General features: G+C 40.3%; 1 protein-coding gene across 1 annotated transcript; it reads left to right on the top strand.

Annotated features, from left to right (window-relative positions):
• Window positions 1-42,266: 42,266 nt before the first annotated feature.
• On the top strand, window positions 42,267-70,687 carry mmp2 (matrix metallopeptidase 2). The gene is made up of 13 exons (XM_048546797.2): window positions 42,267-42,629; window positions 43,622-43,848; window positions 46,965-47,113; window positions 50,678-50,806; window positions 51,200-51,373; window positions 53,635-53,808; window positions 55,292-55,465; window positions 59,866-60,021; window positions 60,602-60,728; window positions 67,906-68,042; window positions 68,645-68,804; window positions 69,042-69,151; window positions 69,726-70,687. Exons 1-13 carry the CDS (start codon window positions 42,477-42,479, stop codon window positions 69,827-69,829), a joined length of 1,974 nt encoding a protein of 657 aa, XP_048402754.1. The 5' UTR covers window positions 42,267-42,476; the 3' UTR covers window positions 69,830-70,687.
• Window positions 70,688-72,089: the final 1,402 nt, after the last annotated feature.

Below are 72,089 nucleotides of genomic sequence, written 5' to 3'. Positions count from 1 at the left end.
GTTCAACGTGCTAGGTTCTCCTTCCATGCGGAAGTGATCTGTTTAATTTATTTTGAAAAGATGATTTTGCAGAGCAAGAATACTGTTTGTGGCTAGATCTCCAAAAGCATTGGGTGCCCTCTGCGAGGCAATCATTTTGCCTGCGGTATTTGCTTTCACCACTACACCTGCACTTCAAAGCGATGGTTCCTTCCCCAGTTTTGCAGGCTTCTCTGACAGAAGAGGCCGACACATATTGGACCAGCCAACCTACGGGCTCAACCCGATCCTCAGAATTATACTGAAGCACGTCTCAGTTTTCTGTCTTTCTGTCCACTTGCCTTATTTACTCGAATGCCTCTTCTAACATTAGGTCATTGAATTCCATTCCATGTAGCTGTGTAACACAGAACCTGGTGCTCTGTGGGCTATTTCCAGGGATGCATACAAAGAGAAACCCAACTGCAGGTGAAGAACCACCAAATGAGTGAAAGATGCTCTTTAGCCTACTTTAAACTTGCTTATTCTCCAATGCAAAGAGCTGTACAAGTGGGGCTCGTTCCATCATCAATGATTAATCCAGGGATCCTAACAGTTTCAACTAGCTTTGGACCTTTAACATCCCTAAACACCCTCTTAAAGCCCCTTTTCCCTTGAAACAAATTTAGTTTGGGATTAAAATATACATTAAGCTGAGCATGTACCAAAATAACCTATGACTTACCTAAAACCTTTACTCAAATGAACCTACCTTGTGCTTCTCATTCTGTTACTGTTAGCTGGGCAATTATATTTTCTAAACTGTGTTCGGCATGTTCTGTTTTCCACTGGCCGGCTTAGTACATCGGTCACAACTCTAATAATGACATGGTATGATATTCAAGTATAAGGCCCTCATGAATTAGTGACTGCACCACCACCAGTACAGAGGAAGCAACTTCAAACCAGGAATGAAACATCTACCCTAATCCCCCAGTTCCATCTGCCAGCGCTCTGTCCATCTTCCAGTTTGGCTTCCACAACTTCTAACTTGTTTGACCTCCGATCGGAATCGCTGATGATGTTTTATTGATGTCTCGGCTTTTTCCTCGTCTTCTGTAAAGGTATCAGCAGTTTTGAGGTTCACTTCCCCTCAGGAAGCAGATATCTCGGCAAGTCCTCCATTCGATCATTGGTTATATTCATTCATTCCCTACTGGGAAGCCGGATGTTAGCTATCACCAAGTGTCCAATTGCTGTTGGGGCCTGAGGGGGTGAAAGTAAAAATTTGAGTTATTCATTGGGCAGTGGATCTTACTGCATTGGCATTGAGGCTTACTAGTGGTCATACAGTGTAACCTTTCTCCAAGGTTTGCTACCTGCTTAGGTGCAGGCCAAAGCACAGGAAGTTTCAAGGGTACAGGTTTAGGGTGATACTAAAACAATCCACAGCTCTCATCGTGAATAGTAATCCCTCTGGCCATATATCTGAGTATGGGGAATTGTTTTGGCCAATAATCCATACAGTGAGGAAACAGGCCACTCAATCCAACATGTCCACATCACCTCTCTGAAGAACATCCCATCCAGACCCATTATTCTACCCCTGATTTCCTCACCTACACATCTCTGAAAACTAGGGGCAATTTAGCATGGCTAATTCACCTGGCCTGCACACGTTTGGACTGTGGGAGGAAACCGGAGCACCCGGAGGAAAACCACACAGACACGGGGAGAATGTGCAAACTCCACACAGACTGTCACCCAGAGGTGGAATCAAACCCAGGCCCCTGGCACTGCGAAGGAGCGGTGCTAACTACTGAGCCACTGTGCTGCCCCTAATTGTCATCGTCTACAGTTCCTGTATTCACAGATGTTTTGTTGTCATGTTGGTTAAATTCAGCTCAAATTTATAACTTCATTTGAACATTGCCTTTCTCAATATGATTTAGAAGTTAACAAGCTCATTATAGTTAACAGCTATAATTCATTAATAACTATCGACTACATCTACACAATTAGCCTAGCAATTCAATATTTTTCAAAGAAACTTACTGGTTACAATTGAATCAGTGGTTAATCAATTTGATGATTTGATAACAAATATCTTCAACAGTGCTTCAGCTAACACGAGTAATTCTCATGTTGACAGGTTGTGAATAGTGGAGTTTTGAATTAAGATTCCAAGCGCAGAGGAGGCCAAGATCATGTAATCATTGGTAATTTCATAGATAAGTTACAGCAAAGGAGAGGGATCATTTATGCTCTGTGGCTGACTAGGTGAAACAGGTCTGTACCCAGGATAAGCAACAGGGTTTGGGAGCACTGAGAATCTGTAGTCTCATTCACTTCCAAGGAGTTCAGAAGCTGGCCTTAGGGTTGGGGAAATTAATACAAAGGCAAGCGCTCTATGATACCTTTCCGAACTGATCAAATGGTGGGACTCCATGGTTTTGATGGGACAGAAGAGAATTAAGATGTTTCTGGCCTCACTAACTCAGGGATTTATTCAGCCCAAACAGAGAAAAGGAGAATGGCTTGAGGCACCAGGGATAAAATGAAGACCTGGGTATCATGGGCTATGGGTCTCAGAAAAAGAATCATTTTAATTAGTGCAAAATATTCACTGAAGACTGACTGTGAAAGGCTGCTGCTGAAGCTAAGACTCTCTGTTAGAAGCCCTTGTTTTTTTCTGTTCTGAAGCAGATAATAAAGAGTTCTTCCTCCAGCATGTGTTTGCAGGCTAGTGACTCAGTCACTCTTTGTGATTATTTTCCTTCCGGTTTTAAAACTTCTCTTGGTTCAGTTTGTCATAACTGAGTCCTTCCTATTTTCCTTCTGAGGATACATGATATTCCTTCTGTCTTAGCAAAAAAGTGAATTTAATTTTGTAAGCATGATGTTTCTGTTTTTGAACTGATGACATTACAATCTGCTTGGAAGGGAATCAAGGAATGGTTAGGTTCAACTTGGAAAACAGACTTAAGCACTTTGCTGACACAGACATTATGAGGTCCTGGTGACCAATGACTCTTGTATTTATAGATATAGACAGAAGAAAGCTGATGGAAAGACTGGACTCAGATCCAGGAGTAGGTAAATACAAAGAATTAATAAGGACTAAGCAGTTATAAATAGGGGCCAGTTTGTTCATTCTTTACAGGACCATGGAAACTGCTGTCTGGTGTCTACAACAGAAGGAGGATCCAAGTCATTGAGCGGGGGCACAGTTTTGCCTGTTCTGAATGAATGTATATGATGGCAGGAGTGAAGAATGTTAGGTATTACAGTTAACAAACTAGTATGCATTGTGAGTAGCTCAGCGTAGCTCGGATTTGGGACCAGCAATGCCCAAAGTTGCAAAATGTATCAATGAATATTCTTTTTAGACTTAGATCTGCCATACATAAATCTAGTTCTAGTGACATCCACTGCAGTTTAAACTTTATAATCCCCACAACGTTGGTATGACGTTATGTAAGAACACAAGATCAGGAGTAGGTCTTTCAGCCTGTTAAGCCCGCTGTGCCATTCAATATGATAGCGGCTGATCAAACACTTAATGCCTTTTACCCACTCCACCCCATAACACTGTACCCCATTGGTAATCAGAAATCCAGCAATCTCTGCCTCAATCATCCTCAAAGACTGAGCTTCCACCATTTCTCCTCATCTCAGACTCAAGTGATATTATTTTTAAATTGCGCTGTCTGATTCTAGACTTGCAAACCAAGGGAAACGTTTTACCTGCATCAACCCTGTTCATCCCTTTAAGCATTTTGTAAGTTTCAATGAAACTTTTTCGAAGTGGTAAAGAATACAGACCCGGTTTGCCCAATCTCTCTTCATAGCACGGTCCCACCATCTCAGGAACATGTCGAGCGAAAATTTGTTGCACTCCCTCTATGGCAAAAGTACCATTCCTGAGATAAAGAGACTAAAATTTTTGCACACCATGCTCCTGTTACACTCGAACTAGGCTGCTGTACAATTAAAGCAAGACTTCACTACTTTTGTACTCAAATCCAGGTGTATGCCTGCATGGAGTTTGCACATTCTCCCGGTGACCGCATGGGTTTCCTGTGGGTGCTCCCACAGTCCAAAGATGTGCAGGCCAGGTGGATTGGCCATACTAAATTGCCCGTAGTGTTCAGGGATATGGAGATTAGGTGGGTTATAGGGGGATGTGTCGATGTGGACTTGTTGGGCTGACAGGCCTGTTTCCACACTGTTTGGATTCTATGATCTGTGATCTATGACCATACAATCAACATCTCTTGACTCATCACTCTCTCTGTATCTTTGCTTCAAATACCTGTAGTCTGCCTTGCTCTTTCCCCTTCCTTGCCATATCAACACAATATCCTTTCAAAAACCCCACTTTCTCAGCCCACCATTTATCTCTTCTACATATCTGTATCATTCTGCACCTCACTTATCCTTTCATTCTGTAACTGATTCTTTGTCCTGTCAATTACAATACGCCCATCTTCCTTCTCTTTCCTTAATCTCCTCAACTCTAACTGCAACCAGCTACACTTTCCTTCCTGAAATGGTAGGAACTGCAGATTCTGGAGAATCTGAGATAACAAGGTGTAGGGCTGGATGCACACAGCAGGCCAAGCAGCATCAGAGGCGCAGGAAAGCTGACGTTTTGGGTCTAGACCCTTCTTCAGAAAATTTTTTTGAAGAAGGTTCTTGACCCGAAACGTCATCTTTCCTGCTCCTCTGATGCTGCTTGGCCTGTTGTGTCCATCCAGCTCTACAACTTGTTATCACACTTTCCTTCCTGCTGCTCACACCTCACCTGTCTTTACATATGAGCACCTTCATTCATTGTTCTGCCTCATCAATGTTCCTCCAAAATCTAAACAATACAGACCCACTCTAGAGATTCTGCCACCCCCAAATATGTTGGAAAGCAATGCTTTCAACCCTCAATTTTAACATAGCTTCTTCTGGTTACTTCTTCTTTCAATTTGCACTAACTTAATACTGTTCAGTGATGCTCCACATACATTCACAAGTACCATTTAACAACTTCTAAACATAGAGACCAAACATTAACATAGATTTATATACACACACACAAACACATATGCACACACACTATATTTTTCTTCTTTAATCATTTCAACAGAATTATAAACTAATATGGTGCTTTAAATGTAATTTCTACAAATCTTTTCTTGACTCCTGTCTAAGTTTATTTTGTCACTGATTCTATTATTTGTCTGGTATTGTTTCTGAATTTGTTTTCTCAGCCCCAAGAAGTTATTAGTTATAACCATCCCCTTACCTTTCTTGTCCCTTTGCTCGGTGCCCCACAAGATCTTTTGCTTCTGCAATGGTTCCTTGGGATTCCAAAAGATTTTCCTTCATCTCCTTATCGATTTTGCTTTTGTTAACTAGGAATTTAGTCATTCACCCTTTGGGTCACCAATATTGTCTTTACTCGTGTCAATATTTCCACTCATCACTACTTCAAGTTTCTGACTCCTATTCTTTTGGCCATCTTTCACTCTGGTTACTGCCCTACAGTGACCTCAGTTGGATAATGGTTCGGATATATTCCCCTCGTGATCCTGGCCTAGCTGTCATGCCACAGGTTTGATCCACTCTGTGGTTCACAGATCGTCACGCTTTGAAGCTCCTCTAAACGTGCTTTGATCACTCAGCACTTGAGATTCCTGGCACTGGTTCTTTGATACCCACTTAAATTGTCAGTACTATAACTGTAAGGTAGACCTTTGCTAACAAAGGAGGATAAAATAAGAATACTCAGCCATTGAGCAGTCTCGTCATCGCCACAGCCCCAATGCGACATATCTAACCCTTTTCGTCATATGCGGAGGATGAGGGCTTGCCCTGATATTCAGAAACACCCCAAGAATCTGAAGTCTTACTCTAAATGAATGATCTTTATTAGATAAGAACATGGATCACAAATGATCATAGGGGTTCTATCGTACATTGATTGAAGTTAATTTATACAGTTACATAGGTTCGGTTGACATGATGATTCTTTAAATGCATCATCTCCCCACTTTAATCTCTTCCACTACCTCTTGATTGGATTAAGCATTTGATTCTTCCTGTCTAACTGCCAAGCATTCAGTTTTGTGACAGGTATCCCATGATCTGTAATGTCAATCTGCCTTCACATGACTGAACTGTATGTTTGGGAAAAAATTACAATCAAGCAACAAACACAACTTTTCACCAACAAACAAAAAGCCATAGCAAAAGTATATACTGATTATCCAAAAACGTGTAAATTATGTTGTAAAACAGTGTCATCATCAACTTTAAATGCTACAACTATCCTCCAACATTGCTGGAAATCAACTCAAACAAACATGCTAATCTGCACTCTGAAAAAGTTCACCATTGGGAGCTCATTCCTGAGTTTGTGTTAATTGTGAGAGATGCAGTGCTCAGTAGATCTATGTTCCATACAAACCACAATTATTTGTTCCAACCGACCATTTGTAACTTCAATAGAATGCAGATTGTGGTCAATGTTTCAATTGTTTGCAACACAAAATACATATGTAAGCAGAGATAATGGGAACTGCAGATGCTGGAGAATTCCAAGATAATAAAATGTGAGGCTGGATGAACACAGCAGGCCAAGCAGCATCTCAGGAGCACAAAAGCTGACGTTTCGGGCCTAGACCCTTCATCAGAGAGGGGGATGGGGAGAGGGAACGGGAACTTATGTATGTAAGCAATATTTTCTGCCATTTACATTATTCTCTTTTTGCAATTTACAAAATTTAGTAGCTCAAATCTTCAGTCTGTTGTAAGACACAACTAAAGAATGTAAAAGTGCATATTCAATTTCCTTTCAAAGGCAATTATTCAATCTGCTTTTAAAATCCTTTCAGGCTGTGAATTGAAATAGGTTTGATTTGCAATATAATACTCTATATTTCACTTGCCATTCAATGCTAAGCTGCATAATAATTTAATTATTGGTATACAAAATAAATTATGGCAATATGCAAGTACAAAATTAATTTGCTGTGAGGCTACTGTTAAATTTACCATATTCATGCCCTTACTTCTTTGTTCACAAATTGTAAGCTTGCATAATATTTTAAGTAAGTGGTCTATGAAGGTAACCAGCCATCCATCATAGCTTAGAAAACCACACAGTCTGTTTTTGCTTTAGGTTCATTCCAAACATGCTTTTTTTCTGTTAAAGCATTCACTATTAAGCTGATTCATCTCATGGTCCTTCACTCTATTGGTCCAAATGCTAGGAGTTTTGCAGCACAGTACATTTCAACAGAAAGCATCATTGTTTCAACACTCTTTAACAAGTACAAGAAACTGTAATTATGTGATTCCAATGGCTTTCCTGCAAGGTTTGTTATGAGAAGCTAAGTCAGGTGGGAATTATGGGTAAGTTAACTGAAAGTCAACAGCAATTTAATTTGGCAGCCACGCTGGCAATTCGCTATTGGCTGCAGACTCTAATCTACGCCAATTTAAGGAGATAATGTTACTCCTGAACATGAGAATTCAAACTGAGTCAGTCAATCCCTTCAATGAAAGCTAAATGATCTGCTGGCTTTGGTACCATGAATTGTTATTATTTATTTAGAAATGTGCATCGATGAATATAGATGTCATTGCTTCAAGATATACATAAATCGGCTTAATTTTGTGTTGGCATGAAATCCTGCAATGCCAAGGATCAGACAAATACTCACATAATAAGGAGACCTGCAGCATTCTGCAACCTGAGAGGAAGAGACACATTTACAAACTGAGAATCATCATAGTCAGAAAGACATGGTTTCAATTCCTATACATTCTAATGGCATTTGTTGACAATTATAGCAAATTAATACAAAGGGCTCTTTGTATATAAGCGTTGTTGGTATCCTTCAATCTTTCAATAATTTGTACTATAGCTAAGCAAATATATCTTGAGGTTTTTGAAAGTAACATTTTTGAAAACAAAGAAGACTGACTACAGCAGCAAAAACGTTGCATTTGCTCAGAACATGAGTTGCTTTCTGGAGTAAAAACAGAAATTGCTGGAGAGACTCAGCAGGTCTGGCAGCATCTATGGGAAAAAGAATGTAGAGTTGATTCATGTGCTACTATGAAAGCAAACTCTGCTTTCTTTCCGCAGATGCTGCCAGACCCGAGTCTCTCCGGCAAATTCTGTTGTTGTTTCAGAGCTCCAGCTTCCTCAGTTCTTTCTTTCATTTATGCTTTCCAGAATCACTGAGACCACAACACTTTCCAAGAGGGGTCACATGTGCCAATTTGTGGGTGCAAAAATGTAGGTGTTGATTTTGAACACAGTGGGACAGAACTTGCCACAGAAGAAATACCTATTTTCCTCTCACTAAACGAAAACCAAACAAGAGAATTGGTTCTGATGAAGAGTCACCGGACTCCAAACTTAACTCGGTTTTCACCCTGCAGATGCTGCCAGACCTACTGAGTTCACCAGTAATTTCTGCTTTTGTTTCAAATGTCAGCGAGTTGGCAAAAACACATACTTTGGGTACTGTAGGGGTATAAAATCACAGGTAACTTATTACACCGTGACCAAAGATTAGCTATTCCAGCTTCCCTCGGGAAGATGTCTTGGAAAGTTTTTATTTTGTGATTTTTTTCGGGCCACACCTAAGAGTTTAGGTTCAAGACAGACTGGAAAAGGCAAAATCACCGACAATCTTTTCTGGCTTAGCTTTCTACAAAGCTCTATTTATTGCAAGTTAACACTTTATACAATTGTACATTGTACAGTCAGGCTTCAGTCAATGCAATGGTGGTTAGAGATATTGGAAATTCGGTACCGCATTGTGAAATCTGTCATTACACAGGATTGTCAGGTCCAAAAAACACTCCTATTGTTACTGAACAGAAATTTGAAGTGAAAAATCAGCGAAGTTTCCCAATATGAGAAATATACCGAGAACAAAAATGAGCAATACAACATACTTGAACTCACAGGCGAATCATTAACTGAAGTTTTTCAGATGGTGGAACAATACAATGAACAGATTTTTTTTGCTGATTTTACAATGACGTCAGACGATGAGATGACACAAATTCAAGATCAATATTTCAATCCATTGTCTTCCAAGGAAGGGTTATCACAACCAGTTGCAGAGCTAATGATATGTAAGCAACAATCATCAGTAATACAACTGAAATGTGATAATGTCATAGCTCACCAGGAAGGCATCCATGCAGGGAAAGTGAACACAATCAAGCTACTCAAGAAGTTGAAATAAAGGACTTATATTCTACAACACAGACTTATCACCAGATGGAGAAATGAAGATTTGCACTAAATGAAGATGCGATGCATACAACTCCATGGAAACCAGGGTAATGTCCACAGATTTAAGACATGATTTTAAAAATTTGACTCAGAATCCAGGTTATGGCAAAAAGAAAGTACTTGTTTTTCACACAGCAGCAGTTTGGTGTAGACAGTCTCGCTGTCATCACGTTGAAATAAGCCTGAACTAATCTTGATTCTTTGTAGTTTTTTCACACTTCTTCCTTTCAAGTGATCCATTGAACTCAACCATATCATGATCTTTTTCAAATATATTTTCACACACTGCTAGGCTGTTAACTGGATCTATCTCATTACTCATGGATAAATCTAATGTGTCCTGATCCCTTGTTGCAAACAATTATCCCAGACACACTGAAGAAATTTACTAACTCTCTAACATATACCAGTCAGCTTAATCACACTTGACAGTTAAATAAAAACACTCTGCCTTTGGTACATACATTCATCTAATCTCATTCCTTCTATCAGCTACCATTTCAGAGTTGGCTGGGGCCCTATGCATGAGCACTGCTACAGTCTTAAAAACCCATTTCTATTTTTTAAGTCTACTATAAAGCTTTTATGCCCTATCTGCTTAGCCCTTGTTATACCATCTTCTACCACCTGAAAACATGTCATCCTTATTAGTTTTAAAATAATTATGGAAAAGAATAGACCCTGTATAAAAATTAAAGTTCTTAATTGGAGTAAGAACAATTAAGACAGTATGAGACAGAAACCTTCAAAAGTTGATTGTAGTAGACTGTTTGCAGGTAAAGGGATGACTGGAAAGTGGGAAGATTTCATACGTGAGGTAACGGGAATTCAGAAGCTGTATGTTCCTGTTAGAGTGAAGGGTTAGGCTGGTAGGCATAGAGAACAATGGATGAGTAAAGATATTGAGACTCTGGCCAAGAATAAGAAGGCATATGTTAGTTATGGATAACTGGGATCAAGTGAATTTCTTGAAGAGTGTAAGGGATGTAGGGGTATTCTTAAGAGCAAAGCCAGGAAGACAGCAATGGGGTAAAGCTCTAGTTAGGCCCCATTTAGAATACTGTGTCCAATTTTGGGCCCCACACCTCAGAAAGGACATACTGGCGCTGGAGCGTGTCCAGTGGAGATTCACACGGATGATCCCTGGAATGCTAGGTTTAATGTACGCTGAACGGCTGAGGATCCTGGGATTGTATTCATTAGAGTTTAGAAGGTTGAGGGGAGTTCCAATATAAACTTACAAGATAATGTATGGCTTAGAAAGGGTGGACGCTAGGAAGTTGTTTCCGTTAGGCGGGGGGCTAGGACTCGTGGGCACAGCCTTAGAATTAGAGGGGGTAAACTTTGAATGGAAATGAGGAGACATTTCTTCAGCCAGAGAGCGGTGGGCCTGTGGAATTCATTGCCACGGAGTGCAGTGGAGGCTGGGATGTTAAATGTCTTCAAGGCGGAGATTGATACATTCTTGATCTCACAAGGAGCTAAGGGCTATGGGGAGAGTGCAGGGAAGTGGAGTTGAAATGCCCATCAGGCAAGATTAAATGGCGGAGTGGACTCGATGAGCCGAATGGCCTTACTTGCACACCTGTGTCTTATGGTCTTATGGTCTTATGGGATATGAGATAGCCTTGATAGATAAAGTTAAGGACAATCCAAAGAGATTATATAAGTACATTAAGAGCCAAAGAACAACTAGGGAGAAAATAGGGCCCCTTAAAGATCAACAAGGTCATCTATGTGCGGAACCACAGCAGATGGGAGAGAAACTAAACGATAATTTCACATCAGTATTTCCTGTGAAGAAAGGAGGCTAGGGAACTCAAAGAAATAAACTTTGATGTCTTTGAAAATAGTCCACATTACAGAAGAGAATGTGCTGGAGATCTTAAAAAAACATAAAAGTGGATAAATTTCTGTGAAATGGTCAAGAGTATCCCAGGATGTTGTGGGAAGCTAGGGAAGAAACTGTGGGGCCCTAGCAGGATATTTTATCATTTCCATCCACAGGTCAGGTGCAGGAGAACTGGAGCGTGGCTAATGTTGTGCCTTTATTTAAGAAAGGCATAAGGAGAAATCTGGGAACCATAGACTGATATGTTTGACATCACTGTTAGGCAAGTTGTTGGAGGGACAAGATTTACATGCATTTTGAGAGGCAAAGGCTGAGTGGGGATAGTCAGTGCAAGGCTTAGTGCAAGCGAAATCCTGTCTTCCAAACTTGATTGAGTTTTTCGAAGACAAGGTCAACATGAGTGATGAGGGCAGAGTGGTAGATGTTGTCCACATGGACTTTACTAAAGCCTTTGACAAGGTTCAAATGGTAGACTGATTGGTAAAGTTAGATTACATGGGATTCAAGGAGAACTTGCCAATTGAATACAAAATTGGCTTGATGGTAGGAGACACAGGGTGGTCATGAAGGGCTGCCTTTTGGACTGAAGGCCTGTGACCAGCAATGTTCTATAGAGATCAGTGCTTGGTTCACTGTTGTTTGTCATTTATATAAATGATTTGGATTTAGTTAGTTTGTGGATGACATTAAAATTGGTGACAGAGAGGTTAGTGAAGAAGGTTATATAAGATTACAAAGTGATTTTGATGAATTGGATCAATGGGCTGAAGAGTGGCACAGAGAGTTTACTTTGGATAAATGCGAAGTACTGCATTTTGGCAAAATAAACAGAGGCAGGTCTTGTAATGGTAGGGTGTCGTGTGGTATTTTCTAACAGAGATACCTAGAGGTTTATAACGTGGTTCTTTGAAAATTGTGCCACAGGTCAGCAGGGTGGCTAAGAAGATGTTTAGCATGCTTGCCTTCATTGCTCAGATCATTGTGTATAGAAGCTGGGACATCATGTTGAGGTTGTACAGGACGTTGGTGACACCTTGTTTGGAGTACTGGGTACAATTCTGATTGCCCTGCTACGGGAAGGATGTTATTAAATTGGAGAGGGTTCAGAAAAGATTTACAAGAATGTTGCCAGGACAGGAGGGTTTGAGTTATAAGGAGAGGCTGGATATTCTGGGACTTGTTTCACTGAAGCGGAGGAGGTTGAGGGGTGACCTTATCAATATTTATAAAATCATGCGGGGCGTAGGTAAGGTGAATAGCAAAGGTCTTTTTCGTAAGATAGGGGAATTCAAAACTAGAGGGCATATTTTTAATGTGAGAGAATCAAGATTTAAAAGGGATCAGTAGGGCAACGTTTTCACACAGAAGGTGGTTCATATCTAGAATGAGCTTCCAGAGGAAGTAGTCGATGCAGGTACAGTTACACTATTGAAAAACATTTGGACAAAACATGAAAAGTTTAGAGGGATATGAGCCAAACGCAGGCAAATGGGACTAGTTTAGTTTGGGGACTGGTAGGCATGGACTTGATGGATTGAAGGGTCTGTTTCGGTGCTGTATGACTGTATGACATTATTAATTTGCTACTATACCATTTCTCTCATATTTTTTGTCAATCATATGATTGTCTATTTAGTTGGTACTCCTGGCTGGCTTGCAACTATACCTTTGTAATGGCTACCATGTCACAGCAAATTTCACTAGTAGCTGAACTTCACACACTTTTCACTTGGGCCAGACATGCTAAACTTTGCACCTGCTCTGTGGGGGCCTCCCAACTCCAACAGCCAACCTGATCAAGATTTCTCTCATGTCCATTGCCTCCTATTTCTGTAGCTGAAAGTTGTGTTATAGCTGTAGGGTCAGCTCCAGATGTCTACCTTTCCCTTGGGATGAGTATCCTTTTCTCCAACGAGAAGGGAAAGTAAATGTGGAGTAAAGGGTCAATTATACCATTAATCTAAGCCTAAGTACTGAGCAAGTGCAAACCAGAGCTATTTCATGCTGGCATCAGATCACTTGGAACTGGAGCCTGAGTGAAGGCAAGACCAAATAAGAATCGCAGATTCCCTCCCCAAAAAGACATTTGAAACTGGACATATCCATAAGACCATAAGACATAGGAGTGGAAGTAAGGCCATTCGGCCCATCAAGTCCACTCCGCCATTTAAATCATGGCTAATGGGCATTTCAACACCACTTCCCTGCACTCCCCCCATAGCCCTTGATTCCTTTTGAGATCAAGAATTTGTCAATCTCTGCCTTGAAAGCATCCAACATCCCGAAGCTCCAATATATCATAGAACTTGTACTGTATGGAAGCAGTCCATTTGGCCCATCAAGTCCATTCGGCCCATTGACCCCTCAAAGAGCATCCCATCCAGACCCATACCCTCTACCCTACCACCTTGCATTTCTCCTGGTTAATACACCTAGCCTGCACATTCTTGGACACGAAGGGCCAACTTAGGATGGCCAATCCACATAAACTGTACCTCCCTGGACTGTAGGAGGAAATCATAGCACCCGGAGGAAACCCATATGAACACAAAGAGAATGTGCAAATTCCACAGAGTCAGTTGCCTGAGGTTGGAATCAGTCCCAGGTCCCTGGCTCTGTGAGGCAGCAGTGTTAACCACTGAGTCACCCTGCCACCCATTTGAATCATTTTGAATATATTCCGTCACATCTATTACTGAGTGTGCTTAAATTTCTCGACCAACTTGCTTAGCTACGTGAATTACATCTATTTTGGTCTATTAAAGCAAACTCCATGTTCCTCCAGTAAGAATGTGGAAAAGTCAGAAGCAGAAACACATTTTGACCACTTAACCATACTCTGCCATTCAATGCCGTCATGGCTGAATCTTGACTCCAATCTACTTTGCAGTTGAAAATCCACATTTCCCTTGATTCCATTAAAATCAACAATTCTATCAATTCCAAAATTATTCCCCATTCCACTGTAAGTTGGGAATATGGTAAAATGCTAATTTCATCAACATTTCAACACTCCACAATAACTTAGTAAAACTAATTAAAAGTAGAACTTGATATTCAGTTTCCTTGATCTGAAAATTATAGTCTGCACTGTCTCAAGAAAGTTAGGTCATTGAAAGTCATGAGCAGCATAAGTCAGAGAAAGCACTCGTAAAATTACTGAAAGAGATGAGAAATCAGAACTGCGCTTACGTGAACACTAAATTGGAATTAGATTACTTGCTGAGGTCACATAGCGTGGGTGTAGAGTTACTTTGCTGTGTGGAAAATAAACAAGTTGAAATGGTGGCAGAATCAGACAGCACTTTAGGAAACTAAAAGCCATAAATGAGCGCCTGTACAAGTCAGGCTTGGGGCTTCAGACTTAACACACAACCTCTGTGTGGGTGGGTAATAAACAGCCACGTTTCAACATTGATGGTCTACTTTAACTCGAGCCACAGAACACTTGGGCAGGAGGCAAACACTTACCTGTCCCTCTTGGAAGATGACTGCTATATTTTGAGGACAGCCAGCAGTGACCTGCGGACCCCAAAGGGGTATCTTTGTACAGCTCATAAGCCCCACACCAGTGAAATATTGGATGCAACTAAGGCTGAGCTAGATCAAGGGATCAAGGGGGACAAGGACACCCTTGAAGTGGATCCTGAAAGAACATTCCTAGCCCCACAGAAATAATTTGTGTACTTGCACTTCATGCTTAATCCTTCCCAATTTCTGCTGCTGGGCCAAATTAAAATTGACTCCAAAGTAAGTGAAAGATTCCAACACATTCACTACAAACTGAAAAGATGTTCCCATTTCAAAAATTGATAAACCCTGCACGTGCTTTAAGGATAACTCATGAAGTAAATTTGCCTACAATGTACCATGGTGTAACTGTGTGATGAGTCACAACCTCACAAAAGGAACACCCTAGGGAAAAGAACATGTCATTATGTAACACCTTATTATCAAATCAATTAAGCAAAGTACTTCAAATACAACAAATTGACAAAAAGGAGCAGTGGGCTCTACAGTTTCCTTAACTTTAGCCTCATGTAGTCATCATTTTTTTATTGTCCCACCTCTAGTGGTCATGTTTGCAGCTGTCTAGGCCACAACTTCTGCTGTTTCCTCCCTAAGTTACGACGTCTCTTGACCCTGCCCTCCTCCTTTGAGATCCTCCCTAAATCCATTTCTTTAAGTATTTACTCAATCCTCCTCATGACTCCTTCTTTGTCTCGCCATCCTGTTTTTGTCTGATTATGCCTTTATAAAGTGCCTTGGGAATTCTTCCAAGCTTAAAAAACTATTAGAATGTAAGCTATTGTGGTTGTTGAAAATTGATCTGGATTGCTGATCCTGACAGTTTACAATGGCTCATTATAAAATGCAAATATGCACATCAAGGAGCTGTGAAATCAGTTACAGTTCAGATCTGGTAGAATGGACATTACAATATAAAAGATCAACAGTTATACAAAATGACGCTGCGGTCTCTGTCTTATATTTTTTAATCAGGAAAGCAGTCCATCCTCTTGCAAGTCCACTTAGATTCAAAATTTTGTTGCTTAGCACCAGGTTTCTTAGAGCTATCTGTGCCAATTTACCTCCAGAATAGTACCCATAACATGCATGGGTATTTGTGATATGAGCCACATAAGACACCATTTATGGTGAGGATATAAGCACATGTGCATGTAGCATCAACTGGAACTGTCTAAAATAGGCAAGTTGTGGCAACAATCAGTGTCTTATTGGAGCTCAACAGTCCAGATGATGCCCTCTTTTAACTTTGAAATCCTGAATGTGCCTTCAGCAGATTGCAGCACCCCTTTGTGCCCCGTCTCCATCTTCAATCATATTTAAAGGGATCATCAACTATATTCAAGTTAAATATTGATTTATTTTTACTACCATATCTGCCAGACCGTAATTCAGCAGCTGACAGTGTATCAGATGTTTCAGGTTCACTAAGGATGTCTTCAGTGAAATGTTCCACCTGCTACAGCCACAACTGCTTCCTTAGAGCAGGGTGGGGACTGCAATCCCAGTGGTTCTGAAGGTTATCGTGGCAATGAGCTTTACAGCGCCTGTCTCCTACCAGCAAGACCAGATGACATTTGCAATATCCCAAAGCTTGCTCGCCACTATTGCATAAGACAGGTCACCTGGGCTTTGCATTCAAGTCAAATGAATACTTTTTATTCTCATGTACCCTCTTATTGGAAAAAGAAAAGGCAGGGAGAGCACGTGGCTTTGTGATCACCTGTTTATGCAGAGGCGTGGCTACCGTTGACTGCAGACATGTGGCTTCGTGAGATGTCAGTTCTGAGATATACCACAGCAAAATTGATTCCACTCCCTCAAAACAATTGGTATGAATTACATTTGGGATAGCACATGGGTCAATGCCTGCTACCTAGGCAGCAATCCTGATGCCCATAGTCTGCAGCTGATTGCTGTGCCAACCAGATTGCAGCCACCCTGAAGAACCTGTGTGTGTGTGTGTGTGTGTGTCTGTGTGTCTGTGTGTGTGAATGTGTGTGGGTGGGATCAGGATGATGTTGGCTCGTGGCAAGAACCTACACATGGAGTTGTTTAATAAAGAGAGGCTGTTGTGCTGCGGTTACCACACAGCTCTGGCTGACTAGGAGATTTCCACTGTTACTGCCTGCCTTACAAGCATCAGAAGGATTTACATATTGATAATCAAGATATTTGACTGCATTGCAGTACAGCATCCATGGTCATCATGCCCTGATGATGAGAGTTGACCTAGAACCTCTGCTACAGAGGAAGGGACATTACCATTGTGCTACTAAAACTCCCTACATGAGAAAGCAGATGGTCACAATTAGGCAATGAGGCTGAAGCTTTGATGAGATCTTGGCTGTTGGCTTTTGCATACAACCCACATGCAAAAGTGGGTGTTGTGGTGTTAGGCCCAAATCTCAGCCAATGCGAGTGGGGATAGCATGGGTTTTCTGTACAGGACCCAAGGCTCAGATGGGGTAAGGACTGGTGCGGGGCTATGAGCGTCAACTGGCATCGGAGGGACATTTAACCCAACATTAATGTTACAGAAGTGAAAGGCGCACTTTGTGAAGAAAAATCAATGTACAGTGGAAATGTATATATATGTTCTGAAATCCCTTATTGAGATCAACAAATGCTTATGCATTCCCTAACAGAATAAATGTATTCTAGAATATATAGATGTTCAATTGCAAAAGGGGATTAGAAGGAGCTACAGTGCATTTTACACTTGCTGAGAATGAAGGACAGAGTTTTATAAGAGCGCATGTGTTTGAATGGTGCGGGGAGATAGGCTGATAACAATGCATGTGTGACTGTGTGAAGCTGAACAAATAATCTTCATTGATATTTTGCCTGAGAAAATGTTTGAACTTAATTCAATACATAATTAGTTGTCAGATTTTCAATTATAAAATCTTTTTCTAATTCATCATCAACTAAATTTGAATAATTCAACTTCAATTGCATCCATGCAGGTTTACCCAAAGTCCTATTTTGCAACTGAGTGTGGGAGATTTATTTATCATTAAATAGCAAAACGTCTTATTTATAGACTCCATGTAAAGTGATTTAACAACATGTGCAGGTATGCTATATTTTTTCGAAGAAGCAAACCTAAAAAACAGGCACAAATAAATAGTGGTAATGTTACAATTCAACTGCATCATTTAATAAAGGAGTTAGTGGAAATAAAACAGAAGTCCTTGAAAATGAAAAGGCACTCCCATAAAATCAAAATGTATTCCTCAAAAATGTCTGACACAGAACTCTCGAAATAAAGGCCCCTCCTGGGAACAAAAGGCATGAGTGAACAACGATGGGGAATGAAATATGTAACTTTAACCATACCTTGTTAAGTGCATCTCCACCAATCAATCCTGTGCATTCTCTGGTACTTAGCTTCGGAGTCCCTTTTCTAGTGCCCCTGCACAGTGTTATCATAGTGGGTGCTGCGTGGGCAGTGGAAGGCTGCTGACATTCTGTGGAGGAGACTGGAGATGGAGTTGTGGATGCCCTTGACTAACATGGTCTCTAGAAAGCTCGGCACGGTGGCTCAGTGGTTAGCACTGCTGCCTCACCTCCAGGGACCCGGGTTCAATTCCAGCTTCAGGCGACTGCCTGTGTGGAGTTTGCACATTCTCCCTGTGTCTGCGTGGGTTTCCTCCGGGCGCTCCGGTTTCCTCCCGCAATCCAAAGATGTGCAGGCCAGGTGGATCAGCCATGCTAAATTGCCCATAGTGTTCAGGTGTGTGTGGGTTATCGGGGGATGGGTCTGGGTGGGATGCTTCAAGGGGCGGTGTGTACTTGTTGGGCCGAAGGGCCTGTTTCCACATTGTAGGGAATCTAATCTAATCTCAGTTTTGGACTGCAGCTTCTCAACATAGATTGCAACAGTCTGGGTTAGCTGGCTGAGAGATAACCAAGAGGACATTGATGGAGTGGCAGTGGAAGGTTGAAAGCAGATTGGGCAGAGATAATGCCATTGTGAATTGGTTGCTGATCCTAGTCATCTCATAAAACACAACTTCTGTGGTCACCTTCATGGGAAATACCAGTGTTTGCCACCATAGTGGCAGCAGTGTAAAGCCGCACGAGAGCAGTCTGTGTTTCCATGGCAGATGTTCACCTTGCATGGTTTCAGAGTGAGCTGGCACTAATGGATATAAATGTTGCACAGCTGTTGCCAGAATTTAGCCATCATGTGCTGAGTCATGATTAGGTCTATAAGTGTAACAATGAAGTTGGCCACCATTTCAATGCTAGAATGGATAGCTTTCAAGTTCTGCACAAACCTTAAGTCAAATATCTCTAAATTCCTTGATGCTGACACAAGCTTTTGGCAGGTCTGCCAACTGCAAATGCCATCAACCACTTTTCTGTCGGCTCTCCTACTGAAATTCTCACATGTCTTCTATAGCAGCTGCTGTATGACACCTTCCCTTATAGCAAACTAGCACCTGTATTACTCTTTGGTTTCATAGGTTGGAGGCCACTTTGTGCCTGTTACTTCAAGTCATGCATATCCCATCACTATCATATCCTTGACATTACCCACCATCTCAGTCTTTGAGCTGGTAGTTAACAATATGAGAATTGTAGGGCTTCTTCCTATCACTGCCTTCCTGTCATTGATCTCTTGTGGCACTAGCATCCAGCTTCTAAGTGCTAACTCCTATTACTTAATGCTGTAGTTAGCTGGTCCCACTACATTTGCACAGTTGTCCAAAAATGCTCCATGTTCCTGCGGATACAGGACTTCTCTCCTTCTACACCAAATCACAGACTTACATCAGAGAACCTTGGAGGCTGCCCTCCAAGCTGTTCCTGCATAGCTGAGGATTCTGCTTGCACACCTCTCTTCTCCAATCAATTCCAGAAGCCTCTCCAGCCCCAGAAGTACCTCATTTTTAAGAGGGGCAATCTGACTTTAAATGCCGCTCATGTCACTAAGTCTTGGATCCCCTTCTGAGGCATGCAAGCATGCAGCAGTGCAGTTAGCACTGGCTGCAGTGAACAATCATATAAATTAGCAGGCAGTCATAAAATACACATGCTTACCTGGATTGGGAGCAATTTTCACTGATTAGTTATTCATTGTGATGCCATTGTGCATTTTCAGCCCTGTCCAATTTTGTGGAATAAAGTTTCTTCAAACCAGCCTATTCATCTGTTGATAAACTTGAAATAATCTTCCATGTGCTTAAATGTCTTGCTATTCTTATAAAAAAGTTGTGAGATAATTGTTCCCTCTTGTGAATTTTGCATAATTCTATTGAACAATCTACAAAAGATGTGAAAGACTACACCAATAATATGCCTTTTCTGTCATTCTTCTTGTAGAGTGGCAAAACAAAGCATAACATAAAGCACAGCAAAAAGTAGTTAATATTTCATGGTTAAAATATTACTAAAAGCAAGAGAATAATTTTGAGTCTAAATTTAACAAACAGAATTCTGCTATCTTATCAAAATGCTTAATATTCGGTGTATTTCAGAATTTGGTTCATAGATGCTATGCTGGAATAGTACACAGACTTACTTTCTCCTTGATAGTTTGAGGACTACAGCTTTTTTTGTCCCTTTGCTTGATGCTAGTTATTTTACATTAAAAAAAACCAAGTCGGACACATCTTTCGAGGTGAATATGAACATTAAAGTACATCCAAAGATAACAATAAAAGAATTGAACTTTTGTGGAATAAAACAAAAATTGGTAATACTGGAGATCCAGAACAATAATAGAAATTGCTGGTGAAACTCAGCAGGTCTGGCAGCATCTGTGAAGAGAAAGCAGAGTTAATATTCCAAGTCCAGTGACTCATCAGTTCTGATGAAGATCCTCTCGGCTGAACCTTGCTTTCTCTTCACAGATGCTGAGATTCACCAGCACTTTCTGAATTGCCGTACAGTCTGGAGAAGAAGTGAAGAGCAAACTGTGCAAATCAAGCTAAAATATAAAGTACAAACAAGTGGTAGGCTTCAATTTGCTAAAGAGCAGTGTAAACTCATCCATGCAGTCACCTGAAGTTCTGTTATGTTACTTCAGTTATAAAATACCACTAGCACACTCCCTGTAAAAATCTGACAACATGACTGCTTCAAATTAAACAGTCTCTGCCGAATAATAAGGCATTCAGAAAATCTCTTAGAGTTACAGTAGAGTCTTTCATGAAATTTCCCTATATTACATTGAGCACGAAAACCTATGCATACTGGCTGAAGAAATGTTAGGTTCTTTAAATATTTACCTGGCACACATATCAATAGTGGTATCTGGAGTTATGTTTTCGAAGCTTTTTTCCTTAAATAAAATCTTCACCTCAAAAAGTAACCCTATGAAAAACTAGTGTACAATTTTATAGTAGGTACAGGTCACATCTTCTATAAGATTAGTAAGCAAAGAATTATAGGTTCATCTCTGGCTTCTTTGTGTCTCTTTAGGACTTTGCTTTGGATGTTGTATTTAAAATGAATGTAAATGTGGTAGGAATAAACCATTGCTAATACTATCCCACATTTCATTGTGCAAATTCTGGTGATCATTGCTAACTTTCCCTTGACTTTACTTCTCATTCTTCCTGCAAATCCCCTACACTTCTCTTATTTCTCTCCATTCCTCCAGTTCTGGATTCCCGCCTATCCCCAAATTTCATTGTTCCACCATTGCATACATGCCTCCAGCTGTCTAGACCCTAAACTTTAGTATTCCAACACGAATTTGACCTCTGTCTCTCTCTCTCTCTCTTTCTCTATAGCCACCCCGACCCCCTTCTAAGATCTGTCTTAAATCCCAGTTCTTTTGACTTATCAAGTTTTGTCAAGTTTCAGTTAGGGCATAACTAGAACATTACATCCAGTACAAATCACCACAGTTTCGGGAGGATATAGGGATGCTGCAGAAGATGCAGAGGAGATTTGTCAAAGAGGTTCCAAGGAGAAAACATTTTAGCTCTAAGGTTAGGTTGGCTGTTCTCCTTGGAAAACAAGATTGGGAGAGACTTGACAGAGGCATACATGATCCTAACAGATTTAGATAAAGTAAATAAAAGCTATTCTCATTAGCTGATGTACAAGGGTTGTGAGACACTGGACAAACAAGTTGGGCAGGAAATGGTTGGGGAGGTGATGAAGAACTTTATTCAACACCAAGTGATTATGGCCTGGCCCTACACAGCTGAGGTTGCCAATGCACAGAATCCTGACAGTTACAGCAGGAGCAGTAATTCAGCACTTAAATTGGCAGAGGTGCCTCAGAGACTGGGGATCTGCAGCCTTGTACCTTTAGGCTTACACAGATAGTAACTGAGAGAACACATGGAAGGACAGTGGGCCTCTGCAAGTTGTTTCCCTTTTATTTTCTGACTTTAACATCACTGCAGGTTCTAATTGGGATAACCATCAGCCTCCTTTTGTCCATCCTGGACAACAGCTGTAACTACGCAATACAGGAGGACAATGAGAAGCGTCCATTGTTGACAGGCTCCACGGCCTCCAAAATGAACACACTGATGTATCCATGAATAGCTGTCAGTCCCAATGGGGCTGCAGAAAGCAAATCGAGATTCCAATCACAAAGTAGCAATAAGCCTGATATGGCCACCTTCCTGATCCCTGATCACATTTTTGGGCTGGATAATAAAGAAGAACCCACTCCAAGGGGTTAAAACACAAATTGCCTATTGCAAAGAGATGTTGTTGCAGCATTGTTGAGGTCTCAAGGAAATTCAGTTCTTGAAGTAATCGGGGATAGTTTGACGTTTCCAAAAGTATATAAATTATGCACTGTAGCAACACACCAAGCCTCCTTCAATAGCACCTTCCAAACCTGCAAATCTACCACTGAGAACAACATGGAACACCGCCAGTCGCAAATTTCCCTCCAAACCACACACCACTCCGACTTGGAAATATATCATTACACATTCCTGTCGCTGGTTCAAGAACCTGGAACTCTTTCTAAAAATACTTTGGAAGTGGCAATACCAGGAGGACATCAGTGGTTCAAGTTGTCTACCATCTTCTGACAATCAATTAAGATGGCCTTGCCAATGGAGCTTAAAATGCTGTAGAAAATAAACAAAGCTTATGTCATACAGTCAATAGGACTATTGAATGGAGAGGGGATGAGGAAACTATTTCAGCGCAATTTTACAATTTTCCTTGGTTTAATAATGAAGATTTATTATTGTTGCCAGCATAATATGCAACACAACGATATATTAAGAAAAAAACAGAAAAGGCATCATATGAGGAGAAATAGAGTTAACATTATAGTTTAGTGAACTGAATAAATAAATGCTTCATTGATAAAACAACAGGGCTTCCTTTAGTCAGAAATATTATCATTGTATTGTAAGGTATTTTACCAAAAGTGCTTTAAGATAGGTAGCTATGCAAAATACCTTCCGTAAAGAAATGTGTTTGGAGACGAGTTGGGTAACAGCAGTATTCAATGTCTCACACTGAATATTGCATACTGAGAAAATTACTGGGATTTACAATCACCCTCAATATTTCAAGTACTGATGTTTCTTTTCCCTTGATAAGTATTCTAGTTTAATTACATTCTGTCATGAAATATAAAATGCTCGGTCTCTAGTGTCATTAATTTAACCTCTCAATTCCTGCAGAACTAAAATTTTAATGGGTAATTAAGTCCATGGTGCTTGTCAGTGAAAACAGCAACAAGACAAGCAGAACCATTAGTCTGATGTGGTGTTTTTCCCAGATATTGTACTACCCTGACTTGCCAAAGAAACTGCATCTCCAGAGTTCAACTCACTAAGTGCTGGAGAAAATCCAACTGAAAGAAATTGCTGTGGGCTTCTTTAGAGCTGTAAGAACATAATAGCAAAGTGTCATTCATCTCCCCGTCAACTCACCCAGTTTAGAACTGCGAATCAGGACAGACTTTTAAATAAATATTATGCATTTGCTGTATTTTTTTATCACTTGATTTACACTTTGAACAGGGAATTCGTAAAAGCAGTACTATACTTAAGCATATTGCAATATAATACAGAGTATTCTCACGCATGAGTTCATGTTTTTTGTGAATACTCATTGGCATAATGGACACTTGGACACAAATATACTGTTACCTAATTCTGCAGTGATTTGAATATATGTATAGTTCACCGCACTTGACCTAATGTTTTGGGAGCAATTTCACAATTAAGAGAAGTAATATATGAATTTTTAATGCTAATATTCTGTTTAGATTAATTTATAAATTGTTTATTTTGCTCTTGAACAAAACAGCGGTGCATCAGTAAAAGATCTTCTGTATAAGCCTTGATCATTTCATATACCTATTTTGTTTAAAGATCAATCTTCACAATACCCTGATTTTCTCCATCTCAGAATTTCAATCTTGGAAGAGATTATATCAAGCCTAAAATAAATAAAGTGGATAGGACGTATGTCTCTGGAAGAAACTTACCTCAGAAGGAGTCATACAGTCTTGGAAGAGCTCCATCAAACTGGCCCCTACAGAAATGATTCATTTTGATGCACCATAAAGATGCACAGCAATCAGGTTGGAAATCAAATCTGTAGACCTGTGACAGCAGGGTTTATTGCAACTCTCCTACCTTCTCTTTCCTTTTTCAACCCCAATAAAAACTGATAACAATTCATAGTGGTTCAGTCTTCTCCTGAGACCCCACAGTGATACCACAGGCAGATGTTAGGTACCTGAAACTCTGCTTAAGAATGAGAATAATTCAAAAGACGTCTTTGGCACATCTTCATTAATTGAGCCTCATCAAGTTAGCATAGACAGCTCACACTGAAGCTGAGGATGAAGGAGTTCCAGCATGGCATATTAATAATTTGTACTATATAGTTTGTAATGAAACACATTTCTTGGAATAGCAAGTGTTGAGGAATATAAAAACCTCAGCTTTTCAATTTACCTGTAATTTTGCTAAAATGGGACTCAAACGGGGAAAGGCCTGTTTTAAAAGCAAAGGATTGTTGAAAGACTACTGCACATTTTAAAAGCAAATTATCTGGCACTCCTTTGCAAATGTTGTTTATACAACTATTGGTTCAAGCAGTGGGGAAAACCTAGTTTCAGTACATTGGAACCAGGAGGCTTTGCACAAATGGACATTTGGCCAGCAGCAAGTAGCCAATTGGTCTCTTAAATGGTGATCAGTTATTGATGAAAAGGCTGTTAGTTACGTCCTCCAAGCTCAAACTGCTTGGATTTCTTACTCTATGTTCTTTCTGTCTAATGCATTTGAGGGAAGGAAAGTCCTTTCATGATTACCTTCAGCCTTGACAGGCACCTAGACTTGCCCTTGTTGGCAGCTACAATGGGTTCAGAGGCTCTCATTTGGGCTATATAACCGAGTTCCTCAGACTTGTCTCAATAACTAAACAGATTTGACAATTCTGATATTCTCCTCCTTGACTCTTGCAATTGTAGTGTGGCTCTACTATATTAATTTCCTTCTCCCTGAAGTCATAGCCTCTGGCAGTCTCCTATGTGTCTGGCATTGATGTGCAGGATAAAGTGATGATCACTGTACATTATCTCATGAATAAATAAATCAAATTTAAGAGGCTGTACTATGACACATTGTAAAGATCAGTTCCAGGACGAGTACTCTAATATGGTACAGTTCAAACATTGTGCCTCAAGCCATTAACCTCCTGAGTGAGGAGAAATGAACTGGCTTCCCTCGGTTATTTTTCCAACCCCCTCAGCCGGTTGCAAAACAGCCAGTTTTAAAAGGACTCCTTCCCCTATGGATACCTTTCTCCTGGGGAACTGACTGAATTTATGTTTTAAAAGGAGCCATTTAACCCAGCTTTCTTGAATTAACAAAAAGAATGAGACTATTAATTACTAAAGTCAAGAAAAATAATATCACAACACACATAAACACTGGATAGAAATAAAAGGTGATACCAAAAAGATAGCAATTACAAAAATATGTACCGATTGGTCTCTGAACTGTTCTTAAATAGTGGAGAGTTGAACATTGTGGACATTGAAATGGACGTTACAGGTAGCATTGATGTTGGCAGTTAATACTTGATATAGAAACTCTTAGCTTTGTAGATTGATTGATACTTTTTTGTCCTGAATACTTTTGGCAGTGACTGATTGGCAGCACAGACAGTGAGACAGAGTATTTTTTACCTTACATGTGGGCCCATGTATGTAAATGACTGTAAATGAGCTGCGACCCTCACACCACATTAGTCTACACATTAGATCAACAGGCCATTAACACATACAGACTAGTGTTGCAGAATATTTTAACCCCTTTAAATATATTTTTGGAAGTAAAACACAAAAATTCTGTAAGAGGTGGCTTTCTGTGAGAGTAGGATGACGAGAGTAGGATCATTATCTCCTCCTTTATATTTCTCTCTCTTCTGAGCTTTCCCTGACACGCTACAGGCAGGACGTTCCGTGGATCCCACTAGGGGTTTTGCCAGACGGTAGCTGAATTTATGTTGGCACTCATTTTCTGTCTCAGGCAGATACCTTTTCAAAAATAAAAGTTAACAATATCTATGGTACTTCAGGGGTTCTGAACTGTCATCATATTAGATTTCATAAATAGACATATGGAGTTTAGGTAGAAATACCAGAAAGTTTAAAAACCTACATTAAAAACTGAATTTGTCTGAAGTATTCTGTTCAATTCTATAGTCCATTAATTTGGTCGATATTTTATTTTCCTGCAGCTCACCCCTAGCAATCAGTTTCATAGATATACTTACTGTAATGCTTACACGCCATTCTCAACCAGCATGCTGACCATTAAATACAGTGATATGTAATTTCCTGTTACTGTGTCCCAGAATGTAGGATCATCTGGGCAGAGGGACTGGAAGAAACTGGTCAGGGTGAAGCTCTTGTAAGCTACCCTACTGATTTTATGTCTATTGATTTAAATTGAGGAAAATTGAGTGGCTTTCCTTAAGGGTTCACCCTATTGTCACTCTTCTGATTCCTTGCTCCTATCTTAGTTATTGTATACTTAGATATAGAAGCACATCAATCAGTTATTGATCTAAGTCCAGTGAAAGGAATTGCCTTGTTCTTCACAGTGTGCAGCCTCTGAAATTAGTCACACAGCAGCTGGTAATAAAGCAGAAAAACACCATCAAGATCATTTAAGATTTGAAGCTGACATACCAGAAGTATTGGTGGAAATGTAATGAAATAATGAAATATCTCATCAAAACCGAAATCTTAAAGGCTGAGTTGCATCACCATTTGTACCTTGGAATAAGGCAATGCTTATTGTTAATCATTCTCGTTAACTGACTAATTATGAATGAATTTGGAACATTTTGATAACAAATTAAGATGTATTTCCTCTGATAATTGCAGCTTTGAAGCATGTCTGAATTGTACATTACAAGACTCAATATTAATCAACACCGTCATGTCTTTTTCTTCCAGTGTAATCCTCCTCAAAGTTGTTTAATCACCAGTGTGTTAATTTTCACCAGAATCAATTAAAGGTTTGTCCAAGGTCAGCAAGTTTTCACACTGTTTCAAAGTGTCCATTTATCAATTAAAAGGCTGTTATTTAATGTCATGTAATATTGTGTAACATTTGCAATCTTGATAACTACTGGGTCATAATTTGCTGTGCCAGGCCATCGATTGCATGTGCTAGCAAAAGTGGTAAGAGGGCATCTGGGACTTCAGTGAAAAGGATAAAATCTACATGTCTCCTTAATCATTTATATCATATGATCATGTCCAGTCTGAGTAGGAAGTGGGTGAGTGCAAACCTGAATCAGACAAAAAAGAGAAATACGTAGAAGAAAAAAAATTGCATTGATAGATAAAATGAGACAAAAAGTAAAAGTAAAGCTAATTTTTAAAAAAAGTTATATTACAAATTTTTAAAATCTCCAAAGATGAGCAAAGTTTGAACGAATGTTTTTAAAGGAAAACTTGGTGCCAAGTTGATAGTAATCAACTTTTATCAGATTTTTAACAGAAGATTAAAGTTGAAATGGATGAGAGTTAACTCTCCGTGGTAATTCCAATTGTGCCTACCATGCAAATATAACACCTTTACACTATTCAATTGTAATGATGGTACACAATATTCAATTTCAATGGTGGTGCAGTAAGTAGATCAACTTTTGCAAAGAGCACAGCAGTATAACTTGTGCTGAAACAGCATGGGCATTTGAGTTTCATCATACATCTGCCCTAAACTAAAAGGTACAATATTTTTGTATTGTGCACATAAATATTAGTGTGCACCATTAGCCTGACTGTTATCTTTGAAAGAAAATTATAGACAATGCCAAAATCATACTTTTGCCATTGTAAAAATTGAAATAAATTATAACAGTAGAAGTAAAATGTAAATTAAAATTAAGACCTTACTTTTAAAAAAAGCTACAGTTCCTGGTGTAAAATAGCCCAATTGCTCTCAACCCTCAAATTTCACTCCCTCATGTTCCAAGACTTGAGGATCAGTCACCCAGTGAATTGTCCTTTTGCACTTCCGGCTCTTTGCCTCCTGAGGGCCACTGTTTCTTTTAGCTACTCTTCCTAAAACCTTCTTCTGCATACCTGATTTGCTGACTGCATCTCTGTGAAGCCGTTTGGGATTTTATTCACATTAAAAGCATTGTGTGAATGCAAGATGTTCCTCTAAAAATGCTACTTTGCATTCTTCTCCAGTTACATTTCAAGTCAGACATATTAGTCAGCAAAGCAAACTTTCAAATTAACTGCTACACACGTAGGGTCACTGTTCACATTTCCATCTAATAAGCTTGAGCAATGCCTTAGGTATTTCCATTCATTTATATCTGAAAGAATATGTTTCAATCAGGACCCTCACAACACAGTTTACCGCAACAGAATTTTCAAGAGCTCTACTATAAGAACATACAAGCATGCAAAATGGGAACCAAAGTACATTTGGCCCAAGGAACTTGCTCTGCCTTTGAATAAGGTTGTGATCAATCTGTTTGTATTTCGATTTCCACATGCATATCTACCTGCCGAAAACTCTTGTTTTCTTTGCCTAACAAGAATCTCCTGCTCCTCTAATGCTGCTTGGCCTGCTGTGTTCATCCAGCTCTATATCTTGTTATCACGGATTCTCCAGCATCTGCAGTTCCTATTAGCTCTGATACAAGAATCTATCCACCTTGGCTTAACAATATTTAATAATCATGCCTCTACAACCTTCTGAGGCAGAGTTCAAAAGCTGCATTACCTTCAGAGAAGTAACTCTCTGTCTTAAAAAGATGACTCTTAATTTTAAAAGTGTCCCCTAGATCGCGATTCACTACAAGAGGAACATATTTTCCATGACCATCCAGTTGAGATCATTGGGTTCTTATACACTTCAGTCATGTCACTTCTCACTGTTCTAAACTCCAGGGAAAACAAGCCCAACTGTCCAACTTATTCTCATCAAACACTCATGACAGACATTATTCTAGCAAACCTCCTCTGAGCCATTTCCAATGCATTTACATCTTTCATTATGAAGACCAAGACTGCACACAGTCAGAAATCACACCACACCAGGTTACAGTCCAATAGGTTTATATGAAAACACATCAAAACTGCACATATCACTTCAGCCAAATCACATCAAAACTGCACACAGTGTTTCAGCCAAACCCAGAATATGCTCAAGAAACTTAGTTGGTCTGGCAGCATCTATAGAGGTTGGAACAGAGTTAATGTTTCAAGTCCGGTATGAACCTTCTTCAAAATTTCTTACCGAATTCAAAACATTAACTATTTCTCAGTCCAGGTGCTCCCAGACCTGCTGAACATCTCTAGCAATTTCTGTGTTTGTTTCAGATTTTCAGCATCAGCAGTATTTTGCTTCTTTTAACAATATTCAAGATGCAGTCTCACCAATGTCCCGCATAAGTAAAGGGTAACATCTCATAGTAACAGATCATATTAGCTTCTTGACTGGGGTGTGTTACACCTGCATGCAATGTTAGGATCAGTGCATACCAATCAGACTTGGAGGCCTGTACAGTGGCTCAGCAGAGAAATTCAAGGCAACATAGCCAACATGCTAACTTCCTGTGACTCAAGCACCTGAACACCTAAATCTCTCTGTACCTCAGAATTCTGCAGTCATTCTCCACTTAAATAATATTTCACTCATTCATTCTTGCTGTTAAATGAACAATTTTGCATTTTACAACATAATGTTCTATCTGCCACATTTTTGCCTACTCACTCAACTTATCTATTTCCGTCTATAACATCTTCTTGATGATATATTTTCCTACCTATCTTGGTGTCTTCTACAAACTTATTTACCTTGCCTTCACTTCCCTTAGCTACATCATTGATATAAATTGTTAAAGTCTGAGGCTTCAGTACAGACCCCTGTGGGACTGCAATCATCCCATCCTGCCCATACTCTGTTTTCTGACAACCAGCCAAATGTCGATCAATGTTAGTTTATTATCCCCATACCAAACATTCTTATTTCTGCAATAACCTTGTCGAGCCACCTTATCAAATGCCTTCTACTCATGCATGTACCGTACATCTACAGGTTCTTCCTTATCCACAACGCATGTTATTCCTTCAAAGAACTCCAATAAATTGGTTAAATGTGATTTCCTTTTGATGAAACCCATTCTGACTCTTCATGATTACTCGGGTTTTTTTTAAGCACAGCTATAATCTCTTCAATGACCAATTTGAATACCTTCCCATGACAAATATCTAGCTAACTGGCCTATAGTTTCTGGTTTTCTGCCCCCTTCCCTTCATGAGTAGAGGGATTATATTTGCTGATTTCCTTCAGATAAAACCTTTCCTGAATCAAGCAAATTTTGGAAACTTAACATCAATGCATCTACTATCTTGTTCGCAATCTTTTTTCTGACTCTGAATTCCATCTGGGCCCAAAGACTTGTCAGATTGCAGCTCTATCAGTTTGTTTGATACCACCTCCCTAATTATTGTAATTATATCAAATTTCTCTTTCCCTTCTATATCCTGAACTGTAATTGTTACTGGAATGGTTTAGTATCCTCTATAATTAGGACAGGAAGAAAATATATGTTTATTTTACTGGCTATTTCCTCACTCTATTCTATCAACACTCCATGCTCAGTCTCTAGAGGACCAAGCTTCATCTTCCTCCCTCTTCTTCCTTTTAAATACCTGTAGAAGCCCTTTATATACATATTTACAGTCCAATCTCGCACCATCTGATATTGTAATGTCCTCCTCCTGACAGTTTCCACTACCAACGATTTTTTTTATTCAAAAGTAAAAGTAAGTTTATATTGGAAGAGCAGTGGATTCCACAAATGCAGAAGTGAGGAAAGTTAACAGTTGATGCTTCCTTCTTAAAGTTTCATCTCCCCATCGTGAACTCTCTCTCTCTATTAAATTATAGCAGATAATTGAGTAGTCTTTGTCAATTCCACACTGTACACATTATGAGAAGTTACGTGATACTGATCGTAGCCTTGAAAATTCTTTCTTTGGTAAGAATGATAACGTAACTTTCCGTCCCTGTCTTCTCTGAATAGCCACCCTGAGATCAGCTAGACAAAAATAGCAAGTCTAAACATACGCTTTACTACTTCATGGAGATGTTGGATGTCACTTTTGCTTGGTTGGTTATTCAATACTGGTGATTGTGTCATTTTGTTCATATATCAAACGAATGAATGCCATAATTGGCAAATCTACAATTGCATATGTGTTTGCAACAAAATTTAACCATCAATTTTTACATTGCATGACATCTGGTAATTGGCTAATTAAATCTTTTATTCTTAAAAATAGATGAAGTCTCATGTCATTAACTTGCTGAACAGTACTTCAAAATTAGAGCACAGGCAGCAAATCATTTATGGTGCTCAGGGACCAAAAGGACATCAGAGAAAATGTTGTCATCTAGACTTTAAAAAGTTTTAATTGAAAATGGGATTATTTAGAATATTGAATGAATGAATGACTTGATTGTCATGTGTATTTAATAGTGAGACAGACAGTATAAGTCATAGAGTCATACAGCACAGAAATGGACCGTTCAGTCCAACCAGTCCATGCCGATCATAATTCCAGACTAAACTAGTCCCACCCGCCAGCTCTTGCCACATATCATTCCAAACATTCCTTATTCATGTACCTATCCAAATGTCTTTTAAATGTTGTATTATCACCATTTCCTCTGGAAATTCAATCCACATAAGAACCACTGTCTGTGTAAAAAGGTTGCCCCTCACGGTACTTTTAAACTTTCTCCTCTCACTTTATAAATATGCCTCCTAGTCTTGAAATCCTGAACCCTAGGGAAAAGACACCTTCCATTCATCTTAGCTATGCCCCTCATGATTTTATAAACCATTATCAGGTCAACTCTCAAACCCCTATACTTCAGTGAGAAAGGTCCCAGTCTGTCTGACCTCTCATTATAACTCAAACGCTCCATTCCCAGCAACATTCTGGTATCTTTTCTGAATCCTCTCTAGCTTACTAATATCCTTCCTGTAACAGGGTGACCAGAACTGGAAGCAATATTCCAGAAGAGACCTCAACTACATCCTGTACAATGTCAATATGACGTCCCAACTCCTATACTCAAAGGTCTGAGCAATGAAGGCCAGTGTGCTAAATGCCTTCTCAACCAACTGTCTACATGTGATGCAAACTTCAAAGAATTATGTATAGGAACTTCCAGATTTCCGTGTTCTATAGCACTTTCTAAGGCCCTACCTTTAAATGTATAAATCGTGCCCCTTTTTTATCAAAATGCAATACCTCACGCTTATGCAAATTAAATTCCATCTGCTGCTTCTCAGCAGATTGAGCCAATTGGTCAACATATCTTTGTAGATTTAGATATCCTTCTTCACTGTCTACTATACCACCAATTTAGGTGTGATCTGTAAACTTACTAACTATTCTTATCTAAATAATTTATATAAATGACAACAAAAGTATACCCAACTATCAATCCATGGAACACTGTTGGTAACAGGCTTTCAGTCTGTAAAACAACCCACCACAATCGCTTGCTGTCTCCTGCCATTAAGCCAAATTTGTATCCAAATGACAAGATCACCCTGATCTAACTTTACTAATTATTCTACCATGTGGTGGTAGATTAGTCTACAATGTGGTCAAGTTACAAAACTAAACAAATCCTGGGAATTCTGGGAGCAGCTTCCTGCAGGGTCTGTAAGGGCATGCCTGGTACCAATGGTGAAGAGTCCACTGTACATGCTCCATCCATTTGTAACTCTAAATTACTGCTGGAGACCTATGTACATCATCTAGCCCCAATATGCCTACTGCATGTGGCAGCTGCTTGAAGCAGGAGGACACACATTCCAGGTATACATTCATCTGAGGATTATACACAAGATGCTTGCACCTCGAATGCCAGGATGACTAAGTGTCAGTATTGGCTCATAAATGATCCATTACTGCTTTCTAAGTTATTAACACACTTTTACATTATCAGAACAAGTAGCATTAATTCTGATGATTCAACACTGTGTACCTAATGTTACAAGCAGGTGAGAAAAGTTATTTTCACTCTTTGTGCATCAGTGGTAAAAAATATTATTTTCCTTTGTTATATCTCCATACCAATAGAGGCCACTCAGTTAGGTCAGTCAGTTAACTCAACTATCCTTTACTTTGTCTACAACTGATTAACAAACAAAACTTTAGCTACTAATACAAATCAATCAAAGTAAAGCTCAGGGCTCACTGCCTAGCCTAAGTATCACCCACAAATGGTGAAACTGGCCAAAGTTCAATAAAGGAGTTTCTGGGTCCTGGAGACCACGGCTGGTCACCTCTATGATGGTTGTTCTCAGGAGCGGTCACTGTCTGTGCTCACTTTGTTCTCTTCTTTATGCAGAAGTTGTTTACTTCCTTTCCTTTGAATACTGTGTAAACCTTGAAGCTTTGTGTGTTATCTCTCCCGTGTCCTTGATGTCTTCACTCCTGACTGCCTATGAGAGCTGCCACTAATTACCCCACAGTGCAATGGCTGTCAAATTGCTTATCACTTGAATCCAGTGTCTTGTCAGTTGCTGCAGTCCGCAGACTTTGATATTCCTCACAATCAGTTTTGAGGTAGTTTCGCAGAGCCCCGGATCCACACCTTTTTAACACTTAACCATCACACATTAATCAAATTTAGTTAACCCAATCAAAAATAAAGAGCCAATTCCAAGGTTTTCTTGACTGAAAGAGAATGGAGATTTGTTACCCAAAAATAAGTGATACTTGTACAAAACCTGGTTTCAAAGAAGCTGTTGGGGGAGATAATAAAATGTGAGGCTGGATGAACACAGCAGGCCAAGCAGCATCTCAGGAGCACAAAAGCTGACGTTTCGGGCCTAGACCCTTCTCTGATGAAGGGTCTAGGCCCGAAACGTCAGCTTTTGTGCTCCTGAGATGCTGCTTGGCCTGCTGTGTTCATCCAGCCTCACATTTTATTATCTTGGAATTCTCCAGCATCTGCAGTTCCCATTATCTCTGTTGGGGGAGATATTTGGCTTGGCCAGAAAGGTAAAAGCAGTTGCAATTTGTAGCTTTTTAGAGCTGTTGAGTTGAATGAATGGCAGCTGAGTCCAACCCTCCCCTTCCCCCACTGCATCACAAAACCAGCCCTGCTCGTCCCCTCCCCCTACTGCATTACAAAACCAGCCCAGCTCGTCCCCGCCTCCCTAACCTATTCCTCCTCTCACCCATCCCCTCCTCCCACCTCAAGCCGCACCTCCATTTCCCACCTACCAACCTCATCCCACCTCCTTGATCTGTCCGTCCTCCCTGGACTGACCTATCCCCTCCCCACCTATATTCTCCTCTCTATCTATCTTCTCCTCTATCCATCTTCGGATCGCCTCCCCCTCTCTCCCTATTTATTCCAGAACCCTCTCCCCATCCCCCTCTCTGATGAAGGGTCTAGGCCCAAAACGTCAGCTTCTGTGCTCCTGAGATGCTGCTTGGCCTGCTGTGTTCATCCAGCTTCACACTTTGTTACCCCAACTCTTTAGCTGCTGCCTTGTTTCTTCTGTAATGACAAAGCTGCAGATGTCCCAAAATTCTCTGTTAACTGCTACTGTTCTTCCAACTTGATGTTCATCAGCTAGTTCATCTGAGTTTGAAATTGAGAGAATATCTTCCAGATCTTGTTCACAAATCCATTTTTCTCATCTGTCCTTTACCAGCTGCTGATAAAGGTCCACTAGTATACTCTTAAGTCTGCTCATTTTATTTGCGAACTCTGCAGATTGCCTTTCATCTTTAAATGTGATTTTATCATTGCAATTGTGAGTAAAGCAAGGTATGCAAAATTCTCGAAACTTCATTAAGTTTCAATGCGTCTGGCTAAAAATGGCAATTCTCAGGTGGCGCATTTCACATTTTTTGTCGGGTTGTTAAGTAATTATAGATGCCATTTAGGTCATAAGTGTCCATTTTAAAGCCATGTTAGTCCATGAAAATGTCAGGTACTAAAGTCAAATGTTGAATAAAAACAGAAGTTGCTGAAAATGCTCAGCAGGTCTGGCAGCAACTGTGAAGAAAAACATCAAAGCTATCATTTTGGGTCCGGTGACCCTTCCTCAGAACCAAAATGATGAACTTTGAGTAGTGAAAGTCCATTTTCAGTATGATCATATCACAAAGTAAGCAAAAATAAAGTTGTAAAAGTGTCATTTTTACTTCAATTGTAACACTTCCATCATTGGGTCAGAAGTTGTTGGTTCAAATCTGGCCAGATATTTGGCCACGTAACATAGGACGTGAAAGCAGCAGTAGCACACACAAACGTTTCCTTTACTTTGAAGGATCAAACACTGGTATATTTAGAAAATGTCTAAAGTAAGTGGATTCCCCACAGCTTTCACTATATATGAAACATATTGTCTCGATATTGCTGGATCTGATGAAATGTTGCTTCACCCTCATGCTCCACTGTGAAATAATTTTAGCCCATAAGTTAATGGAAAAGAGGGGCATCTAGTTCATTGAAGGATGAGGGGGACAATTCATGTTTCATTTCCCACTGAGGCTTTAAAATGTTATATTTAATCACCATTTCCAAACATATTATGATTAAGTCTACAACAGGTGAAGCTTGAACGCAGAACTTCTCCTGAGATAGGAACATTACCACCACACCATTAGACACCACATCAAGGGCAACCTCATGATCAAGAAATAAACAGGATTAAGTATTGTCATGTCAGATATAGAAAGAGCCATAAAGAGAGGGAAAAAGAGACTGATTAAGAGATTTTTTAAAAAGCATAACAAAGAAAATTAAACCTACAATGTCAATAATCTCTAACAACAATTCTGTACTGACAGGACTAACTCCTCAGTTTAGGTTGTTCACTTTCTTAGCTAAGTCTCAATGTTTAAAAAAAAATGTTTTGACTGTTAGGTCCCACTCCTAAATTTCTAGACTTCATTTGGTAATCAATATGCAAACACAGCAGTTTTGTGAAACCCGCAAGGAGATTCAAATCAAGCTGTGGTTCCTCTCTCGGGAGTGGGCATTTCAATTCATAGCATTGTCTTCCTTATCTACAGGTCTTGCACACTTTATACATTAAGCATGGTGTATGTGTATTAATTTCACCATTATTTAGGCAACAAAATTTGAGCCCATTATTTGCTTAAAAATAGCAATGTCTGTAAAACACATAAAGGCCTATTTATTCTGATGGTCAGATAGTGACTGGAACAGTACAGACAGGAGTTGTAAATACATGCAAACTCATGTCTGGGCCCTGAGGGATCCAGCATGCAAAAGATTCTGTGAGAATTGTTCAGGAAATTGACAATTCAAATGGACAATTCCCCTATGTTCAAAACCTCAAAAAGAAACTATTAAAGACAGAGAATTTGGAGGATTCCTCTTCAGTTAAGAATCATAGAATTTCTACAGTGTGGAAACAGTCCACTTTTCCACTTTTAATCCTGCCTAAACCTTCAATTCCTCCTTACTCCGTATGTCAATCTGCTCAAGAACCTCATAGTTTGTTTTAAATTCATCTGAAAGATGTCGGCATCGCCAGCTGGCCAGCATTGCTAGCCCATCCCTAGTTGCCCTTGAGAAGGTGGTGGCGAGCTGCCATCTTGAACCATTGCAGTCCACCTGCTGTAGGTTGACTCACAATACCATTAGGGAGGGAATTCCCGGATTTTGATTCAGCGACCGTGAAGATATATTTCCAAGTCAATGCGGTCAATGGCCTGGAGGAGAACTTGAAGATGATGTTGTTGCCATGTATCTGGTGTCCTTGTCTTTCTAGATGGAAGTGTTCGTGGGTATGGAAGGTGCTGTCTGAGGGTCTTTGGTGAATTTGTGCAGTGCATTTACAGATAGTACACACTGCTGCTACTAAGTGTCACTGGTGGAGGGAGTGGATACTTGTGGATGCCGTGCCAATCAAATGGGCTGCTTTGTCCTGGATGTCAAGCTTCTTAAGTGTTGTTGGAGCTGCATTCATTCAGGCAAGTGAGGAGTATTCCATCACACTCCTGACTTGTGCCTTGTAGATGATAGACAGGCTTTGATGATTCATGAGGTAAGTTACTCACCACAGTATTCCTAGCATCTGACCTGCTCTTGTAGACACTGTGTTTTTGCAGTGAGTCCAGATGAATTTCTGGTCAATGATGATCCCTCGGGTGTTGATAGTGGGGGATTCAGGGATGGTAACACCACTGAATGTCAAGGGTCAGTGGTTAGATTGTCTCTTATTGGTGATTAAATTGAATTGAATTAAATCATTTATTGTCACATGTATTCAATACAAAATACAGTGAAAAGTTTATTCCAAGGCCATGCATTGGCACCATTCTCAAAATAAAATCAAAATAAAGAAAGGTAACTTAAAGAGAATCCAACTTTTCCTTCTCCGTTGCTACAGTCCCACACCGGGCTCCACCAGCCCATGCCATGATGCTGCCAGAGTCCCACTTTAGGCTTCACCAGCCCATTCCATGCCACCACTAAAGTCCCACTCCAGGCTTCACAGGCCAGCCAACTCTATAGCCATGCTGCCACCTTCCTGCTGAAGGGCTCTCTTTATCAGATAAATTTAAGCAAAAGCTACAAAGAAGCTGAGAAAAGTAGACGAAAAAGGAATGGAAAAACAGGAGTGCCTGGGGACAGGAGGGCAGACGTTGCCTACTCCGCAAAAGTAGCAATTAATAAGATTGTGAACGTTGATAGAGATTGATAAGAATGTGAATGGCAATGGATGCAGTGGAAAGTATGAGGTTTCTTCCCAGGAATCTAGGGGATACTGGTTCAAGGTGTGGGGGGGATGTTTAAGAGGGATGTGCGAGGCACATTTTTCACACAAAGGGTGGTGAGTGCCTAGACCGTGCTGCCAGAGGAGGTGGTGGAAGCAGACACAAGAGCAACATTCAAGGAGCACCTGGATAAATACATGACTAGGAGGGGAATAGAGGGATACTGATCCTGTAAGTGAAGACAGTTTTAGTATGGAAAGGCAAAATGTGTCAGCACAGGCTTGGAGGGCTGAAGGGCCTGTTCCTGTGCTGTTGCATTCTTTTGTTCTTAGTTCCACCACCATTATCCTGGTTATGATCATCTTGTTGCTCATAGCCTGGCGTTTGTGTAGCACGAATGTCATTTGTTACTTGTCAGCCCAAGTCTGGACATTGTCCAGATTTTGTTGCCTTTGAACACAGACTAGCTCAGTAACTGAGGAGGCACAATGGTGCTGAACATTGTGCGATCATTGGTGAACATCCTCACTTCTTACCTTATCATGGAGTGAAGATCATTGGTGAAGCAGCTGAAGATGGCTGGGCCAGGATATTACTGTGACGGACTCCCGCAGAGATGTCCTAGAGCTGGGATAACTGACCTCCAACAACCATGATCAACTTCCTTTTTTCCAAGTACAACTCCAACCACTGGAGAGTTTTCCCCAGATACCCACTGATTCCAGTTTTGCTTGGGGTCCTTGATGCCACACTCAGCCCAATGTAGCCTAGATGTCAAGGGCTGTTATTCTCACCTCATCTCTGGAATCAGCTCTTTTGTCTACGTTTGAACCAAAGCTGTAATGAGGTCAGGACCTGAGTGGCCCTGGTGGAACCCGAACTGGGCATCACTGAGCAGGTTATTGCTGAGCAGATGCTGCTTGATAGTACTGTTGTTGACACTTTCCATCAGTATATTGATGATCAACAGTAGGCTGATGGGATGGTAATTGGCCAGGTTGGATTTGTTTTGCTTTTTATGTACAGGATGTACATGAGAAAATTTCCACATTGTCAGGTGAATGCCAATATTACAGCTGTACTGGATAACAAAGAGTGGAGCTGGATGAACACAGCAGGTCAAGCAGCATCTCAGGAGCACAAAAGCTGACATTTCCGGCCTAGACCCTTCATCAGAGAGCAGTTGTACTGGAACAGCTTGGCTAGGGGAGCAGCAAATTTGGGAACGCAAGCCTTCAGTACTATTGCTGGATGTTGTCAGGGCCTGTAGCCTCTACAGTATCAATTGTCTCCAATCGTTTCGTGATATCACATTGGAATGAATCGAATTGGCTGAAGATTGGTAGGTGTAGTGCTGGGGACTACTGGAAGAGGATGACTTGGATTATCCAGTCAACACTTCTGGCTGAAGATTGCCGCAAATGTTTCAGCCTTATCTTTTGCATAGATGTGCTGGGTTTTTCCAGCATTGAGGATGGGGATATTTGCGGAGCTTCCTCCTCCAGTGAGTTGTTCAATTGTCTACCACCATTCACGACTGGATGTGGCAGGACTGCAGAGCTTAGATCTGATCTACTGGTTGTAGAATTGCTCAGTTCTGTCTGTCACCTGCTGCTTATGCCATTTGACATGCACGTACAACATAGAGTGGAGGTGGAGGAACACAACAGGCCAGGCAGTATCAGAGGAACAGGAATGTTGACATTTCAGGTCGGGAACTTTCTTCATAAATATCTGAACCTGAACCGTCAACTTTCTTATTCCTCTGACGCTGCTATGTTCCTCCAGATCCACACAGTGTTGTCTCTGACTCCAGCATCTGCAGTTCTTGCTATCTCCTAAACATGCAAATAGTCCTGTTTGGTGACTTCACAAGGTTGGCAAATCATCTTCAGGTATGCCTGGTGCTGGTCTTGGCATGCCCTCCTGCACTCTCTACTGAACTACGGTTGATTCCCTGACTTGATGGTAATGGTTGAATGGAGGGGAGTATGTGAGCCATGAGGTTGCAGATTGTGCTGAAGTACAATTCTGCTGCTGTTGTGGCCCCCGGCACCTCACAGTGCCTCTTCCTGAATTCTGTATCTACATTCTCCTTCCCCTGAGTGAAAACAGATGTGAAGTAGTCTTTTAATACTCTACCAGTGTCTGCCAAATCCCATGCCCTTATTGTCCCTTTGGTCCCTAATGGGTCCTACTCTTCCCCTGATTATCATATTCCACTTGATATGCTGTACAATATCTTGGGATTCTCCTTCATCTTCTCCACCTGTACTTTGTTCTTTGCTCTCATAATTATTTAATTTCCCCTAATCATTTTCTATACTGTACTAAGGCCTCCATTTGTATCTGTCAAAAACCTCTCTTTTCCTTCTTATCGAAGGGTTTCATGGGCTTATTACACCTACATTTCATCATAACGGGAATATGTTGTGCTTGCACTCTCCCCAGTTCCTTTTTGAGCATCCCCCTACCCCACCTCCCATCCTGTGGATTTACCAAGAAGGGGTTGTTCACAGTCTACTGTGGCCAGGTTCTGCCTTAATTTAATAAAATCTGTCTTCCCCAATCCATATCTCTGTTTGCAGGCCAACATGTTCCTTTCCCATAACAAACTCATGATATTATACATTGTGGTTCACTAACACTAAAATGCTCCCCTATTGACACATTAAACATCTTCATTCCCCAGAATGACGTCCAGTACTGCATCATCCCTGTTGGACCTTCTAGATATTAAAAGCTCTCCTGAATACGTTGAATATAATTGAAGAGCAGAATACACCGAACACACTGACCCCTATAAACCCTTTACACGATGACTATCCCAATTAATACTTGAATATTTGTCTGGCCAACATGTAACTCCAGGCAACATGGTTGACTCTTAACTGTCCTCTGGGCAAATATGGATGGGCAATAAATGCTACCCAGCCAGCAATGCCCTCATCCCATGAATGAATAAAGAAAAAAAATTCCAGTATTGTATGAGATAACACAATGTGGAGCTGTTGGAACACAGCAGTTAAGGCAACATCAGAGGAGCAGGAAAGCCGACGTTTCAGGTTGGGATCCTTCTTCAGAAGCTTTTCTGAAACATTTCTGAAGAAGGGTGCTGACCCAAAACATCATCTTTGCTGCTCCTCTGATGCTGCTTGGCCCGCTGCGTTCCACCTGCACCATACTGTGTTATCCAGGATTGTATGGTTGTCGTTACTTGAACATGTAAAGATTAAGCAATGAGTTGGAACAGAGTGGGGTTGTACGTGCGACTCTCTTTAAAGATTCCTGTCAATGTACAAAGAACCAACCTAAATAGTTGGACGACAGTCCACATTAATGCCAAGTCTCAGCACTTTACACCTGCCTCAGCCCTTGTGCTGCCAATAGGTGTTGTCACTTCTAGGTAAACTGTGCAAAATGCTCGAAGTTTAACCCACAAACGGCCTTGAATGCACGGCAAATGCAGTATACTTTCCAGGAACAGCAATTGAAAATGATGCGTGAAGATTGCAGCCCCGTTCCTGTGTTGTAGCGAGCGGCCTCCTCCAGACCCTCCCACGGGCTGTGTTGGAGTTATTCGGCCAGCGAGCGATCCATTGCAGTTAACATCTGGCTGCATAAGCATGGAAAAAGATGTCTTGTCTGGCACACAAAAACACACAAAGACTATCTGGCGCCTCCAGGCTTGTGATTGTTCCAGTCATGCAACAAGTTTACAACACGCCCTTCAAATTAAAAATTGGCATTTTTTTCATCACTGCACTCTAGATTCTTAAAAAGGGTGGGTTTAAAAGTGCGAATCGTTTTAACAGGATTTTAATATACCCTTCATGTTTATATTGAGTATCAACACAATTAAGGGGCCAATATTACCCGTGCCTAGAATTACTTATTAATCATTATCTGTGGACTGAATGGTCAGTACATGCAGCTTTATTTCTGCAATTCTTCGCTTGAAAGATACATTTATACAGCGCCTTTCTCCATAACTGGATCTCCAAAAGTACATATGGAATGCGATTACTGTAAGGAAGAGATATTGCCTCAAGAGAAGAAAAATATCAATGGCGTACTTTGGGGTCAAAAGCCTGTGTCCTTTTGCAACCGATACAATTCTAACGTCTGAATTGTGAAATGAACTCAAAACCTGAGCGGTTTGTTTCACGTGTACTGTTTTTTTTTCGAAATATGATGGGAACATTGTTGCTTTCTGACAATTTTGGTGCATTTACCCAACGATCATGCCTTTAAAACAAAACTCGTTCATTTTCGGAACAGTCTTGTTTCCAAATATAAACTTGGGGCAGCCCCAGTCGCCAGAGAATGCATTTCCTTCGGTGGATTTTTTTTCAACTTCCGCCAGTCCTTCTGCTCTAGCAGATCGGTCGCGTCTGCGCATCTGGAAGTACAAAGGATTTCAGTCGGCAGGGACTCAGCTAAGAGCGGCACATAGTTGCCTGAGACTAGCTGTGCTGGCAAAGCAGAGAAACACTGCATAATGTTTGTGCAGTGAAGGATATCGCAGAGACACCACAGCAACGGCATTTCTTTTTGATAAATAGGTGCTCTCCCACTGGAAGAAAATGACCATGGAAACAAGCGGCAACTTTTATCGCTTAGTCTTAAAAGTAACCTTGCTCCAGATCATCTGGGTCCAGCAGACTTTAGCGGCACCGACTGGCATAATCAAGTTTCCAGGTGATAACAGCACGAAGACAGACAAGGAAATAGCCACTGTAAGTGTGGGGAGACGTTAACTTTCTAATGCCCGGCTGCCTTGCAAATGGCGTTTTATGTTAAGTGGTCGTTTTCTTTAGCTTTCACAACAGCTGTTGAAACGAAGGAAGCGATTACTTTTTCCCCCCTCAGTGGCTCCAGGGCATCAAAGTTTCTTAAAAGTCTAGAAGAGAGAACGCCACGGGGCTTGATAACATCTGTTCGTTTTGGCAAGGCAGGGGACCTTGCATGTAGACAAAACAAAACAATTATAGATAAGTGGAACCTCACATTGTTTATCTAAGAGCTATCCAATAGCTTAGTGATAGGATTAATCTTATATTTCAATGAACACAAGGGCAGGACTAAGTTTAAAAAAAATTTGGGAAATTAGTCACAAAACAAGTAGAACAAATGTAATCTTTCCATATGCCTACTGTGTCCGTATATATGTTACAAAACATTTAATACGTGTCAAATTAACAATGTACTTTGGATGCTAACTTATTGCCATAATTTAATAAGCATCCATACAAGATCCCGAAAGTTTGTGGGTATTCTAACGGTGTCTGTGCTGAAAAAATAATGGCATAAATCCAACTGCCTCTAGGATTACAGAAACACGTGACAGATTTCTGCAGGCTATTAGCCAATGAAAGTTGGCTTTTGGAGTATCAAGTTATGAATATACTTGAAAACGTTAACGTCAAGCGCACTACAAGTTTCAAGAAGTTAACACAAGAAAATCAGGATGTCTGTTTGACTTATCAAGTCCTTATAACACAATATTAGTGCAAAATGAAATCTGCAATGTAAATAAGAATTATAATGCATTTAAAGTGGTCAGCCCTCAACTTTTGAATCCATTCAGAATTTCTCAAATACACCAGCAAAGTTTGCCACAAGTTCAACCAACACAGAATCAGAGCATTTTCAACTAACTTGTTAATGTCTGTCTCAAAATCTTTAATATTTTACCTATACAAACATATTTCTTTATATTTTATATTAGTTATATTTGAATAAATTCTATGGCTGCCCGAAAGAAAGGTGTGATCTTGTGGTACTGTCAGACACACTGAAGAAGATGCAGAAATTTTTTGGATTACCACAAACTGGAGAACTGGACAGTGAGACAGTAAGTGTGATGAAGAAACCGCGGTGTGGAGTTCCTGACGTGGCCAATTACAACTTCTTCCCACAGATGCCCAAATGGGAGAATAAGCAAATAACTTATAGGTAGGTGTGTATAAACATGTGGAGTTTTCTTCGGTGTGTCTTTTAATCACTTATGTAACTGGTAAGACGGTTTCATTGGGATTGTTTCAATATTTAAAGTTTTCAAGAAGATTTGTAGCTCAGATGAGGTTGTAGACATGCTTGCTGAGCCGGTAGGTTTGGTTGCAAACATTTAGTTACCTTGCTAGGTAACAACTTCAGTGTGCCACCAGTGAATGCAAAAACACCAGGCAACTCCAGACTAGCCACTGTATAGAAAGACCACACATACAGACCGAATACTCAATTACACTAGTGATCACCTCAGTGCCCATAAACAGAGCTGCATCAGGACACTATTTAAATGAGCCACAACACATTGCAACAACCCAGAACAATGCAAAGTGAAACAGAAGCACATATATGGAGCCTTCAAAAGGAATGTACTCTCGAAAAGCATAATCCACTGTTACCTCCGAGACAGATCACAATGGGAAGACACAACATGACCAGAATCACTAATCACCCTACCATTATTCAAAGATGACAACAAGACTACTCAGACCCTTGGGTATCAGGGCAGCCCACAAACCAGCAACCATCCTGCGACAGCTGCTGACAAATCTAAATGATTCTATACCCAAAACCAGTGTAATATATAAAATACCATGCAAGGATTGTGAGAAACACCACCTGATCAAACTGGAAGAAAACTGACAATAAGGATACATGAACATCAGCTAGCCGCCAAGAGACACCACCAGTTCTCACTTGTCTCGCTACTCACAGACAACAAGGGACGCAATTTTGACTGAGACAACACATCCATAATAACACGAACCAAGCAGGGACACACCAAGGAATTCCTGGAGGCCTGGCATTCTAACGAACACATTGAATTAGACCCAGTGTACAAACCAGAGAAACAGAACCAGAAGTGGTACGAAACACCCCAGCAAACTGAGGCAAATAAATAACCAGAGGCACACTGATGATGTTACCAAGCAGGGTGATGAAACATTTGCAACCAAATCCACTGGCTTGGCGAGCATGTCTAAAACTTCATTGTTTCAATATGCTGTAGGGAAACGAAAATAGTTTTTGATTGATTGTTGTATTACTCTGTTATTTCAAAATTGTTTCCTTGAAGGAAAGATATTAATTGTTTAATCGGTTGTTTCATTAAATGCATCATGAAAATTGTAATAGAAAGCAATAATAATATATTTAAAGGAGGACTTGGTGAAACGTAATGTGAATTTAGTCCTAAAATAAGAACGAGAACAATTTTCAGTAGATATCTTGAGTAACAAAGACTATTTACAGCTGTTTTTTAGACTATGAAAAATGTTCATTCGAAATTTTGCTGAAATATAAGATTTATCCAGAGCCTCCGTTAGGACCAAATAGAATCATAGAATCCCCACAGTGTGGAATCGGGCCATTCAGCCCATTTAGGTCACTGACCCTCCAAAGAGCAACCCATTCAGACACACTCTATCCCTATAACCCTACATTTCCCATGGCTAATCCACCTCATCTGCTCATCCCTGGATACTATGGACAATTTAACCTTGGCAATCCACCTAACCTGCACATCTTTTGGACTATGGGACGAAACTGGAGCACCCAGAGGAAACCCATGAGACACGGTGAGAATGTGCAAGCTCCACACAATTGGTCATCCAGGGGTGAAATTGAACCTGGATTCTTGCTGCTGTGAAGCAGCAGCGCTAACCACTGAGCCACCATGAGCATTCAAGCTAGAAGAGTGGTGATCAGACACATTTCAAGCGAAAAGAGGAGTATGATAAGTTTGTGTACTATCACCAAAATTAGTCGCTGTACACAGTGAACAAATATACTTCTCTGAAAGGGTCATGAATCTGCTGAATTCACTACCCTGGAGTAGAGTGATTGCCAGTGCACTGAATAAATTCAAAGATTAGATAGATAGACTTTTAATTAGTAAAGGGTCATAGGGAGCGGGCAGAAAAATGAGGCCGAGATAAGATCAGCTGTGATCATGTTAAATGGCAGAACAGGCTGCAGGGCATGAATTGCCTACTTCTGCTCCTAGTTGTTAAATAATTAGCGGATTAGATTAACTTCTATGGATGATGAATTGGGCAAGAATATAACAGACTGTGGTATGCTGATGACACACCACTTCTTGCAGAATCAGAAGAGACCCTACAAAATGTTATAGATGCAGTAAAATTTTGAGGCTTAGCCAGTGGATTGTGTACGAACACCCAGAGGGCAAATAAAATGTTACTCCGATGGAATACAAATGTACTAGAGTGAAGAATGAAGTTGATGGTGTCACACTGGAATAAATAGATACTTATCTGTACTTATCAAATGATAACTGCATTTGGCAGATGCAGTGCCCTAGTTAGGGTAACAACAGAGGTAGACAGAGGTAATTTTGTAAAATGAAGGTTTTATTCTCAACATGAAAACTTTTGTTTGTAACAAGAAATGAACTCTCAAAACTCTCCTATATGCCTAAGGAAGCTGGACAGCACATCATGATCTGTGGAAGAAAATAGAGTCCTTTTGAAATGTGAATGCTGAGAACATAAGCTAAAAATTGGATAGACAGATCATAAGACAAATGAAAAGGTACTTGAAGTTTCAAGAGCTGTGACACTCTTAAAGAGTGACATTCAGAAAATAAAATGTCACTCTTTCAGCCATTTGGTCAAGGTGAAAAGCTGCAGGAATTGCCTTAGAGGGCAAAATGGAGGGCAGCCGTTGGAGAGGTCACCCTGGGGTATTTCAGTGATTGGGTGTCACAGAGCAGTTACAGAGAAGGAACAGTAGATTTGTGAGGATGGTGCAAGACAGACAAACATGACGGACCACAACATGAGCTCTCCTGGCAGGAGTAGCCAAGAACAGAAACAGCAAGGTACAAATCAATGAACTTATGAAAAGTATTTCCTGTTACCACTTAAGGAAAGAAAAGACTTGCAGTCAACAATGTGCCAAAAAGGATTTGTTTTTGCTTAAAATAAATCATTGTATCACTGTAAATTCTAATGGGAGTTATGAGAAGGATTTCTGTCATTGCTGCCTTACATTACTGATTAGGCATATCAAGCTGAGCTTCTGCTGCTTATTCCTTACAGGATTTTGGGATACACTTACGATCTGGACTCTGAGACAGTGGATGATGCTTTTGCTCGGGCCTTCCAGGTATGGGCTGACGTCACACCACTGTCATTTTCAAGGATCTTCGATGGAGAGGCAGACATCATGATCAACTTTGGCCGTTGGGGTAATAATTAAATTTCTTGAAACCTAACACAGATGTTGGATTATAAATATTCAACATGGCTTTTGTCAGTGATGTCTAAATGGGACTTTTATGTGGTGCTTCCATATAAGAACACTTAATCCAAGTATTTGTCAAACACTTTGTGTTAAGCAGATGTTTTGGACCCAGACTTCTAAGAGCATAAACCTTGTATGACCAGTGGAATTGTGACTGCCAACATCCACCAGCATTGCAATTTTCTGTATCAGGAGGAGAGGATCTACACTGTATGGTGCAAACACTATTCTGGGTACATCTGCACCACCAGCTTGTCACATCTATTTGAAAGTTTTAGTTTCCACTTGCCATTGGCAAATGCTGTCCAGATCCTACTTCAGTCAAGTTCAAAAATAAAATTCTGGAGTTGCTGTAAATCTGAAATAAAAACGGGAAATGCTGAAATATGCAGCAGGTCAGACAGCATTTATGGAGAGGGAAAGAGAGTTAATTTTCAGGTCAGTGCCCTTTGATTGGAAGGTCACCGACATGACACATTCATTCTTTTGTCAAGACAAATGTTCCTTGGTCCCCACATTAAGGATGTGGATAAGGACATTAATCATTTTTTTAGATGTATTCTGTGTGGACGGCTGTGTGTGTGTTTTTGGAGAGAAAGGTGGTAGTGTGCACAGGGAAGGTAACAATGCTGCTAGCCTGGATTCCACAGGTGGAAGTCAATATGCCTGACCTTCCTATGGGCTTTCACTGATACACTAAGTAGTACTATATCTTCAGGAGTAAACAATTCTTCAGAATAATTTCCTTCATACGGGGCAGGTAAAGGTATTGGCCAATATAAGGTAATAAGAAAATGCCCATCCCAGTCTATGCTACTTATTTAGAGATCTCTCAGTTGCGATGTTGAATTATAGTGGTAGACTTGGGGAGGCAAAGTGCTTAAACAATGCTAAACACTTCTGCCAAAGGCATGGCCAAGACTGCTAACTTGATTTGCAATTATCAATTGTACAGCCAAATCATTGACACTAGTTGATTCTTGAAAGTGGTGCAATGGCTCATTGGATAGCACTGCTGCCTCACTTCACCAGCGACCAGGGTTTGATTCCACCCTCAGGTGTCTGTCTGTGTGGAGTTTGCACATTCTACCCACGTCTGCATGGGTTTCCTCCCACAGCCCTGAATGTGTAGAATAGGTGGATTGGCCATGCTGAATTGCCCACAGTTTCTGGGGATGTGCGGGTTAGGTGAATTAGCCATGGGAAATGCAGAGTTACAAGGATAGGCTAGGGGGGTAGGTCTGGTTGGGGATACTCCTCAGAGGGCCAATGTGGACTCTGGATCAAATGGCCTGCTTCCACACTGTAGAGATTTTATGATTCATCTTGAATAATTATCATAACACCTTTCAAAATCTTTTGCATGCAGATATTTTGTATTATTGTTCCTATTTCAAGCATGAATATTTTTGAGTACAGTCTTAATCTCAAGTCATTTTTATAAGAAAAGAAAATGCATGTATGAACGTAAGAAAATGATGGGCAGCAGAAATGCATCCAGCTTGATCCCCATAGTTGATCTGTTATGCAGATTTTAATAGAGGTTTTGTACCCATGTGAACTGATATAATTTCCTAGAAAAGGCAAGAAATCCAAATGAAAGACCAAGCCAAATTCAGGAAAAAGCATTGAAAATTCCATTCTTGCTTCTTTAGTCCATCAGAACTAGAACAGGAGATCATATTGCCCATGACTGATGTTACAGGGCATCCATATCTTGTACAAAGCAATGCCCACACCAGCCAGCAAGTCTAGTCTTTCATGAAGGCTTACAGAAAATCATTGCATGCTAATATGAAGCAAAATACTGTGGGTGATGGAAATTTTAAGTAAAAACGCAGCTCCTCTTATCTTCATTTTGTTCCTGCCCCCTCCACCCCTACTTAGTCTCTTTTATCTTGATTTTTGCTTTCAGCAGACCTGACTTATATTCTCTCTATGAACACCTACTAGTAGCATCTGCTTTGGACCTCTCCTTTGCATTCATTATCACTCCCTTTGCCTTTTGTTCTGTTACACCTGAACTGTCCAGCCTCCCTTATCCTCTAACCTTTCCCTGGTCTTTCAATCTGTTACACTGCCCATCTTTTCCACACACAGAACTCATCCTTTTCCACTCTCTCTTCAATTCTGAGGAAGAGACAGAAAGAACTTGAAATGTTAACTCTGTTTCTTTCTCTACAGATACTGCCAGAACTGCTGACTTTCTCCAACACTTACTGTTTGTATGAGCTGGCAAACTGTTCCACTGATTCACTGTTTTTCTGGAAAAGGAGGGCTGACTAACATCAAACCTAGCTTTGTACTTATGCAAACTGTAACTAGCCTTCCTATCTATCCAATTAAAAACAATGACACACGGAAACTCAAACTATTTCTCACATTATTTTATAAACATCGATCAAATCATCTCTGTGTCTAAAATGTTCTAAAGCAAAGCTTATCTAGTCTAGTCAACCCATTTAAACTGGGAATTAATCTGTCACTTCCTTTGCATGTTTTCCAAAACTGCAACATTTCTCATCATGTGAAGAGGTCAAAGTGGAGCACTGTCTTCTAAGACTCTAACAAGGTCTTACAGAAGAGCAAAATTGTATGCTTTGCTGCAAATTGTCCTATGATTGCAACCTAGAACCTTGTTTGCTTCAGCTGTAGTTTCACAACACTGATCATGAACCTTTCAAAAGTGAGTACAATATCTCGCTTTTTCATTTACCGTTGGCTGGAATATCATTTCCTGCAGCAAAGATTCTCATATGCATAGGAGAGATAACAAGGTGTAAAGCTGGATGAACACAGCAGGCCAAGCAGCATCAGAGGAACTGGAAGGCTGACGTTTTGGGCCAAGAAGGGTCTAGGCCTGAAACGTCAGCCTTCCTGCTCCGGTGATGCTGCTTGGCCTGCTGTGTTCATCCAGCTCTGCACCTTGTTATCTCAGATTCTCCAGCATCTGCAGTTCCTACTGTCTCTCATGTGCGTGGCATCTTATTTTTCTGAGTAGAGCATTGTTTGCCAAATGTGGGTCTATTTCAATGAGTTGGAAATCTTCTTGAAGCTGTTAAGTATCCCTTAGGAATCTACCTTCACACAGCTTTATGTCTTCCACAAGCTTGCATACCATATCCCAAACACTTTGTACAATAGAACATTGTAAGGGAAACAAACACTAAAGTTAATGTAGACAAATACTGCAATAAATTCAATTGTTTGCATATTACATTCCCATTCCATGCTGCATTCAATGTTTTGCGTTGTAATTTCTTGTGCATCTTCCTTGTTCTATGCAATTTTCTATTACAATAACACTGGAAATTGAAAAGATTAGATCTACCTATCGAGCTTTTGGAACAAACCACCATTGAGGATGTAATGTGTTCTAATTACAGACTATAATACTAAACAAAGTAATGAAGCATATTTTGAGATCATCAAAAGTAACTTATTATTTTAACATCAGATAGTGATGTGTATGAAATCTAAACAGGCATGTTATCTTAATTTTTTCAAGAGCACGGTGATGGATACCCATTTGATGGGAAGGATGGGCTGCTAGCACATGCTTTTGCCCCATCAACAGGAATTGGTGGCGATTCTCATTTTGATGATGATGAATTCTGGACGTTGGGTGAAGGACGAGGTACATATCTGTTTAACTGTAGCACATCTCAGATTTATTGTTTATTTGTAATTTGAAACTTGCCATTAAACTTATCAATTATCAATGTTTTTCACATTGCTGCTACATATGCAACACTTGTTGTAACAGAATAAGAGAGCTTTTAATGTTGCTCAGTTTTCAGACATTGTTTCATGGTCATAAGGTGTCCCTCAAATTCCAAGTTATCATTAAATGTTTGCATATTTGATTTGCATAAAATATTCTGTTACAATTAATATTATTATCTACTTTTTGGCCAATATTAATAAAATGGTACTAAATTTATTACACTTGTTAATCATAGTTGTACAATATTTATGAGTATGCGTTGTAATTTCTGATTTGGAGTCTCTCAACATTTATATTTTACAGTTGTTAAGACAAAATTTGGAAATGCAGAAGGGGAATTTTGTAAATTTCCTTTTCTATTTAATGGGAAAGAATACCATAGTTGTACTACAGAAGGCCGTAACGATGGCTTCCCATGGTGTTCCACAACTTATAATTTTGATGCAGATGCAAAATATGGATTCTGTCCTCATGAACGTAAGTTTTCTGTTTTAACCTGTGTTTTCCATTCATCAGCACAAACTAGCGTTTGTATTGTATCTTGTGACATGGGAAAATAGTTGTCTGTTTCACTGAACCATGTTTGAACAAAAATAGATGCAGATGAGTAATCAAAGCTTTGGTCAAAGAGACTAACAGAGACACAGAAACCTGAGAGTTTAGGAAGGGACTTTTCCAGCTTGGGACCTAGCGAGCTCATGTTATTCCTGCCAGAGCAGTGGGTTTAGGTAAAGGATAGATGCACATAAAGCTGCATTAAGAGTAACAGAGTTTGATATGGGAGACCTGGGAGAGTAGAGGCTATGTAAGAATTTACACATGGAATGAAAATTTGACTTTGGAGAAGTTTTGGACCCCGACAATATGAATTGTGGATGAGCAAGGCCATAAACAACAGAAAATGCAGAAAATACTCAACAGGCCAAACACCATGTGTGGAGAGAGAATCAGAGTTAAATGTTTGCAAGCTCCTTTCCCGAGAGCCAGGGACTCATGCTGGAGCGCAGTGCCACAGACACACATTGCTGTTGCATTGTCAATTAGTCAAATTACTTTCTTCATAACTGAATCCCTAATTATTGGGGCAAGTTTTAACAGCCTACTGGGATAATCCAACTCAGCATTGCCTCTTGACTGAAACAAGTCTCTTCCTGATCATTATGGCCCATAACCACTTTAATTGTGGGCGGGATGGGGGGGCAAAACGTCTATCCACGGAAGTACAGTAAGTGAAGATGATGTCCCCATCATCTTCCTGCACCCTGCCATCTCACCATCAGTTTGGAAGGTGGCAGGTGCCTGTCCACCTGGAGCCCAATTGAGCCATTTAAGTAGCTAATTAAGGACCTGTTTCTAACCTTTGCTGACATTTGACCATCACTTGGCTTCTTCAGCACATAAGGAGATTGTGAGGTAAACTCTTGTGGCCATCCAATGGGCTCCAGGGAAGGGTGGAACCTTCTTTTCAGGTGCTCTTCAGTGCAATAAAGGTAACCCATGGTGATTAATGACTGCCCTGGTGAACATGGCACTGCCTACCCTTGGCAAAACCAAACCACCTCCTCACCAGTTCCTGCCTGACTATTGCCAGAGCCCCTCAGGTTCCATTTTCCAGAGTTTTGGGGCACATAGCTATCAATGCTCAATCATCTTTAAGGTGTCGAGTCATCTTCTCAACAGTGACAGCGAACCTAGCAGCAGACACTGATCCAACCCCATCAGTCCTGCCGACTGCCAGAGTGGGTACACACCATGAAATATAGTCATTAATATAATGGAACAGTGAATTTATGGCATACGTAATATAACACTGGATTGCACATATTTAAATACAACAGCAGAATTGTTGTGATGTGCACCAGTGTTTGAATGCTCTGTAAAGATTTTCTGGGTGGCGCAGTGGCTCAGTGGTTAGTACTGCAGCCTCACAGCGCCAGGGACCTGGGTTTGATTCTACCCTCGAGTGACTGTCCGTGCAGAGTTTGCACGTTCTCATCGTGTCTGCATGGGTTTCCTCTGGGTGCTCCCCTTTCCTCCCACAGTCCAAAGATGTGCAGGCTAGGTGAATTGGCCATGCTAAATTGCCTGGCGTGTTCAGGAATGAGTAGATGAGGTGGGTTATAGGGGGATGGGTCTGGGTGGGATGTTCTGAGGGTCGGTGTGGACTTGTTGGACCAAAGGGCCTGTTTCCACACTATAGGGATTCTGTGATTTGTACTGGAAGAAGTGTTGTAAGCTCTTTTGGCTGATAGCAGCACATTTAACAACCTGAACATTTCCATTTATGGTGCTGTTGTTTTTGTGCTTTTGTCTTAATACTGTAGACATGTGATTTCACTCAGGGCCAAAAGAAGTGTTTTTGTACTTGGTGTTATTGCATATTTATATGAGTCAGCAGCATGCTGAAATCTATTATAACCATAATTGATCTTATGCTCCATGTTTAACCAACAGCCAGAATCTATAATAACTTATGGTTCAACCAATTTACTGCAGCTGGAGCAGGCTAATGTTAAATATGAGTCATTGAAACAGATGTTTCATGTTGTTTAACGGCAACAACATTGAAATAAAGTTTTTTTTTTAAGGTTCATAGATCATTTTAAACAAATAATGAGTCTGGAATATTCTTTGTTTCTGTTTGATCAATTTTGGAACTAATTCGTCAAAGGTCTGATTCTGTTGTTTCCTTTAAAACTTAGCCTCTGATAATATGTGATTGTTTTGGTTCCTTGCAGTGCTTTTTACGATGGGAGGAAATGCTGGTGGAGAGCCATGCTCATTTCCTTTCACCTTTGAAGGCAGGCGGTACGATAGCTGCACAACGGATGGAAGATCAGATGGCTACCGGTGGTGTAGTACAACCAGCGATTATGACACAGACAGAAAATACGGCTTCTGTCCAGAGCAAGGTATTAACAGTTTGTGCATGATACATGACAGAAGGTGGGCTACATAGTTAGCGAGATATTCTTCATCTGTTGGTCAACTGTGACATTCCTTGAAAACATCACTTGACTTTAAGTTCTCCCAAGTTGTAAATCTGAGTGTCAGGGATGCTTTAAAGAATTGATGAAATGCCAGGCCAGCGTTGCTTATCAATACATTCCTGAATGGGTGGAACATTTTGGAATGTTTGATATTTTATTAACTGTAAGAACAATGACACTTAGCAATCAGCAGGTTTCTGTTCACCCTCCTACTACATTAGCAACAGGGTGTAAAACTCAAGGTTGGTCACTGCAATGGTTCATACCTGTTTTCAAGGTAATTCTGTTTGTTGTGTAGCAAAGTCTGATCTTACAGTTGCATCTACACTTGGCAAGATCTATTTTGTTTCAAAGAGACTAACTGATTTGGGCAAAATTATCCATTCAAGTTAGTGTCATATGACTTCAATACAACTGTTAAACAACAAAATATGCATCCCATTAGAAAAGGATCTTCCAACACTCATAAAAAACTCATTATCACCATGAGGAACTACATTAACTCTAATGTGTCAAAATGGGATGAGAGTAGTAGGAAATGATGTAAAATGACTTGCCAAAATTCTTTTCATGTGCGCAATAAGCACTTCTGCAACATGCCGCAATGATTCTGAATGAAGTAAACCCTTCAAATGACTCAAACCTGAACTTTTGTGGTCAGTGGAGAACAATATAGGGACAGGAAGACTAATAAAATATGGAAAAAACATCAGGGCAGTTAATTAATGCAATCTTACCGCAGGGGGCTTCTCCATGGATTGACTGCCTGCTCTAAAGAGGCGGCCAGCAAATGAACAAATTTAGAGATCACATTGGAAGCAATATTTTCCCATGTTAGAGCGGCATTTATTACCGCTTACCCCACACCTCCCATACCAAGTGAGGATGTTCCATTTTGAGGTGCCCTCGTACTCAGCTTCCTGCTTTGACAGCACCCTTCTCTCCTTGAGGGAGGGCTACCAGCCTGACATTACTGTGGGCCCTCTGATTGGAACTCCATCCTTAGATTCTTTTCACAGTTTATTACAGAGTAAGGAGAGTATGCCAGCAGTTAGCAGGCTGACTCTTGAAACCTTGCACTCTGGGTACATGAACTATATGGATGGACCCAGAAGCCCCATGTAGACTCGACGTTCCATTCTTGATGCCCATTTGAAGATGCTTCTTTGATAAATCCCTGGTGACTGTCCTTGATTACTCCACGTCTTTTTAAGTATCAGTTTACCCTGTCTCTCAGAATTGATTCAGATAATTTGTCCAGTGAATAAATAGACCTTTACATATATTACTTTTTTAAAGCAATACACTTTCACAATTTCTTTATTTGGAACCCTTTTTAAATGTCTGCTGTGTTGATCTGTAATTTTTTAAAATCTTGCTTGTATATCTGATTTCCACATTTCAGCCCTGTCAACAATTGGAGGAAATTCAGATGGTTCACCTTGTGTATTTCCTTTCACCTTCCTTCGGAAAACATATGATTCTTGCACGAGTAGTGGACGTAATGATGGCCTGTTGTGGTGTGCAACCACTGGAAGCTATGATGATGACAGCAAGTGGGGCTTCTGCCCTGACAGTGGTAAGTTACAGATGGCATTTGGACAGTGCTCAGGAGGGGGTGGAACACTTATTTTCACATGCAGGACTCATAAATCTTTGGAAGTCTTGAGTTTGAAGCTCCGGGTTACTCCTGCCCTAGGAGCTGATGCTAGGGAAGGTGCATATAAAAAATTAGGCCAAACAGGTTAATTGTCTGTCAGATAAGAGTGAAATACTGCAGATGCTGGAAATCTGAAACAAACACAGAATGCTGAAGAATTTCGGCAGGGATGGCAGCATCTGTGGAGAAAGAAACAAAGTTAATGTTTTGAGTACAGAAGACTCTTCTTAATTGTTAACCTACAAGTCCATGCAACACATGCCAAGTGGGAGAGAGTCTTGATCTTAACAATGTTGATATTTTTGAGGCATGGCATTGTGTCACTTAGAGCCCAGTTTATTGTGGCAATTGCTATAGACCAGACCAGCCCCCCTCAAAATATTTTAGTAGAGTAGCAGAGACGCTATTGGAAAACTTAATAGAATAGTAGATGCAGTGACTATTACTAATTAATTGTTCCAATATAGTGACATCCCATAAACATACCCCTTGGCAAGAAGGAAAATTCAAAAACGTAGATTTGTCTCACAGATAACCCAGCAGCAGAGAGAAACCCAGCTTCTAGCAGTAACCAAGAGGGAAAAGATACCTCCAACTTCTCCAAGCCCACAACAGCTTAAAACTAAACCTAAAAACTAAAAGCAAATCAAGAAATCCTGGCCTGAGAGAGCTGGCAATACATACCCAGACTGCCTCCATTGTTCTAACTTGTTTAAAAAATGCCCAAAGCTTCACAAACTTTAATCTAAGATAATAAAATGTAAGGCTGGATGAACACAGCAGGCCCAGCAGCATCTCAGGAGCACAAAAGCTGACGTTGCGGGCCTAGACCCTTCATCAGAGAGGGGATGGGGTGAGGGTTCTGAAATAAATAGGGAGAGAGGGGGAGGCGGACCGAAGATGGAGAGAAAAGAAGATAGGTGGAGCGGAGAGTATAGGTGGGGAGGTAGGGAGGGGATAGGTCAGTCCAAGGAAGACGGACGGGTCAAGGAGGAGGGGTGAGGTTAGTAGGTAGGAGATGGAGGTGCGGTTTGGGGTGGGAGGAAGGGATGGTATCAATGTGGCCTTCACCAGCTTCAAAATCTCCCCTTCCCCCACCGCATCCCAAAACCAGCCCAGTTCATCCCCTCCCCCCACTGCACCACACAACCAGCCCAGCTCTTCCCCTCCACCCACTGCATCCCAAAACCAGTCCAACCTGTCTCTGCCACCCTAACCTGTTCTTCCTCTCACCCATCCCTTCCTCCCACCCCAAGCCCAAGTTAAGCCCGAAATGTCAGCTTTTGTGCTCCTGAGATGCTGCTGGGCCTGCTGTGTTCATCCAGCCTCACATTTTATTATCTTGGATTCTCCAGCGTCTGCAGTTCCCATTATCACTCTCACAAACTTTAATCTGGTGCCTTTGGTAGACTGCTCAGAACCATTCCTCAAAAATACGCCTCTTAGAGCTACAATGTCATCACACAATGTGCGCTGTAACATGCCTGTTGTAATTTGGAGCAATGGATAGAGGTAATGGAGCTTCCAACATTCTTGTGATCATATTGCTGACCGGGAATCTTTTTGCCACCTACGTTTTGGTAGGACTTTAGGTTCATATTCAACACATTGTGGCCACATTTTTAACACAACTTTCTTGGTCATCAAGACCTGGAGTTGAACCCAGAGCTTCTGGCACAGAGCCAGGGATGCTGCCACTGCACTGCGAGACCTCCTGAAAGATGCTGCATTTGTACAAATCATTTCCAGAGTGCTTGTGAGTTCCCTGATTATAACTGCAGCAGCATTTGTTCTCCACAACCTGGATTATTCAGCATTTCCATTCCTGATCACTATCCAGTGATCCCCTGCCTAAGGTGTGCCGCTTTTATTTTGAATAACAATAGGATTAAAGACTGCATACAATTCACATTCCAATATGAGAAAATTTAAACATCCCTGGTAATGTTAACTATTTCTATTATGATGAGTCGCCAAGTCAGTTGAATGACATTAGATGACTTTAGAAAGCTGTTTCTTGTGTATACACAGCCGTGGGTAACGACAGAGTTGGAACTATTGGGCCTGAGGTATGGCTAGCATCTAGTGCAAAGGGGCAAATAAAAGAGACCACTCGAGTCAACAAAATAAATGTGGTCTACCAGAGGTCTTTGATAGTAAGTAGGCAAGTAATTACAAAGGCAAATGGAATTTAGGCCTCTGTTGCAAGAGGGATGGATTATAAAATTAGTAAAGTCTTGCCACAACTGTGCAGCTCATTGCTAAGACCGTAACAAGAGCACTGTGTACTGTTTTAGTCTCCTTATTTAATGATGAATATATTTCATAGGAGACAGTTCAGAGAAGATTCACTTGATTCCTCGGATAAATGAGTTGGCTTATATGGAACATTTGACCAGATCTCTTCTTTCTGTATTCATTCATGGGTTGGGGGCGTTGCTGGCCAGGCAGCATTTATTGCCCATTGCTGTGGGTCTGGAGTCAGACTCAGGCCAGACAGTGCGAGGATGGCAGTTTCCTTCCCTCAAGGGCATTAGTGAACCAAATGAGTTTTTCTGACAATTGGCAATGGACTCCTGGTCATCAATAATTCCAGATTTTTTTTAATTGATTCCAAACTTTCCACCATCTGCTGTGGTGGGATTCGAGCCCTGATCCTCAGAATATTATCTGGGTCTCTGGATTAAAAGTCCAGTGATAATACCACTCGGCCATCGCCTAGCATGGGCCCATACTCACCGGAGTTTAGAAGAATAGGAGGTAATCTTAGTGAAACATTTGGGATACTGAGTGGATCAACAAAGTTGATAGAGAGAGCATGTTAACCAGCAGGGCTATAGAATAAATGCCACAAAGCAGAATTTAGATGAGTATCTCTTATCTAGGCTGACACAGACATGATGGGCCAAGTGGCCGCTTCTATGCTGTGAACTGCCTATGATTTTAGTTTCCCCTTGTGGGGAATCTTGAACTGGCGTGGTCTTTCTAAGTAAAAGATGCCCCACTTAATATCAAAATGACAAGGAATTTATCCTCAGAGTGTCATTAATCTTTGGAATTCTCTACTCAAGAGAGTGGAGCGTAGGTCTTTGAATTTACTCAAAGCTGAGCTATACAGATTTTAGATCTATAAAGGAGATAAAGTATTATGGTAAAAGACAAGAAAATGTAATTGCAACCACAATCAGTTCAGCCAGTGGAGGAGAAATCTCTAGTGACCAAATGACCTACTCCGTCTTCTATTCCTTATGTTCTTTTGGGACTTGTAGGGCAAATAAATGTTCAGTGGAACCTCTGTGTCCTGTCAGATGAGGCCAAGACTCTGTATTTGGTTTTGAGCCTAACCTTGGGCCTTGCCCTGTAGTCAGAGGAGACTTGTGCAAGGAATAGACTGGAGAGGTTAGTAGAAGATCATGGTCAGTACAACAACTAGGGTGGTGTGTGTGTGGGGGGGTGGGGGGGATGGGCGGGAGATGTGAGGGAGATGGGATTTGGGTGGATATCTGTGGCCAAAGTACATTCATAGTTCTTGGTCATGGTTAATTAACTATAGTAAAAATGAGCTAATTATATGTACAAGGAGGATGCGATGGGCAAACAGCTGAAAATCACCGCAGAAGAAAAATGAGCGGCAAGTTGACAGGCCAACAACAAGCTGGCCATGGAGCTACAGGCAGTGCGGCTGGGTTACACTGAACCAGAGTCAGTTTAGGAAATTCTGTCTTGTGGGGCTGTCGGACAGTTGGATTATCAAGGAGCTCCAGCAGTGCCAGAACACCACAGAGGCTCGAACTTGAAACTGAAGGAGTCCCAGTGGATCTGGGAATGAGGTGAATTAAATGGTTTTGGGCAGGAGTCTGTTTGGCACATTGTAGTGGCTTATAAGGTGTGGAGGAGTGGGTTTTCAAATACTCACAGGTAGGAAGGAAGCAAGCAAAGAGCACCACCCACAAAGATAGCACACTCAACTTCCCCACCATCTTAAATGCTTTTGAAACAAAGCGGATTCCTCACCCACCTGCCTCCTGCACTAACTGTATTATGGAGCTAACAGCATAATATTTGTGTCAATTGAGCTTTAAACTACCTCCATAGAATTATTCATTGAACATCTGACCAAACCGTTAAGTTTGCTGCTGGGTTATGTGGGTGAGCTTGAAGGTTGATGGGGAACTGATCTATTTTACATGAACATCACCACCCCACCCCACCCCCCACCCCCACAAAAAATACTGTGAGAAAGTATGTAATATCTAACATGATGTGTCTTTGCGTTTTTCTTTAACAAGAAACATGATTTTTCTTTGTTACCCTTCCAGGTTATAGTCTTTTCCTTGTTGCTGCTCATGAGTTTGGTCATGCACTTGGTTTGGAGCATTCCCAAGACCCTGGAGCTCTAATGGCCCCAATCTACACCTACAGCAAAAACTTCAGGCTTTCAAATGATGATATTCTCGGCATTCAAAAGCTTTATGGTAAAGCAGCAGTGTACAGAAATAATAATAGGAATGTTCAAGTTTGCTTTTGTATTCTGTAAATCCCATTTGTTCTTAAAATCTTTTTAAGACGATATTAATTAATGTGACTGCCCTCATTGTGCTACTTCAAGGAGGAGAATCAAGAGAGGAGTCATCTAAATATAATTTTTTACATTCTCCACCATTACTTCTGTAATGCAACTGTGCAGTGTCAATAAGTTGCCTTTGTTGTGGGGAGACGTTGGCATTTAATTCCAGCTCTGTTACCAGGAAATTAAATCTGACATACGGCATTGTCGGGGAATGATCAATGCCGAATTATCTATTTGGATTAGTGTGGTTGTCAATCCAAAGGCAGCTCAGATGGGACAGCGACTCGAAAGACTAGAAAAAGTCCAGTTATACGTTGCCAGGATATTGGACTTAACTGTTTCATTGGAATGTCATATGACTTACTCAGTGTTGTTGTCTAATCAAAAGAGGTGACCAGTCATCCACACAACTGTGGGCCTAACTTTTGAATTGTATTTTTCCTGTCAACTAAAAACAAATCTTGTCTATTCTGGGTCCGATTCAGGTCCACCGACTGATAAACCCTTGCCACCAACACAGGGCCCTGTCACTCCTATGAACCTGTGTGAGGACACCTTGATTTTTGATGGAGTTACGCAAATCAGAGGGGAAATTTTCTTCTTTAAAGATCGGTAAGAAAATTTCCCATTTTAAACCTGCAGTTAAATAAGTCAGAAAGAAAAATTGATTTAAGATGTGAAAAGAGTTCTTCATTCTCTGTCACTGTTTTTCATGACCATACAAAAGCAATATTTCCTGTCGAGCCTGTTCAAGTCTTTCTATTTAAACGGACTTCAGAAACTACAACTGGATTGGTTTCAGTGTTTCTACTGTCTGTTATTTCTGGCAGAGATAGTGGAACATCTGAGGGATACTGTTTTATCTGTATTTTTGAGGACGTCGGGAAAATAGTTTGGAATTGGATGAACTGGGAGCTGCTCAGAACCTGACTGCTTTATACTTTAATATCATTTAGCTCTTTCCGGTACAGTACAGTGTTTCAAATCTGGCTATCCGAAAGCTGAAGTGGTCTAAAACTGGAAATTTTTAAAAGTTATCATATATCAATTTTAATTATCTTTTTTAAAGGAACCAAGCATCATTTCACCTCGGATTGGCATGGCATGGCATGGTGGCATGCTAATTTAGTTTCCAGTTTTGTCCTCTGGTCTTGCACTTTGCTCCAAATGGGCCATGACCCCACTTACTCAGCTTGGACTAATCACATCAATCCGCCTAACCTGTGCAGTTTCAATTACTTTATTATCTTGTTGATTTTAAGCACTTTTTTCTTCACTGTTTATGTATTATTTTACAAACTGTAATTGAAAGGTGTTTATATATTTGATTTTCTATGTCACCAATTAATTGAATTAAACTTCTGTATTCTCTGAAAATCGGCAAGATCCAAAATCTGCCACAGACTGACCGAAGGTTTTGTGACCCTGCACCTACAGTCAGTCATAAAGATGTTAAATGTACTTCTGAAAGCTTTGAGTGCGAGCTCTCAAGGGGAAATTGGCTGCATTTATTATCCCTGGATATTTTAACATCTGTGTAGCCTGGAGAGTAATGGGACGCTACTCTGCTGGAATTCTTTGGCAAGCTAAAAAGAAACCAGACCTCTTGTTCTGGGAATAAACAGCGCATAAAGTCAAACAAATCAGAGGGCTATTGGGACATTCCAAACTAGCATTGAACTAGTATAGAAATGAAGAACTGTAGTTGAACCATCAGCTCTTTATGAAGTTGGGATAGATTAAGAAGAACTACTAGTGATCAATCTAGAAATAGCTGCTTCTCCCACAAAAGGTTCTTAAAATCACAAATGCATCTTGTGTGACAATGGTAAATGATCCCTCTGTCCTTCCCTACCTACCTGCCTGTAGTTACCCTTATCAAATGGTCTCCACCTACACAACTAATTGGGATCCAGTATGCAATGGTATATGATTTAAGGGCATGAATAGGCCATTCAGCCCCTCAAACTTACTGTGCCATTTATTAAAGTCATGGGGATGATCCAATTGTATCCTGACAATCCCTGATAACATTTCTCCTCTTGCTTGAGAAGAATCTGTCGACACCTGCCTTAAAAGATGTTGAAGGACTGTGCCTCCAACATTTTCACCTTTCCTAGGAAGAGACTTCCAAAGACTGTCAACCCTCTGAGAAACTGTTTTTGCCCAATCTCTGTTTAAAATGGGTGACCCCTCATTTTTAAACAGTAACCCCTGGTTCTAGATTCTGCCATAAGCGAAAACATCCTATCCACATCTACCTGTCAAGACCCTTCAGGATCTTGTATGTTTCAATCAAGTTATTCCTTACTCTTCTGAACTTCAGTGGATACCAGGTCTTATCTATCCAACCTTTGCTCATAAAATAACCTGGACATATATCCAATGCAGATAAATCCTTCCTTAAATAAGGCGACCAGTTCTGTACATGGCCAAGATGTAGTCTCATCAGTACCCTATATAACTGAAGTAAAACCTCTCTACTTTTGTAGTAAATTACCCTCCTAGTAAATAATAAGATTGTACTAACTTTACTAATTAATTGCTATACCTCCGTACTAACTTCTGCAATTCATGCATGAGGACACCAGGATTAAGCTGTATTTCCAAGCTCTATAATCTCTCACCATTTAAGTAAAATGATTTTTTAATTATTTCTGCTCAAATGGACAATTTCACATTTCCCACTTCCCACAAGATATCTCATTTGTTGACATCTTGGCACGCTCATTTAAGCTACCTTTTTTTTTTGTAGCCTCCTTATGTCCTCTTCACATCTTCATTCCACTCTGTCTTTGTGTTATCAGTACATTTGGCAACCATACCTTGTGTCCCTTCAACTAAGGCATTTATCTAAGTTGTAAATAGCTGAAGTCTCAGGACTGATTGCTGTGGAACATTACTCTTTACATTTTGCTAACCTGAAAAATACCCATTTTGTCTACTGTCCTCTTCAAGTTAGCTAACCAATCCTCTATACATACCAATATGCTACCAATTATACCATGAGCTTTTTATTTTCTGTAGTTGTGCTTCATGTAGCACCTTATCAAATTCCTTCTGGAAGTCTAGATACAGTACATCTACTGATACCCCTTTACCTACATCATGCTTTATCTCCTCAAACAACTTCAACAGATTAGTCAAACAAGATTCCCCTTTCACAAAATCATGTTGATTCTGCCTGATTTCCTTGATTATGTCTAAGGGCCATGCTGTAACCTCTTTGATAATGGCTTCTAATATTTTCCCTCTGACAAATGTTAGGCTTAGAACATAGAACATAGAACAGTACAGCACAGAACAGGCCCTTCAGCCCACAATGTTGTGCCGACCATTGATCCTCATGGATGCACCCTCAAATTTCTGTGACCATATGCATGTCCAGCAGTCTCTTAAATGACCCCAATGACCTTGCTTCCACAACTGCTATAGAACATAGAACACCACAACTGCTATAGAACATAGAACATAGCTTGACGATCCTGTAAATTTCTTGCTTTCTATCTCCCCTTTCTCAGTAAAGAGTTGCAATAATTTAGGAATGTCTCAAATCAAGGGAGTTTTTCAAAATTAAAACAATCCATCAATTTATCCTACTAGCCATTCCTTTAACAAACCTTGGATGAATTCCATCACCACTTGAGTAATTCTTAGCTTACACTTCCAGTAGTTTACTCAGTAACACTTCTGTCATGATTGCGATTTTCTTGAATTCCTTGTTCCCTTCCTTTGTCTTCCTTGTTACTGTTTCTGGAATGTTACCTCTATCCTTTATTACAAAAACGAGAATGAAATATTTCTTCAATTTATCTGTCATCTCCTTATTTTCCATTATTAATTCTCCTGTCTCACTTTCAATAGAAGAGACTTGTTTACTTTAAATTGCTCCTCACAGTCCTGCAGTATATGTCGCTCTTGTATTTGACCTCCTAAAATGCATCACCTCACATTTGTCCGGGTTGAACTCCATCTGCCATTTGCTCTGCCCAGCTTTCCAACTGACCCACATCCTGCTGCATCCTTTGACAACCTTGCTCACTTTCGCAACTCCACCAATTTTCATGTTGTCTGCAAACTTACTAACCAGACCATATACGCTTTCATCCAAATCATTTATATAACTTAGAAACAACAGGTTCTAGCACTGAGATAACAAAATGTGGAGCTGGATTAATACAGCAGGCCAAGCAGCATCTTAGGAGCACAAAAGCTGACATTTCGGGCCTAGACCCTTCATCAGACCCTTGATGAAGGGTCTGGGCCCGAAACGTCAGCTTTTGTGCGCCTAAGATGCTGCTTGGCCTGCTGTGTTCATCCCAGCTCCACATTTTGTTATCTCGGCTTCTCCAGCATCTGCAGTTTCCATTATCTCAGGTCCCAGCACTGATCGTTGCAGAACACCACTGGCCATTGACTTGCAGTCAGAAATACACCCCTCTGCACCTACCCTCTGTCCTCTATGACCAAATGAATTTTGTGTCCAACTTACGAACTCAACGTGGAATCCATGTGACTTAATCTTCTGGACCAGCCTACCGTGAGGAACTTTTTCACGTACTTTAGTGAAGTCCGCATAGAGAACAGACACTGATGCCTGGGTGGAATGCTCTTCAGAAAGTTGGCACAGATTCAATGAGCCGAATGGCCTCTTAACAACACAGTAGTGATACAGTGATTCTAAGTACGATTGAAATTGAGACTGTCCTGACTGGACAGGTGTCTCTTTCCCCAGTACCGGTATCAGAGTCTTGTAAACCAGAATCCACTTTATCTACATCAGTCTTTGAGCCACACATTCATCTCTCCAGTCATATTTGCCCATTTTGCATGTGGCACATGACACATAGAGGTAATGACCTTTGAGTTTTTGCTTTTTAATTTTGTGCCTACCTGTTCATACTGACAATGCAGAACCCCCTCCTTTTGTCAGCAGTACTTAACGTGGATCCTCCCCCACATGTTGCAAGTTCATTCATCTTTGAACTCTGGTATGAGGCAGTCAGCACAGCTATCTAGACTTATGCTCTTAGCTGCGGAGAGTGGTATCAATCCCCTTTCACTATACTGTTTCCCCCTTACCTCGTATGCATTCTTATTCTCCCCTCTCGAATCGCTTCCCCTGCCACCACTCCATGGTCAGCTAGATCATCCACCCTGCAGGCCTAAAGCTTATCCAGACTACTGGAAAAAATCTCAGATTTGTTGGACAATTGCAAAAGCTGATAGTCCTGCGCTGTGGGTCCCCTCATTTGCAGTTAAGACATTCTGTCACTGAATACTGACAAAATCAGACAAATCAACCCTCAGAATCATAGGACACCTAAAATGCAGAGACATCAATTATAAGGGCATAGAGTCTGCACTCACCCTTGGAAGAGCATTCCACCCAAACCTAGCCCCCTACCCTATCCCCATAACCCCACACTATCATTGGCTAATTCACCTATCCTGCACATCACTGGCAATTTAGCTGGACCAGTCCACCTAACCTGCACATCTTCGCACTATGGGAGGAAACCCACACAGGCACAGGGCAAATGTGCAAACTCCACGCAAGGCTGGAATCGAACCTGGGTCCCTGGAGCTGTGAGACAGCATGCTAACCACTGAGCCACCATGTCTTCTGCTGCAAAGAATCCTGGTAACTTTACCCCATTCCCCCATCCGTCCTACCTGAGGTGTTGCAGTGCCTGTATTTCAGCCTCTAGCTCATAAACTTTGAGCCAAAGCTACTCGAAACACTATCTGTGGACTAAGCTGACCAAGAACTCCCACCTGCTACAACTATATTACCTCTCCTGCCACTGATAATTTCCTCCAAGGAACGATATAACCTTCAATTTTATATATTTTATTAACCACAGTATCAGCTGCTGTGCGAAGTTGAACCTTAGGAAAACAGTTGACCTTTTTCACTTACCAGATGCCAAATTACAATCTTCTTCTGCTATAGCAGATTAAGAATCATTTCTAAATCCTGAAAAAAGTTCAAGCAAAGCAAAAGCTCCAGAATGCCTCCTTCCCTTCCTCACCTTAACTCCCTGACTCATTTAACTCTGACATTTCATTCCAAGTCACACTGAACTGCAAAGTCGCATAACGTGACCAGTTGTATATGCTTCAAAGACAAAGGGTCTGTCTGACTCAGTTAATGAGGATCAATTGGTTCTTAATTAAGCTGTAGTTTTACAGGAAACCTTGTTGACACCTTATTTAAGTCTGACCTTTAAACTGTATACTTCAATTTAATTACACTTCCACTTACTGACTAAATTAGATTTGCACAAAATAACAGTTTTGATTTTCTTACCCAACATCGGCATGCAATTCACCTGAAACACTGTGAGTATGAATTGTTCCACAGTTTAGCAATGACAAAACAGAGTTTCGAGCAGAGTTCAAAGATTAAGTTAATGTGAAATTGTAACAACCATGCTGTAATGCAGATTGAAACAGTGGAGTTATGGTAATGCTTTATAATACCAGCCAGATTCCCTGCTATCAAGACTTCTATCCTAAGATTTCACTTGCAGGAATAAAACTTGTACGATATGTTTATTTGTTAGACATGCTCATGAAATAGTCTCAGGAAATTGTAGAGTGGGAGCAGGTTATAGGGATACAGAGATTTGAAACATGGACAAATTTTAAATAATTTTGATCTTTAAATCGGGGTGGCAGAGTGGTTCAGTGGTTAGCACTGCTGCTTCACAGTGCCAGGGACTTGGGTTTGATTTGACCCTCGAGTGACTGTCTGTGTGGAGTTTGCACATTCTCCCCGTGTCTGTGTGTGTTTCCTCTGGGTACTCCGGTTTCCTCCCACAGTCCAAAGATGTGCAGGCTAGGTGAATTGGCAGTGCTAAATTGCACCCCCGTAGTATTCAGGGATGTGTAAGTTAGCTGGGTTATAGGGGAATGTGTCATTGTGGGATGCTCTGAGTGTGGACTTGTTGGGCTGAAGGGCCTGTTTCAATACTGTAGGGATTCTGTGATCTATGAAATCAAGATGTTGAGTCAATGTCATTGAGTGAGCACAGAAGTGATGGGGTAGGATGTGCTGTGAGTTAAGACACAGACAGCAGAATTTTTGATGATCTCACATTTATAAAGGGCAGCATGCGGAAGATCAACAGTGGAGTGTTCTTGAAGAAGTGGCTTTGAGATAATAAAGGTAAGAATCATGATTTCAGCTACCAATGAGCTGAGGCAGCCTTCCCAATATTATATGTATTGGATGCTGGATAAGCATAATAATCTGACAGATTTGCAACTGTGTTAGATTCGAGTGAGGTGATGTTGGAGTAGAGCTGTGTATTGCCAGTGTACATGTGAAAACTAATGCTGTAACTTTGGATTATACTGCCAAGGGACAGCATGTAGATGAGAAATAAGAAGGACCAAGGATGGATGATTGGGAGATACCAGGTGTTACTATAAATTCATTGTTATTTAATTTCTTCATCACTGCAATGGATAAGTTTGGTTAACATTTTTATAATCTTCGATGTTAACTTATTTTCACTAATAGAATCATTAGTTTGCAAGTGGCCAAGGTATTCTCCCATTTGCTAAAGTTGTCAAGTAGACTTTTTGCATCTTTCTTTAGTAAATTTACAGAAGCATCTTGTCACTGTGATTTCAAAAAAAACTTTTAATGAGCATCCTCTTGTAGATGCAGAAATAAGGAACTTCTGCAGCTGGTATTACTTTGCCAATGATAATTAGAAACAGATGTACTGATGAATAGGTCTATTGTACATTTCCTAAAGTCTTTTGTGCTGCTTAGGTTCTTGTGGAGAACCAGAAATCCCCGGTCCAAACCCCTGGGACCAGTGCTCGTTGCTACTTACTGGACTGATCTGCCTGAAAAAATTGATGCTGTCTATCAGGAGCCTTTAACTGACAAGGCTGTATTCTTTGCAGGTATTAATTTCAATATTGACTACCCTGATTCAGTAAATGTTATAAAATACATGTTTTGTCAAAAATAGCTTCTGAATACACGTCCAAACTTAGTCAAAATGATTTGATCGATCACATAATTTTCCTTTTAAGACTACTTATCACAACCAGAATGTAGTAATTACATATCAGAATATGCCTCCGCACATAGCAAACATTTGACATTACTTTTGTGAAATGTCTGTCCAAATTCTGGACTATACCCAACATGCACATTATTGGGATAGATTAAAGGAAATTTAAAATACAAACATTATCTGTGCTTTAACCTTTCACTGTCACAGGGTCACAAATGGAAGAGTTGATGCTCAAGAATTATGTAAAATGTGAAAGACAATAAAACACTTGCACTGAATGAAGAAATAGTCTGAGACCAAAGTTTGATAAGCCTATTTATCAACCTTTCATACAGAACGTGAATCCAGCTATTACAAGATGAAAATGCCACCTTACTCAGATTTACTGAGGGCAATAAACTATTTGTTACGCATATCACGTCTATGTTAACAATAAGAACAGTTAATTACTGCAACTCACTATTATTCAACGGCTTGTTTATTTAGGAGATCAGCACTGGCTTTATACTGCCAGTGACCTGGAGAAAGGATATCCCAAGAAAATCTCCACACTTGGGCTGCCAGATGATTTGTCACGTATTGATGCAGTTTTTAACTGGAAAAAAAACAAGAAGACTTACATCTTTGCAGGCGAAAAGTTTTGGAGGTAGGCTGAAACTCTACATATTAGTTGAGGTATATTTATTTTCAGTTCATAGTTGAGTAGTAAAATTATATGTTTTTTATAGATGTGCCAGTGTTGATGCTTCAGATTTCACAAACTGCTGATCATGTACCTTCTTATATTGACAATTTCATGTTACTTAACAAAAAATGAGATTTATAACGTAATGTGAAGAACTTACTTTGTTCATGTTGAAAAGTGTATGTTTCATCTTTACAGGTACAATGAAGTGAAGAAAAAAATGGATCCTGGATTCCCTAAGCTAATTGCAGATGCCTGGAATGGCATTCCAGATAATTTGGATGGTGCCCTTGAGTCTCTTGAGAATGGTAATCCTAACTTCCTTGAAATAGACTTTTTAGTTTCTTTGTCTCTTTATGTAAAAATGTGTATATGTAAGTCAGACTTAAATCGTTGAATTGGCAGTGATTTGTTTTTAGAAATTGTGAATATGAACAATAAAGACAGTGTTTCAAATTAATATGCCATGCCATAAAATTAGAAGAATCATTTTCTAGGCCAACAATTCCTGTATAATCTCTTAATTTAGGCACTGAGAGATAAGGCATTTTTGAGCCACCGCTTCTGCCCACTATCCTACGCCTTCCTTTATCACACTCAGTAGTTCTGCCTGATTAATTTGGAAAGGTCGAGAAAGTTCCAAAAGTAAACCCCCTTCTTCATCCAACTGCCTACACCACCACCTCCCTTCTCCACCCCCCCCCTCCCCCCCCCACCCCCCCCACCACCACCACCTCCACCACCACCACCTCCCTCCCCCCACCCCCTGCTCTATGTACAACATAAATTTTAGTCAGGATTCATTAACTGGAAGGAAACTTTACAAAATGCTCTTTTATGAATGAGTATTAAACAGGCAATGTTGTTTCTCATTTTGTACAGGACACACCTACTTTTTCAAGGATTGGTACTACCTCCAAATGGAAGACCAGAGCTTGAAGATTATTAAAGTAGGAAATGTGAAAACTGACTGGCTCGGTTGTTAGGATAAACATGTTTTTATCTTTTTTTTTGCCAAATAGTCATGTGTCTTACCTGTAAGTTATTGTTAAAGTGACAAATATAACTGTCTCATGGTTGTACCATTAAGCTTGGAATTTTGTACCAAGACCAAATACAACAGTATCATATCCAGCTTTGCTCTTGAAACAATATTTTTACGTCAGTCTTTTCATTATTCTGTGAGTATTAAGGAAAAAGTGGTGAAGGCACAGGTTGCCTGAAGTATTGATTTGTGTACTGCGATGGAATTATAATGAAAACCCATTATTTAAGTATTTGAAAATGCTTTCTATACTTGACTGGTATAATTTTTAAACATGGGCCATATTCATATGACATGAATATTTCTCTTAAAAAAAACGCAGGAAATGCTTTAAACAAATCTAAACTCGTTTTGCAGCTTTGTGTTCTATGGAGCGATATTGTTGATTTATTTGAGGGCCATTATTGGTAAATCTGTTTTCTCCACACAGACAGTATTGAAACATCATCATACACAATAAATTGAAACAATTAGCTATGAAAGATAGGTCACAGTTAGTACTGATCAGAAAAAAAAGTTATGAATTGTCGAAAATAACCAAAATCAAGATACTGGTGCTAACTGATTTTCTCAACAGTACCATGTAGAGGAGAATACTTAGCAATGCAGCAGTTTCTGTGCTACACAGATACGATTAAAACATTGGCAACTTTCAGGAAACACTGGTGTTTCAACTTTAAGTTTTTAAATTTTAAAGTGACAACTACAAAGCTACAAAGAGTTTGTGATATTTTGAAGCAATCTTGTACTAATTTAGTTTTCTTCTTAAATTTGATATTCAATAAATTTGTCTTCATGAGCTTGGAGTTCATTTTTTGTAATTAGCTAACAAAAGCAGACTAAGTTATTCATGTTTCAGCTCATCCAGATTCAATTCAATTCATACAATAAAATAGTTAATAATAGATTAAATCCTTGTCTGGAGCAAGACGTTTTGATGAAAGCCTCTTTTGATAAAATTTAATAACAATTCAAACAGCTGTATTAAAGTTGAATTGCATAGCCAAGAAGTTCATGCAATACCAATGTTTGTAATGAATGCCATAAGCTAGGCTAGTGCGAACCCTGGTCCTCCAGTGCGGAGTTCGTGCCAAAGCGTTCCTGGAGAATGAATGAGAATGATCTACCACTAAGTGAATCAAAAGCTGCACAGCCAGTGTTCAGTTCTGAGACATTGCACTAAAATGGATTTGACCTTTCAAAACCCTTAATTGCACTTTAGTAAAAGCCAACTCTTCAACATGCCAATGGCAAAATTCCTAAACCGTGTTTACTAAATATCATGTAGATTGTTCAAGTTTGACTTCACAATAGACAGGGATGTGGAATATCGGACTAGGGGTAGGCCATTCAGCCCTTCAAGTTTGTTCCACCATTCCGTGAGGTCAGCTGATCTGTGGCCTAACTCCATCTACCTGCTTTTGGCTTATATCTCTTAATACCTTTGCTTAACAAAAAGTTTATCTTACTTAAAATTAGAAATCACATGACACCAGGTTCTTGTCCAACAGGTTTATTTGAAAACACAAGCTTTCAGAGCTCTGAAAGTGGAAGAGAGTTGCACATATCTCCAAGCCTTTGTGTGTAAAAGAGCTTACTAATATCTCTCCTGAGCAGTCTCTGGCCTAATTTTTAGACTGTCTCCCCGCTTCCCACACTAATTCAAGAACCTCAGACCAGTAGAAATAGTTTATCTTTGTCTATCCTGTCTTTTCCTGTTAATATCTTGAAGGATTTAATCAGATCACCTCGTAGCCTTCTAAGTTCTACAGAAAGCAGGCCTAATTTTTATAATCTCTCCTCATAACACCTGAAGTCAAAGTATCATTCTTGTAAACCTCCAAGGCCAATATATCATTCCTAATATGTGGTACCAAGGTCTGCTCACAGTGCTCCAAATGGCATTTAACCAGTGTTTTGTATAACTGCAGCAGAACTTATGCATCCTTGAAGAAAAACAAAAGTTGCTGGAAAAGTTCAGCAGGTCTGGCAGCATCTGTGAAGAGAAAAATCAGAGTTAACGTTTCAGGTCTCACGGCCCTCAGAACTGGACTCTGCATCCTTGTTCTTCTAGCTGTAATTTTCTGCCTGTTTGCTTTTAAAGCTCTGTGCACCTGAGCCGCTCCTATCAAGTCTCACTGAATATCCACTCGATTTAACTTCACACTCTGAAACATTCCCTGACCTATCATTTTTCAGAC

This window comes from Stegostoma tigrinum, chromosome 16 (genome assembly GCF_030684315.1).
Source record: "Stegostoma tigrinum isolate sSteTig4 chromosome 16, sSteTig4.hap1, whole genome shotgun sequence".
Lineage (NCBI taxonomy): Eukaryota > Metazoa > Chordata > Chondrichthyes > Orectolobiformes > Stegostomatidae > Stegostoma > Stegostoma tigrinum.
Note: the sequence above shows the minus strand (reverse complement) of the source record. Positions and strands in the feature narration are given on the sequence as shown.

Coding starts and splice junctions, on each gene's coding strand:
- mmp2 (XM_048546797.2), top strand. CDS start 42,477: ATGACCATGGAAACAAGCGGCAACTTTTATCGCTTAGTCTTAAAAGTA. Junction 43,849..46,964: donor AATAAGCAAATAACTTATAG/GTAGGTGTGTAT, acceptor TATTCCTTACAG/GATTTTGGGATACACTTACG. Junction 47,114..50,677: donor GATCAACTTTGGCCGTTGGG/GTAATAATTAAA, acceptor AATTTTTTCAAG/AGCACGGTGATGGATACCCA.